Source organism: Hakea prostrata, chromosome 1 (genome assembly GCF_041222555.1).
Source record: "Hakea prostrata isolate BN-2017 chromosome 1, UWA_Hpros_2, whole genome shotgun sequence".
Taxonomy (NCBI): Eukaryota; Viridiplantae; Streptophyta; class Magnoliopsida; order Proteales; family Proteaceae; genus Hakea; species Hakea prostrata.
Window position 1 is genome coordinate 69,819,936 of NC_142600.1, and position 72,089 is coordinate 69,892,024.

General features: G+C 36.7%; 1 protein-coding gene and 1 pseudogene across 2 annotated transcripts; both read left to right on the forward strand.

Annotated features, from left to right (window-relative positions):
• The first annotated feature begins 22,064 nt into the window (after positions 1-22,064).
• Positions 22,065-31,548, forward strand: LOC149029664 (putative F-box protein At5g55150; annotated as a pseudogene). Its single transcript, XR_016171191.1, has 2 exons — positions 22,065-22,145; positions 30,354-31,548. The product of XR_016171191.1 is annotated as a putative F-box protein At5g55150 (transcript).
• A 20,982-nt stretch (positions 31,549-52,530) lies between these two features.
• AHL1 (AT-hook motif nuclear-localized protein 1) lies at positions 52,531-64,362 on the forward strand. Its single transcript, XM_089141997.1, has 5 exons — positions 52,531-53,489; positions 56,791-56,858; positions 57,417-57,548; positions 63,402-63,563; positions 63,661-64,362. Exons 1-5 carry the CDS (start codon positions 53,051-53,053, stop codon positions 63,937-63,939), a joined length of 1,080 nt encoding a protein of 359 aa, XP_088998123.1. The 5' UTR covers positions 52,531-53,050; the 3' UTR covers positions 63,940-64,362.
• The last annotated feature ends 7,727 nt before the right edge of the window (positions 64,363-72,089 follow it).

The window sequence follows — 72,089 nt, forward strand, 5'->3', positions numbered from 1 at the left end:
TACATTTACGCTTCTTAAAATTTATTTCATTACGAATGCCCTTATGCCTAATGCCATTAGTTCTAAATAATGATAAAAACATATTTACCTTAGGTCTTTAACATAAGTTTAAAAAATACAAAAAAGTTGATCAATTTTTGGGGTGAGTCAACTATCTAATCTCTGTCTGTTTATAATCTATTTAATCAGGTTTGAATATTCCAAACACAACAATCGTAATGTGATGCCACACTAGCCTTGGTTATCTCCAATTGTAAGTGATGCAACAGCACCACACATCTAACATCAGCTGGCTAGATGATTTAAGTTGTAAGGGACAGTACTGGATTTTCTTTATCCCTGTCTAATTTGGATTTTTTGCAGTTGAACATTGTAAATCATATAAAGAATTATTTATTTGATCATTAGGAGGACCAAATTTTCTCCCTTGTAGAAGTTTGGAGAAATTAGGATTATGTATTAGAATGAAAATTTTGGCTTATGAGAAATAACCTTGTATTCCACGCCCATTTGAAGGATATTACTGTGTAAAGGTATCAAGAATTGTATCAGCAAGATGTTCACCAACAAGGTATTACCTTCTTTTTTTTAATCTATCACAGCCTATTTAAAATCTTTTCATTTTAGAAATTATTTTTTATGTTTTTGGTAACTGCTACAAGATAGTAATGTATACGGGAGGCAAAGCTTTTGTGAATAGACATGTGTATTGTGAAAGAAGGGGGCCCAACGGAAAGGTTAAACATTTAAAAAAGATTTACATAGGAGGTCAGAGTTCGAATCCCCTGGGGGCCAGGGGCGAAGCCCTGCCTATATTAATTATATAAAAAGCGCCTTGAGGATGTAGTCGTGGTGTGCGCAAGCTGACCCGGATGAACCTCATTTCCAAAATAAAAAAAAATAAAAAAAAAAATAAATAAAAATTACATAGTAAGAAAGAGATTATAGACTAGGAGAGAACATTTTTCTGGTAGCAATGATGAATTCGATAGAGGCAAACTGGTCGGTTTTCAATTGAATTAGTGTTACGGATGAACCAGTTCAGAGATCTAGCGAAGACCAAGGCCTTGAGGTCACTAGGTTTGGCTCCTAGATTTGACGGCTAGGCCTGCACTAGTCTTCCATATATCCTTAAGTGTATCATATATTATCATCAAAAGAGATTTTTTCAAAATGTGGTGGCAATGGGTGGGTCACCTATTTAGACGGATTTTTTTTGGGTAAAATATATTTTGTTGAATGGTTTGAAGAACAAGTGACCAACTGTTCAACTTTTCTTTTGATTATTAGACAAAAATTATACAAATAAAAAAAGATCAGAGGAAATAAATTTTAGGGACACAAGTTCTTAATTTACAGTTTTTCTTTCAATAAGGTTTCTTCTTTTTTTAAATAATACTGACATTTCTATGGAGCATTAACAGAAGTGGGTTTGGGCGAAATTTACGTGATTTGGCCAAGGTGAGATATCTCACCAATCTCACGGGTATCGTCTTTCGCCGGTTGCCGAAACCGGAAAATCGACAAAATCTTGGCGAAATTTCGCCAACATATGGGATGAAAAAAAAAAATGAAAAAGATAATTAATACCATTAATGCTTTACAGTGCTATCACATGATTTCTCTCTCTCTCTCCCTCATTAAATAGGGGTGCCAGTTTGGCCCTGGTGGCCTTGACCCGCCCTAAGCCCGAATAGGGCTTGGGCTAAAGATTTTGGCCCTAAGGGCGGGTTAGGGCCAAAATATTCTGGGCCCGAACTAGGGCCAAGGGCGGGCCTGGGATTACTCTCTCGCCCGTCCCTGATTTTTGGCCCTGACCCAGGCCCTGATTTTGGCCCTGATTTTGGCCCTAATTTTGGCCCTGATTTTGGCCCCGACCTTGGCCCCGATTTTGGCCCGACCTTGGCCCCGATCTTGGCCCCGATCCTGGCCCTGATTTTGGCCCTGATCTTGGCCCTGATCTTGGCCCTGATCTTGGCCCTGATCCTGGCCCTAATCTTGGCCCTGAACCCGGCCCTGACTTGAGTCTAAAGACTCTGAACCCTCCACCCACATGGAGAGGAATTAATTGTAATACATATAGGTGGATACTTGACACGTGTCAAATTTTAGAAACATGATCATGTTTTATAGAAAATTAATAAAAATAAATTAAAACCTCATTCCAATGTAATAAGCATCTATTTGATTTTGGCCATGATCTTGACCCTAATCTTGGCTCTAATCTTAATATTAATTTGACGATTATCATGAACTACAATACTAGATTTTTACCCTGATCTTCATACTAACATTGATATGAGTCTTGATTTTGACATTTAGTCACTTTGATCATATTAGACTATAAATTCACTTTTTATATTATTTCTAAGGTAATTTTTATTTTTCCAACAAAGTCATTTTTAGTTCAATAAAATATTGATTTTTTTTTTTGACTAAGGTGAGATAATATATTATAAATAATAAAAACTATTACATTAAGAATTAATATCTAACAAATCTATACCCCAACTTCTCATCATGAATATCTAACAAATCTACTGTGATATTTCAAAAAAATTTATTAAAAACATATAGCTATGTTTGTAACTAAAACATCATTTTCTTTAACTATGGAAAAAAATATATAATTTTTTTGTTGAATACTAAATTATCATCGATTTACTTGTTAACAAGGTTTTGAATATGATTTTTTTTGTATTGAATAAAGATATCAATTAATTGAATAGTTGTGAATGAAAACATACCTACCTACAGCTTAAGTTCTTGACTTTGAAGATAAAATTTTCATTTATCAGATTCCTTTTGAATTCTGAATCTCTGATGTTTCTAAGTTTACAAAAAGAGTTTGTGTGACATTCTCTATAATTGACTTGACTTTCAAATATGCCTAAATTTAATTACAATTCTTCTCTCTACTTATTCTATTTCATGAATAATTTTAACTCTTTGCTGCTGGAGAAAAACCAAAGGAAAAAACAAAATAAAAGAGAGAGAGAGAGAGAGAGAGAGAGAGAGAGAGAGAGAGAGAGAGAGAACTTGGGGGAAAGACAAATTGAAAATTTGGAATGAAGTTTGACCATTGTCTTAGAAGCTACAAATTAATTGAGAATTGAGATAAATCTTTTTCTTTTTCCCTTCGAGCTTACATATAATAACCATAATTTTCATCCCGAATAGCAAATTAAAAAGGAGTCCTAGAAATTTGGATTTCAATCGAATAGCAAATTAAAAAACCTAGAAATTTGGATTTCTCTAAAATCTAAATGGGTATAAATAGTTAAATACATATTGAATATAAGTTTTGGATTATTTGTTGACATCTTTACTATTTTATTTTCCAGAACTGAGTTTGGAATTTAAGTATTTAATTACTTTAATATGTATTTTAATTACTACCTGTCTTACATTTGATATTTACGACCAAAGATATGGCCAATTAAAGCTACGGACAAGGCCAATTAGGGCCTGAGCCAATCAGGGTCAGGGACAGGGCCAATCAGGGTCAGGGCCAATCAGGGCCACGGACAAGGCCAATCAAGGCCAATTAGGGCCAGGGACAGGGCCAATTAGGGCCAGGGACAGGACAATCAGGGCCAACCCATCCCGACCCGGCCCAATTAGGGCCAATTAGGGCGGGAATGGGCTTGGCTTGGCCCTGTAGGGCTTAGGGCCAGGGATAGGGCCAATCAGTGACAGGGACAGGGCCAATCAGGGCCAATCAGGGCCAATCAGGGTCAATCAGGGCCAATCAATGCCAATCAGGGCTAATCAGGGCCAACCCATCCCGACCCGGCCCAATTAGGGCCAATTAGGGCGGGAATGGACTTGGCTTGGCCCTGTAGGGCTTAGGGCCAGGGACAATAATCATTGGCCTTGAACTAGGGCCAGGGCGGGAATGGGCTCAAATTATACCATATAGGGCTGGGCTTGGGATTGCAAAAGCCCGGCCCAGCCCGGCGCAGTTGCAGCCCTATCATTAAAGCCTCAACTTGTTGTTCTCAATTTCTCTCAATTTTTCTCTCATTAATGTTTCTTCTCTCCTCTCATTAATGCTTCTTCTTTCTCTCTGTGCGATTAATATACACCCCATTCCAGACGATTCATCTGCATTCTAGAGCCTACAATAAACTTTGAAGCCTGCATTAGGTATTTCCTCTCATCATCTCTGCTTTGTCCAAATTCCAAAAACAGCAAGAAACTTTGAAGCCCAAGCTCCTAGTATCTGGTATTCGGTATTCCTCTCATCCTCTATTTCGATCATGCAACAAGAACCATGTCTCTGCCTAGGTTAAAGTTGAATCGAAGGTACAGAGCAAACAGAGAATCCGTTGGAGGAAGATGAGTCTCTGAAAAGTAGAGCTAGAGAAATGTCTCCAACCAACTTATTCAAAAATAGAAGTGGAAAGCATCACATAGAGAAACAAAAAAGAAGGAAGGAGCTAAGGAGGTCGCTTACCAGTGATTCCTGCGAAGGTTTCGGCAGGTTCAGTGAGTTTTCGGCGATTTTTGCCAGCATTTCGCCGATTCAGCGGCGAAAAATCGTCGAATTTTCAGTGATATTTTGTAACATCGGATTTCGACATATATTTCGTTTTGCCCTCGACCGAAACGACCTAAATTCTGCAAAAATTCATCCAATTTCGGCAAAAGGGTGTTCCTTGGTTTTGGCTATGGTTCACTAATTTGGGTTAATTTAGGCCCTAACTAGCCCAGAGCTCAATGGATTGGGCCTGGGCTTACTTTAGTCTTACCCATTTTTTGACATTTGTATTTTCTCTGTAACAATGACTTGGACAGTTGCCGTTCTTGTTTAACTTAAGATTCATCATGGTGACACAGTTATGATACTGGACGGTCACTGCATAATTCTTCTTTTCAATCATTGTTTATCGACATTTTTTTAACAAAATATTTGTCTATGTAGTGCAGTTGCTATTATAGCTGGATATCTTCTTTATTGGTCATGCCTAATTGCGGTTATAATAACTATCCCTGTTTTAGTATACTCATCCAACTCCATAATTCTTCTTTTCAATCTCATTTATTTATTATCGATTCTATGATTTTTGGTTTAAATAACATCAAATTATAATTTAAATTGGATGACTCTGATCATGTAGAACCCATCGTAATATTGCAATAAAAAAAAAAAAAAAAACACCCCCCCCCCCCCCCCCCCACCCCAATTATGTAAGGCTTGTCTTAGATCAATTAATATTTTATAATAGTAGGATTAATTGTTTTCTTTTTCCTTTTTCCTTATCTTTCTGCATGTAAGAGAGACATTACTAATTTGATTATTTTACATTTCAAAATTCATATCCTTATGCAATTTTCAATGATCTTGCAATGTCAACTGCATTGCCAACTCAGAAAATGGACGTAAGAAAGTCATGGAATGCTCTATACATCAAAGTAAAAGGGTAAGTAAGTTGCTATATCTCTTTTAAATTTTAGATTTCATCTCTTACATGTTCCGTGCTCTCATGATAATGTTTCTGTGATTAGAAAGTTCGACAACAATTGTGTGAGTAAAGTTCCTAAGCATATCGGTGGTTTGAGAAATGGTCGTTTGGATGAGGTACTGAAGATGAACTTATTGCAAAGATTTAGTGTTGAAGATACTAAATAGGTTAGCAAGGTATTCTCAAATGTTTGACTTAAGTTTCTTTTCATTCATCCAAGTGTTACTTGATTTAGGATAGAAACACTAAAGCCCCAAAGTCCATCAAGGTTTTCCATTAAATCTATTCCTGAGTAGGCCACTAAACTGAAACAAGGATTAATGATGATGAATTCACAGATGGGTCACTCAGCGTTGTCATCAAGTTGAAACAAAACTAACTCATTCAAACCCTTCATGATGCAAAAGCCTTCATCGCTTCAGGCATTCTTTCTAACAGCCAAGGGGGAGTTCATGCATGGTGTCATTTACAGCAAGAAAGACTTGTAGAAAAGCAATTTTGGGTCCCCAAGAGAGAACTAGCTGATTCGTCACTACTGACAAAAGAAGGCTTCTTCACAAGCTGCAAGAGGACTGGATAGAACTTTCATTGGCTGTTTTGTACTGTAGAGAAGTGTTCATCAAGTTCATTGGCTATTTTACCAAATAATCTGCAAAGCTGTCGGAGGCCCTAGGGATGTAAACAAACTGAACTAAATGGAAAGAAGACTTTAAACTTAAAGTGTCATCTACGAGACTCAAGCTCGATCGGCCAATCTAGAGATTGAACCATCACATTAAGTGCTATTAATACTGCTGGTAGGAAATCTAAAAAAGCTGTGACTGACTTTAGAAAGACTCAAAGCTAAAGCTAAGTGGATGAGGCAATTCCTAACCGCCTCCAGCTCTGGATATGATGAAGAAGAGAAACCTTGTCAAACTCCATAATTCTTGGCAACAAGAAAGGTTATGCAACTGTGACTATCTTCCTTTGAAGATGACTTCCAAGCTCCATCGACAAAGCTTTGACAGCAATTAGGAGGTGTGAAACAAGCCTTGTTGCTTCAGGATCTTCTAGCTTAAACATTATTAGATAATAGAGTTTCTCTTTATTATATGTAATCCCATATGCCCTTATTTGTAATCTCATATGTTCTCTGATATGTAATGTATGAACTTATACCTATAAATAGATTTTTTTTTTGGTAAATACCTATATAGATTAACTGGTCCCTACATGTGACGAGTGATTTCAGCAAAACTAACATGTATCATTCGCCTTATTGATCCCCTGTGGTTTATGGTTCATTTCTAGTTCTTCTCGGTTCTAGTTGTTATGAATGTAACTTTTCATACCATGCTCGTGATGATTGCTTTAGGCCATATATTGCTTTCTTCAATTTACAAGCAAGTTCATCTTGTTTTTCTAATGGGTGACCTGGAGGATTTTCCATATAAACTTCCTCTTGTAAGTCTCCCTGTAAAAAGGCATTTTTCACATCCATTTGCAAAAGTGGCCATCCACAATTAACGGCAATTGACATTCACACTTTTACAGTATTCATTTTAACTACAAGAGCAAATGTCTCTCTATAATCAACTCCATATGTTTGAGTGTATCCTTTGGCAACAAGTCTTGCCTTATTTTTTTTTTTCTTCACTTACAAGAGGAAGTTTATATGGAAATTCCTCCAGGTCACCCATTAGAAAAACAAGATGGACTTGCTTGTAAATTGAAGAAAGCAATATATGGCCTAAAGCAATCACCACGAGCATGGTATGAAAAGTTACATTCATAACACTAGTATTCTTGTCTTTTTCTTTTGTTTTCTTCAAACTTGAGCCATCTTGTTTCTTGAACTCTTGCTTTCTTCTTCACGTTTTGCCCCCTATTCACCTAGTTTCTTGAGCTTTCTCGTGTTCCAGCAACTTCTTGTTTCTTTATTGTGTTTCCTCTCTTGCTTGTGAGAGTTTGTGTTTCAGTTATGTGCTTTACGTTTCAGATCCGTGATTTGCATTTTCAGATATGTGATTTGCATTTTCCAATCTATGATTTGTGTTTGCTAACGGAGTCTTCTGTATCATTGTCGAACATTCATCATCTTTTGAATGTCAAGCTTACCTCTAATCATTACTTGATTTGGCTTCACAGTTTCTTCCTATTCTTACCAGTATTGGCTTTATGACCCTTGTTGATGGTTCTACTCACCTCCTGATCCTTTCTTGGATTCGAGCTCACCATCACCTGTTGCGAATCCGGCTTATCTTACCTTGAAAATGCAAGATCAGGTTCTTCTCAGCTAGTTGTTCTCGTCATTAACTGATGTCGTCCATTCGCAGGTAGTAGGACTCCGCACTTCTGCAGAAGTATGCCAAGCTCTTGCTTTGGCTTTTGCTTCTTCATCTCAACATCAAATCATGCAACTGAGGATGCAATTATATTCAATCAAAAAAGGATCAGACTCATGGCTGATTATCTCCTCAAAATCAAGCGTATTTCTAATGCACTTCCTTTGGCATCTCAACCCCTCTCTGACTCTTATCAGGTTCTTTATATTCTTGGAGGTTTAGGTACAGAATATCAAGCTTTTATCACTTTTGTGACTACCAGAGATACTCCGATCCGTGTTGCCGATCTTCATGGCCTACTCTATTGTGAAGAAATTTGTATCAATTCTGCCTTGCATGATATAACAAACATTACTACACAAGTGGCATCTACTTCTCTGTCTTTTACTCCAAAATCTTCACAGCATTCCTCTCAATCTTTTGGTTCCAGATTTCATGGTAGATCTGGTGGTAGATTTCATTCTCAAAGAGGTCTTACTAGTGGCAGATATGGTTCTGGTGGTTATTTTTGTTACATTTGTGCAAGACCAGGTCATCTTGCTAAGTTTTGCTATCAGAGGCATGCTGATACTTCCTCTCATACTGTTGTTCATCCTTCTGCTACATATTGGACTCCTCAAGCTAATATTGCTCATACTTCTCGTTCTATGATGAATTGGTTATCAGATTCAGGGGCCTCTCATCATATTACGTCAAATTTAGATGCTATTAGTTCTCCTTCAGAATACCTTGGTGCTAATACTGGTAGAATTGGGGATGGATCAGGTTTCTTCATCCAGAACATTGGTGACTCTAATTTCTCTATTTCTGAAAATTCATTCAAGCTTTATGATGTGCTACATGTTCCCTTGGCTTCCCACAATCTATTATTTGTTAATAAGTTTGCCTCTGACAATAATGTGTATTTTGAATTCCATGCAAATTGTTTTCACATTAAGGATCCAGCTCGGGCCATGTCCTCCTCACAGGACCTGTTAAGCAAGGTATTTACACTCTTCTAGTGGTGATGAATTCTCTTGATACTGTAATGGCTTTGTCTGCTAATTCTCCTTCTCCTGAACTGTGGCATACTAGACCTGGTCGTGTGAATTTTCCTACTATGCATAAAGTCATTAAGCAATATCAATTACCTTCTGTTGTTGCTAAATTTTCTAGTGTTTGTGCTCCCTGTCAACTTGGAAAGTCACATAGACTTCCTTTTCATTTGTGTGATTTGCACACCACAACCCGTCTTTAGTTAATACACTTAGATCTATGGGGACCCTCTCATCTCTTTTGAGTTTGCACTAAAAGATCTTGGTGTTGCAAGATATTTTTTAGACATTGAGTTGGTTCCCTTACCCATGGGTATGTTGTTATCCCAGCAAAAATATATCTATGGATGACTTGATCGAGATGGTTTACTTGATGCAAAGCCCATTTCAACTCCAATGGCCCCTTCAATTCATCTTTCTTCCACTCATGAGAAACCATTGGATGATCTAACTCTATATTGAAGCTTGGTTGGTGGTTTGCAATATGCTACACTCACTAGGCTTGACTTGTCGTATTCCGTCAACAAGCTCTGTCAATACCTTGCTCATCCTACCGAGGATCATCGGGTTGCTCTTAAACGCCTTTTAAGATATTTGAAGGGGACTATTCTTTTTGGGCTCCATTATCCTCTTCATCCTTGGAAACTTATTCCGATGCTGATTGGGCTGGGTGCCCTGAAGACGGAAAGTCTTATGGAGCCTATCTCATTTATTTTGGCTCCAATCTAGTTTCTTGGCAGTCTCGCAAACAGACTACCGTTGCCAATTCTAGTACTGAGAGTGAGTATTGAGCTCTTGCACTTGCTACTACTGAGTTGACTTGGCTCCAGTCTCTTCTCACTGAGTTAGGGGTTTCTCAGTCCTCACCCCCACTCCTTTGGTGTGACAACGTTAGCGCCACATATTTATTGGCCAATCCAATGTTCCATGCTCGGACAAAGCACATTGAGGTTGATTTTCATTTTGTGCGTGACAAGGTGGCTAAGAAGGATCTTCTGATTCGTTATACTTCTACTAGTGATCAACTTGTTGACATCCTCACAAGGGGTCTTCCAAACTCAAGCTCCTTGAAGGACCCTTGACTTTGAGGGAGGATATTAGGGAATAGAGTTAGAGTTTCTCTTCATTATATGTAATCACATATGCACTTATTTGTGATTTCATATGTTCCTTGATATATGACGTATGAACTTATAGCTATAAATAAATTGAGTGGTTCCTACATGTGATGAGTGATTTCAGCAAAACTAACAAACATACACTTACAAAGGTGTATTTCTTTTCAATAAATTAATGCATTAATAACTCATAAATTTTTATCTAATTCTCAAAAATTGTTCAAATATGGCATACATATGAGTTTTTTATTTTTTTATTTTTTTATTTTAATTTTAATATTTAACAATAAAAGAACAACCTAATTGAAAACTTTAATAGAAGGGAGATTTAATACCTTTGCCATGTAATATGAAAGTAAATCATATTATCCAACTAAGAGGGGCTCCAAGTATCATTTAGTCAACTAAGAGGGAATGTAAGTGATATTTACCCTCTTGACCGAAGGACAAAAAAAAAGAAGGTGATATTTACCCTATAAATTTTATTATTCAAAGTGATAAGGAATTGAATCATTTAGGCACAATTTGTTTGCTAAATCTGAAATAAAGTGGGGAAAAAATTGGAAAAAAATAAACTTTTTCATAAAATTCCAAAATATGGCAAAATATGGTTTGGTTGATCTAGTAGAGCGGAAAATTGAGCAACAAGCTTCCTTAAATTATAGAAACTTGTTTGCTGATGTGGCATGTTACTTTTCCCACACCATCCCTTCTCAAAGTCCCACTAAATAGATGAAACCTACATTTGAAATTTTTTTCACAAAATTTTTTCTTTCCATTTCCTATTGCCCCCACTTCACTACATATGAATCCCACATATTTATTTTTTCCACCCTACTTCTACAAACAAACAATGCCTTAAAAAATATGTATGTAATGCTAGGCATTGTTACCATCATGGGCAGTGCTCTAGTGGCCCCAAGCTAATTCTCATGCGGTTTGGTAGCCCCCATATCTCGTGTTCGAATCCTTCCAGCTTTTGTGGACTATACCAGGCCTCCAGTAAGGCTAGGCTGACAGAGCCAATGATTGTACTAGTAGTTCACAGAGTTAATGCTTGCATAGGTCAAACTAGAAAGTCCAAACATTGCGTAGCGTGAGGACTCAAGGTCACCACTATTGCATCCCCTCTTATTTTTCACCCCAAAAAACATTAGGTAGTCATATAATTTTTTATTTTTTTTGACATATTATTTTTATTTTTTTGGGTGGGGTGGTAGTGAGTGAGTTGGAGGGGTTTAGATTTTGATAAGTATCTTATCAGAATTAATGTGACAATATAAAACATAAATATTATATTTGGCATTAAAGGAATGCTTTTGTCACGAGGGTGACAATAAAACCCTGTCAGCACGAACCAACCCAAGCCCGCCTTGAGCCTAGCCCAAAATTTTCAACTCAAAGGATGAGTTTAGGTTACAAAATAATTGGCCCTAGCAAGTGGCAAGGTCGGGTAGGACTCAAGTATAGCCCTTGGGCCAATGCAACCCAGCCCTAGCCAACTGTGTATTAGTTTAGTCAAATTAAAATTGTATATAAATTGTGTTTGAATAATTATTTGACTAAATATTTAACTGATTGTCCCAATGGAGGGCAAACATTAACACTTTGTAAGTAAGGGGTCAAAAGTTAAAATCTCCTTGATGCAATTAACCTATGCATTCTATTTTATTTTCAAGATAAAGAATACATGGCCAAGTCAGGGTAAAATAGGGTTAATCCAATCCTATTTGGATAAAGCAAGATGAATCGAGCTTAAAAGGACCCTAACAGGGTAGGGTTGAACTGGGGTTCTCAAAATCTAGCAAGGTTGGTTAAGGCTTGGGTTTGGGGTTTGCTCCCTAGGGTAGGATTGGGTTTAACTAACCCAACATAACGCATTCTATTAACACCCTTACTTTGTCATGAAGAATGGTGTATAAAGTCACAGAAACAATTGAGAGGATATATGATTATAACAATACTCCCACATCAAATAAACACACTCATACTCTTTGCTAATTAACGAACTCTAGTATTCTTCGTTTTCATCTTAACCTATTGTAAAGATAACCAAAATTTATCTCATAAGTATTACATCTATCATTATTTTTCTTTAAATTATTCTTTCTTTAATCATAAAGTTATAATTTTATTATGTTTGGCATTTATAATGCATAGTTACATTGCAATATTTTTCTATTTGTAAAATTTTGGATTGGTTAATTTAGAATTAAATATGTCATTTTTGTAACTAACTCCCAACATGTCTATCTTTGATTTTCAAAGTTTTGAATTGGTTAATCTTTTTTTTTTTCTTTGTCTCCAAAAAAAGGCAAAATTTCAAATTCTTGATAGGGATAGATTTGACAAAAGAAACAATATGAGATCGGATAACAAATTGTGAGTTGAAAAATGAAAATATAAATTAAAAAAAAAAGTAAAATCAAACCTTAGAGCTATAGATCAAACCATTGCATACCAGTAATTCTGCAAACTAATATTGAAAAATAAAGTAATAATTTGCTGATAGAGTAGTGAGTAATATGTATTCTTAATTTTCTTTTTTGAGTAGAAATGAATAGTTAATATGATGTTGTGTGCAACAAAAGAATTTAAAGAATAAAAACAAATCTAAGTTCTACCATCAGAGATCTGCTTCTTCCACAGAGCATCTTTGTTTTAGATGTCACAACCAATAGTTATATTATTCCACTAAGTCTAAGCTTCAAGGATTCCCCATCCCCCAAGATACATATAGACTATACTATTCTGCTACCTGTTGGGACCTCACCAGGCTGTGCTGAGGTTGCCCAAGATCCACTCAGATCCAGGCTTGAATCGGAGTACTTGCTGGCTACGGTATAAGGAAAATTAGTTGCACATATCTACAGGTCCGGACTTTTGTAACAACAGCAAGCGTTTGATCCTACAAGTGGTATCAGAGCTAGGATGTCACGTTTTTAAATTCCTAGTGGTGCTATTTTTTGGGGGGGATTTTTGGAGGGTTTTAGGACCTCGCCGGGTTGTGCTAAGGTTCAGTTATCCAAAAATATCGCTTTGAATCTGGAGGAGAATTGTTAGGACCTCGCCAAGCTATTCTTGATCCAACACTACCCAAGGGTTAATACAATTACATACTAATAGCAATGTGAGTGGGTGTGCATGTGTGTGTGGTTTGGGACTTGAAGCCTCAATTTATGTAGAGTAATCTGTTGTTGGCAAAACATTTTGTCTCAATCAGTGGAAAAAGGGATAAAGAGACTCATAAAAGGCAAGGCATAGACAATCTTGGAACTGCAAAATGGAAAAGAAAGAGAGATCATCCATATCAAACTAAGCAACTATAGCACATTTATCAACTGAAAACTATGATCAATTAGAAAGCATAGTTGCTGGTTTACAAGAAAACTATTGCAAAGATGTTTATCTTTAAATCATGAACACGAAGAAAAATGGGACAAATTTTCTAATGCAAGGCTGGGTACAGAGTAACCCTATCCAAAAACCACCAAAAATAAGGTTTGACCGTCCCAATAGTGGAGGTTAACAACCGCTAAATAGGGCTTTGAAACAGAGGTACATGTTATTCGGATCCAGCATCTGTGGGTCTCAAATGGGGCTTGAATCTCTATCGAATTTAAGTCTATTACCAGTGAAGCATCGCTAAAAATCTCAGGTCAATGTGACCTCTAAATTCATAGATTTCTGTAGGGTTCTCGCCTCACTGCATCTCACAACATTGTATTGTGCAAAGCAAAACATCACTCATTTTCAAATTTGTTCTTGGGTCCTACAGGATATTTTAAAACCATTGCCACTTAAGAAAATATGGGCTCTGCACTTAAGATTTGAAAATTATTCAGCTTTTGGCTCGATATGGCAGAATTCAAACATAAAATCAGCAAAATATTGGTCAAATATATGGAGTTGGAGGTTGGACTGCATCACTTACTACCCAACCATCCATAACACCAAACACAGAGGAACAATAGTAATAAAACATAGAGAATAGCTTCATTAATGTTTAGTAAAACATAATAACCAATACAGTATAGGATTAGCAAGACAACTCCATTAACCAAATAAGTAAACACTTCCCTTGTAGCCTACCAAAGAGCCTCTTGCTCTCCCGGGCACGCAAGTCTATCTTGCAACAGCCCTTACGAAATTTCTTTTTACCTTATATTCCTTACTTTTCTCAACTTGTCAATTTTAACGTTTACATTGATTTTACATTAATTGTAAATCAACCATAACTTGGTAAGATTAATTTCACTTGACTTCATATGTAAACAAATGACATAGAAGGAAAAAATAATTCCATTCACATCACTTCCCTTTTGCATCATCCTTGCAGCCAAACATACTCAATAGTGCTGACATGAAACTCTAATTTTTTTATAGAATGGCAAAGGGGAGTAAGAACCGCGAGATGATGAGGAGGGCAGAAGGGTCATTCCCATGTGCCCCATGCAATGGCGGGAGGGACGACCTACACTCTTTATGCCATCACATGAGAGAGGCACACATGGCATGTTGTATGCCCAATATGCATCATTGTCTGTAACTCAGCAATCTCCTTCGAGGTTCACACCTAGGAGCATGAGAATGTTGTCTATTGATGCCTCCTTTGTGGAAACCGCTCTGCAAATGCTAAGAACTATATCGAACACACAAGCCAGTGCAGGTATCTTGTTATCTTTTTCTTTTTTTTTTTCCTTCAATTTTTACACTCATGTTTGCAAGAAATAAAAATTATACTTCAACAACCATTGTAAACGTTGATTTTGATTGTTGTAGATATCATTATATCAAATCCTCATCCCTGTCATGACCAATAACTCCACCTAAAGTTTTGTCATTTTGAGTTTATCCTATATCCTCAATTGGTTTTGCAACACTAGTATATCCCACAAAGTCTCAATATTCTCATTGTAAATGTTTATGTGTTTTGCCTATGTGCTTGTGTAGTCTACCAACTTTAATTTTTTTTATTGTTGTTGAAATCATCCATATGATAGTGGCCACTGTACAACATTTGATGAAGATTTTGGAGATCCATTTGTATCTAAGTGTAGGAGTTTTTTGTTTTTATTTTTTGGATACAAATGTATGCTGAAGTTTGTTGAAACCTTACAATTTAACTTTAGTTGTATTCTATCTGCAGACATTGACTTGCGATTGCCTCTACTGATGTCATCTATTCTAGCTGTGAAAGATGAGTTAACGGAAGGTAGATCATAATTATTCTCTTTGAAGTTTAAAACCATATAGCCTATAGCTTTTAGTGCTGTGTCTAAATTACTATTAAGTTGTTCCTTCCCCGAGTGAATTGCTTTAGATTATATGAATTTTTCAATCAATTTAATATGCTTGAATGAATTATGGGTTTCGTTATGCTTGGTTATGCTTGAATCGAATTTATGAGTTTGGATATTCATTGCTTGAAGTTAATTGTCATAAGAGCAGAATATTGTAGTGTAGTGGGGGTATAATGTGTATTTTAAATTCTAGGGTTGTTGCTTGGATATTTGTCCAAACTTCCATGCTAGATTGTATGTTGAATGGATGAGAGCTACTCAAAATGGAAGCCCACATAGGTGTATTATAATGGATCAATGAAATTCTAATGTATTGGTATTGATGAACGTTTACAGACATGAAGAATCATTTTACAGTTTGTCTATCCAATTGTATCATTCATGATAATTAAGTCCCTACCATAAGTAAGCTAAGCAAAATTATTGATGTGATTCTCAGATGGATACAGTAGTTTTATTAAAAGAATCATGGTTATATGTGCAGATTGGTCCCAACCCCCATATCACTAATAATAACAACACAACACAACAAAAGATTAATTATTCTACAGAATTTCATTGGAAACAAACTTGTGGAGTAAGAGGGTGAAGCATTTGGTAGTTCCACAAGAAGTAAAGATCATGAAACATGTGAAAACAATCAATAGATAAAGGAAAAAAGGCATTAAATCTATACACTTTCAAACCAGAGCACAGGTTTCTGTCTTACAAACTTGGGATGGACTTTGATCAAATAAATTGTAGGCTACAACAATTGAAGTAGAGGAAGAAGGTACATACCGGCAGTAGTATGGGGGGCTTAGAACGTTGATGGTTGCAGTCATCTGAAGAGGTGAACGAGAGTGTCATCGTCTTAAGCAGTGAATGAGAATGCAACCCACTGGAGAGCACAAAAAAGGGCATAACCTACCCACATGTTCAACAACATATATCTAGAATGTCAATACTGTAGCACAAGTTGGGCAAAGAAGGCAACAAGCATCCTAGTCCCACTACAAATCAACACTAAGGACAGCTATAGGTGCAACAAAATATTTCCGATTGCAGATAGTGTTCCTATATATGCCCCTTCATCAAATAAAAATTCATTGTGAAGCTAGGTCCATTTTCAACATAAAGAAAAGAGAAAATATTCCTCTAGGATAAAGGGGAACCAAAAAAAAGTAAAAAAGCGTATTCAAATACTCCAAACGCGCATTTCTCTGGGTTTAACTTCATATGATATTTTCTTAGTACCTCCAAAGACTTTTGCTAGGTCACAGACATAATTCGAACATCGAAAGCTTTTCATGAGCATGTCATCAACTTAAGCCTCCATGTTTTACTCGATCAAGTCTTTGAAAATCTTGTTAACTGCTCTCTGGTAAGTAGCCTCTCCATTCTTGAGCCCGAACGACATCACCTTGTAATAGAAACTTTCTCGATCGGTCATGAACACTGTGAACTTCTCATCTTCCTTGTTCATCATAATTTGATTGTATCCCTGAGTACGCATCAATGAAACTCAAAGTCTCATATCCTGCAGTTGTGTCAATGAGGAGATCGATCCTAGGCAAAGGATAACAATCCTTCGGGCAAGCTTTGTTCAAGTCAGTGTAATCAATATACATTTACCACTTGTCTGTCACCTTCTTAACCATTACAACATTTGCCAACCATGTTGGGTACTCAATAGGTTGAATGAATCCCGAACCCTTGAGTTTTTCCACTTCATCTTATATGGCCTCATGCTTCTCAATCGAGTAGTTCCTTCTTCTTTGAATAATTGGTTTTAGCCTTCAGGTTGATCCATAGCTTGTGTTCAGCTACGCTACGGTCTATCCCCGGCATATCTGTTGCCAACCACGCAAACACGTCCCTGTTCTTTCGAAGAAACTCCTTTAGCTTCTCCTTGAAATCTTCTGGATGTTCCAAACCAATAAAAGTTCCTTTTTCCTCCTTAGAGGGATCCAACTGGATCCTTTCCAACTTATCTATGGGTTCAGGCTTTTGCATGATCTCTTCATCCCGATCATCATGGATCTCGATCAGCATGGCATATGCCTTCCTTGGTCCAGCTTTGTCCTTCATGTAAGAAATATAATATTGTCTAGAAGTTTTCTAGTCGAAAATTACTTCGCCAACTCCATTTTTGGTCATGAACTTGATTTTCATGTGTTTTGTCGACACGATGGTCTTCCAAAGATGATATTATACACAGGCATTTCTCGAATTAATAGGAGATTCACTCGAGTAGTCATCTCCTTTGGGGTATATCCCTTCCTTTAAATCCAATTGTACCGCTCCCTCTGCTACAGTTGAGGATCTTGCAAAACCATACAAGTGTGTTGAAGTGGGCTTCATTATGTCTTCTTCCATCTTTAATTTCTATTATGCTTTGTAGGATAGAAGATCTGCAGAGGATGCAGCATCTACTGACACTCGGTGCACCTCCCGTTGACCTATCTTGTCCTTGATCATGATTGCATCATCATGGGAAGTACAAACTCCCCTTTCATCTTCCTATGTGAATGTGATGTTTTCCCCTGAAGTTGGCCTTTTTCTTTTTCCGACTGCCTTTCCTGATCCCACAAACTTTGACTTGGCTCTTAATATTTTGAGGGATTTGTGCTCTGATCACCCAAATATTTGTCAGAATTAGAGATCAATTTGCTCCGATTATTTCCTTTGCCTTCTTAAAACTGGAAGGCTCGGGCCTACGATCTCTACTGCTTGATCGCTCTTCTTTTGCCTCCAGCTATTCTTCTGTCTCGACCGTCTTCCTTGCGTATGATATAACTGGCCAAGTGGCCCTGAGATATCAGCAGCTTGATTTCAGTCTTTAAGTGTCTGCAATCATCAATGTAGTGTCCATAGTCCCTATGGAATCTACAATACTTGTTCATGTTTCTGTCCTCAGGCTTGAATGTCATCTTTGGTGGCCACTTGAGTATATCCCGATCCTTGATCTACAATAAGATCTCTAATTGTCGAGCATTCGGGGGGTGTATTCTTGCATGATCGGGCGAACATTGCCTCCAACCGGATCTTCCCTTATTCCCTCAGTCATTGTTGTGTCCTCTCAATCCTTGCCCTTTTTCAAAAACCTTTTGCTCCTTGCTAGCTGCCTTTACTTCTCCTTCTCAGGCATTAAGAATTTATGTGACTTTTGCCTGCTTCATCTTTGAACAAGTTCAGCATATGTAGTTGACATGTCTTGTGGCAGCAACTCCAGAAGACGCTTGTTGGAAAGTCCGGTAAAAAATGTTGTTTTTGCTACCTGTTCATCGAGACTCTCTATCTCCATTATTGCCTTATTAGATCTCTGTAGATAATACCTAATGGACTAATTCTTTGCTTGCTCAACACTGAAGAGAGTATCTTCAGTCTTCTTTGTTTGTATTCCACTTTGGAACCGACCAATGGATTTCAGGCAAGGTCATCGAAGTCAATTACCATTCTCAATGGCAGGTTCGAGAACCACTTCTAGGCAGCTCCCGTCAGTGAGGACCTGAATACTCTGCATAAAATTTCATCTGAATTCCCAACTACCACCATTGTTTGCTAGTAATAACTTATATGGGCCACTGGGTCCCGCATTCATCAAATAGAGAAAAGGTCAGGAGCCTGAAATAGTAAGGAAATTCATACCTAGCAATTGCATCCACGAACAGGGTTTTTCTAATGATAGAATATATATCATATGTTTTCTTGCCCCTCGTGAGTTTCCTAGCTTCTGGTTTATATCTGTCATTTTTCGATCGATCTGAACTACTTTGGCATTAGGTGTTCGCACGCTATCCCTGTTTGAGCGTTGGGATGCAGTAGAATGTGTCCGAACACCCCTCTCTAGTCGGGCTAGGGTCCTTGTTTGACTGCCTTGTGGTCGATTCCGAACCTCAGCATCATCTCTCCATGGGAGCTCCACTGTTCTTCACATTCTCGAGCATTCGCCTTTAGGCTCTTGCTACCTTAAGTTCCTTTCGAGGGGTTGTCCAAAATTTTTCCCCTCAGTCGGGTTCCTTTCTTTTCGTGGCAAACATCCTCTTATTGGAGAACACCTCCTTTCCACTCTCCGAGCTTGCCTTCTTGTCTCTTCGTGATCGTAAGGATTCGAGTTCCTTGGAGCCCCCAAACTCCTTGCCATTGTTTGGAGTAGAGCCTGCATCTCGAGGAATTGAACATGCATTTGGTTCGTTTGTTGTTGGCTTTGATTCATTTGTTCTTGAATGACTGGGATCATCTGGATCTCCCCATTCTAATAGTTCAAACATCCTCCCCTGATCACTTTTTCTTATTCGTGTTGTTTGTTCTCTTGAGATGGATCCTCTCCCGGAGGAACAAGATTTATGCCTAAAGGGGGAGGCGAATCTCATTTTGATTCCACTGAAGTGTTGATCTAGTATCTACCATGGATTTTCAAACCGTTTCCCACAGACGACGCCAAATGATGAGTCCAAAGATTGATCAGCCCTTGAAATCCTGCAAAACAATGTCACATGTGGGCCGACTCAGTGGTTGGGAAGCCAACTTCGAAGGCTAAACCAATACAGGCACCATGACAAAGCTCTAACGAGTTGCAGAGCTTAATTGAAAGGTGAGAATGGAGGAAATGATTTAGTTGCCATTCCTTTATGTTATGCTTTAGTTTATATAGGGTATACTTCATATTCTCGACCATTGGATTTATTCACAAGTCTCATATGTAGTCGTCTAATCGTAGGGTTTTCCTTTTTCCACATGAGTTAGTTACAATTTCCATATAGAGCACGATTGTCTATCCCGAGTTCAACAGGATCAATAACCGTCGGGTTCCTTCATGCTTACGGTTCTCTTGGGTTTAATTCTTGAACCAGTCCCAACCGAGATAATTGAATTGACTGTGTTTTACTCGATTGATTGTTATTTTTTACTTATCAATTGTCCTCTTTATTACTATACTTTCTTTGCTCAGCTTCAGTAATTGCTCTTCTTGGTGATGTAATCTATCTTTTATAATCTAGAGGCAAATACATAATGACTTGTGGTTTATTTACTATTTTTGCAGGACCTTGTTGAACAAAGAAACCTTAGGTGATCAAATGCAAGATGCATTGGGTCTATACATGCTTTCCCTTAGCATGAATCCAAAGCACAAGGATACTCCTCCTCTCTGATTCGCTTTTTATCCCATTGTGAAGGGGTAGTTCTGGTTCCTTCTTGAGCAGGTGCAGAAGTTTTGGTTCTTTGTCCCTAGACCCCAACAACAAGGATCCATAGGCCCAACACGTCATCCTCTGCGTCACTTCATCCCCTTCTTTCATGGGGATATTTTGGTCATTGAGCATTAATTAATATGTAATTTAAAAACATATATTATAAATAGTTAAAGGGCATTTTAGTCATAACACATCATATTAAATAACCTAAGGGGTATTTTGGTCCTTTCAAGTTTAAAATTTGAATACACTTAACAGCAGCTAACAATGTTACTCGGTTATAACCCACACGTAATATATTGGACCAAGGTGACTAACATGTAAAAATCTCTAGTTCAAAAAACTGAGAAGAGAACCTCATGTTCAAAACTACATGAGGGAAAGTGAAAAACACTAGTGTGAGATATCACCACGTTCTAGACAAACTTAGTCTACAAGACCTAGTAGCTAGGAAGTCTGCGAAGGTTTTTGTTCTTTTTGATAAAAAGAAATTTAACTTCACCAAATGATGCTAGACAGAAAGCACGGAGCTCCTCATCCAAAGCTGAAGCATAGCAGTCTAGCACGTTCTAGACAAACTTAGTCTACAAGACCCAGTTGCTAGGAAGTCTGCGAAGGTTTTTGTTCATTTTTTTCTTTTTTTCTGACAAAAAGAAACCTAACTTCATCAAATGCTAGAGAGAAAGCACAGATCTCCTCAACCAAAAGCGTACCAGTCTCGAGGTAGTCTGAAAAAAATCTGTACTTTGACTTAAAATAATGGGAATTCATTTGGGAGGTAAATGGATGCTCCCGATTTCGCACCCTTATCTATTTAGGGGCGTCCAAATCCCTTCGATTACTAATAAGATACGGATATAATAATGCCCCTTCTTGACTGATTATTACCCATCCAATAAAATTATCAATCAAATTCTTATTTGAATTTGTTTTCTTATTTTTATAAATTTTATTTAAGATATGTGATTAATTTTCTAGATTTTCTCATAAAACAAATATCAAAGTTGTTCAATTCTTAAATTCAAACTTAATCGCTCAAAAATGAAATGGTAAATAAGGTAAATTAGTCAAAAACTTGTTTTCAATGATTTCAATCTGTATTTATATCCATTTAAAAGAATTTACTTAAGAAAATAATTGTTATGACTATTATTATCCAACTAAATCTGTTCGAAATCAATAGAATATTTAAGAGCCTGTTTGGTTACATGAATTCAGATATTTGAAATCTCTGGATTCATGAATCTAAGAATTATACCCGTTTGGTTGCAAAAATCTCTAAATTCATGAAATCCAGAGATTTCAAAAAAGCTATACATTTGCATATTCACAAAAATCACCTCGATCAAATAGTTTTTTAGAATGAATCCACAGATTTCATTCCACAATCAAACATCTAATTTTATAAATTATAAATCCATAGATTTGAAATCTATATATTTGAAATCATGAGACTCACCGTAACCAAACAGGCCCTAATATTATTATTCAAGTAAATCTCTGGTATGAATCCTGTCACGTACAACTTCAAATTCATCGGACCCGAATTTTATCGGAATTCGGAAGAATACATGTAGTGTTGTATCGTTCTCGGAGTCTAGACTTCCTCTCCTCCACTCCGTCGTCCTCCGGTCCGTGAGAAGCAGTGGCGTGGAACTGTGGATCGGGAGCGACACCGGCGCTTGGATAAGCAATTTATTCAGCGGCACCACGGAAAGGTAAGAAATTTAACAATCTGATGCGTTTACTTATTGGATTACGGTATTAATAACTGAGCAGGGTTATCTAATGTTTTGGATAGTTATCACGTCCCATGTTCCCTTTTCAAGTGCTAATTTGCTTCTATTTAAACCTTCTAAAAGCCAATACTTTAGATTGTTCTGCAAGTTAGGTGAGGGAAACCTGGAATTTCTAGTGGGAAACCTGAAGTTTCTTTCTTGTTCGTACTCTGTTATCCCTATCAGTTAAGTATTATTATAGATTGTTTAATCTCTTATTAGGGTTTGTTTAATGTCCCTAATCCTGTTTTTGTTATTATAGTGGTACCATGTTATTAGAAGCTTAACTATTTCTGATTTAAAACTCGAGGCTCACCTGTTCTACATTGTAATTTCAGCAATTGAGTTTTGTGAATTCAGGCAGATCTTACATTGAGATCCGTCATTGTTTTCGAGATTCAGAGGAAACACTAGACTAACACTTGACCAAACTTGGGCCCCCCATTCGATGCTTGAATGCCACTGTTATCTAAAATTAATGTCTTAAGTTGTCTCAATTTCAGAAGTTCCTTTTTAAATCAATATCAACTTGACCATATGATTTCTGTGATACTTCGGCTGTTCGAATAGGGTATTAAGACTGAAATGTCATCCAAGTTTCAGGTTACTCTACTGGTTTTATTTGAATTGATCTGGTCTTCTCTGTTTCCTAGATCTCAAACTGAGTGCTTACTGCTTTTTCGAGTAACTTTGAGTCTAACAGTGAGATCGTTTGCATGTTTTGAATAGTTTTTATCCATATACCCGTGTTTAATTCCTAAACTTTGGGTTGAATCAGAAAGTTAAAGTTGTCAGTCAATTTTGGGGTTATCCATCTGTGTTGGGTTTGTTTAGGGATCTTGTCTGGGTTGCTGTTGTTCAGACCTCTGCCAGTCAGAAGATCGGGCACTGTAAAGAAAATTCAAGATAGAAATTGTTGGCTTTAGCAATTAAAGACAGATGGAGGAATTGCATGTGTTTGTTCTTCTCTTTTTTCTTCTTTGTGTGGGCCTCTAACAAGACCTTCCAGGGTTGTTTTATTTGGACTTGGAGTTTTCACACCCCCAACCCAAAATAATAATAAAAATAACAATGTTTTTGGTATTTCCAAAATCTTTTTTCTGGTACAAAGAAAGAGGTTCCATCTAGCTTGTTGGTGGATAAAAACAGATCAGAATACCTAAATGGAAGATCCAGTATTTCTGTTCCATCACTCTTCCTAATGCAACTTAACTCTGTTTCCAAATATAAATTACAAAATTAATTAATGAATTATTTGACCATATTTATTTATAATATATAAAACTCAAAACTCAAAAGATAGAACCAACTACAACTAGGTGACATCCAAATACGCGAGCCATTGTCATGTCATTCTACATGCACTGCCTCTGTAGAAGCAGTAGCTGCAGGAGTGTTGCTGTTCCTGATCATGATCCTTTGATCACAGCTACCTATGGAGATTGGCAATTTGTTGGTGTTATGTGGATGGGATTGGGATCAGGAGGAGGGAGGGGAGGAACAACGATTGGAAGCCTTCCAACAAGTTGAATCCCATCTCAAGTAGCCTATATCTTGCCATGGATGAGCCATTCCAGATCACCCAAATTCTGGAAGCTTAGATCATTAACACCTTTTTGACCTGCCAAGCACTAGAACATGAGTTTGGTGTACTCTCTGTCTTTGTTGTCCATGACTTGCTTATCTAGTTTCCTCTTAAGCTTCATGATCCTCTGCTTAAGAAAATTTTCTTGTGCTTTTCCATCTCAGACAAGCTCTTGAACTGAGTTTAACACACGTTTGGCTTCTGGAAGGGAAGGCCAAACCTTCGGCTTCGTCTTGTATGGCTCAGGCCAAAATTGAATAAGAAATTAAGAATTATGAAAAATAAAACAAAAGCCCTCCCTATTAGAGTTTGGGTTTGGGTTCTCTCTAATGGATTCAGTCCATAGCATATGGTGTGGCGTGTTCTGCTCACTCAACTGCAAAAAACTATCCATTTATCATTGGTAAATGAACTGAATCCTTGTGACAACAGGTCATTTTGGAATCTAAATCCGTATGAAAATTGGAAACCATTAGATCCGAATTCTTATGGGAATATGTATAGTGTTCTAGGTTTCTTGACAATAATGAGTGTCTCGCAAGAGTGCAAGTCCTCATGCTTCTCTTAGCCAACGACTCTGCTTCAATCCCGTGTCTCCCTCTTATGTCCCTACTGTGGATCGGGAGTGACAGCCGCGCTTGACTGAGCAATTTAGACAATGGCACCATAGAAAGGTAAGAAATAATAAAAAGAAAATTCTTTCCTTTTAGTTAAAGGCAGAGTTATGTCACAGTTGTCGCTGTCAATATTAAAACTGTATTATTAAAAGCTTTTTTATTCTATGATTTAACTCTTATGGCTTCCTTGTTATCTGTTCAGTATGTTTCAGAATTAGAGAGTTTTGAGAGCTCGGGTCATAGGGTATTTAGAAGCATGGTGATGTGAACATAGGGACCCCTTGTCTGAAACCCTAGTTGGACCCCCTGGATGGATCCAAGAAGCCCCCAATGCAGGCCAAACCCTATATGAAGGGTATTTTGGGCATTTTGGCCCATATTTTCTATTATTTTATATTTCTAGATTTATTACTAGAATATTCCAGAATTTAAGTTGAGTCCAAGTTGGTAACTTGAATTTGATTTGGAGTTGTCTTGAGTCTTTTATTGTAAGTTGAAGTCATGTTTGAAAGAGTCCAAGTCAAGTCTTTGCTTAGGTCATAAGTTATTTAATTAGCATGTGTTTAATTAGATAATTTGAAGTTGGCTAGTGAGATCTCAGATCCAAGGGCTGAGATCATGTAGTAATTTGATTCTCTTTTAGGTTAGACAAGTAAAAGGTTCCCACCAGTTAAGGGAATCCAAGAGTCAGTTAGAGTCTGTTGTTTCAGGCTATAAAAGGCCTCATCATTGTAATTTATTTTCAGTTTTGATGATTGGCCTTGGTTGAGTATTTGTGTTTGAAATTCTTTTGTTCATCATCATCTTCTTCAACTACAGCAGCTTCAAGAGATCATCAAGGCATTCCAGTGCATAGTCCAATCTCATCTCACCTTCCCAAGTAAGTTACAGATCATCCCCAGCCCCTATTCCCCCTTGTTTGACCTAGGCTACCAACCCAACCCTATCGCAACTCCCTACTGCCCCCTTACCCTCCTAGTTCTGCAACTCCAGCCCCTTTCCTAAGAAACTGTAGGCCTTCCCCAGCCCCTCTTGAACCCTCTCTCCCTGTTCCTAGAGTCACAATCATCCCTAGAACAGAAGCCCTAAACCAATTGTCCCATTCAACCTTGTTTTCCTTAATCTGAAAATTTCTGTAACTCTTCTTCAACCTTGGACTTCTTCAGAATTTTTAGAAACTTCATAAAACCCTAAACCATAACTTCCAGACCCCATTAACCTTTTCAAAACCCTAAGTCCTAAATCTGAAACATAAAACCAGCAAAATCAGAGCCCAAAACCCACTGGCCAAAACTTCTGTAGACCCTAAACCCAGTCCTACTTGGTCCAGGATTTGACTTTTCAAATCTTAATTTTAACTCCTATATTAATTTAGATTAGAAGCTTCAGTTACAACATACCTTGAGCAGTATTAAAACCCCACAAAACTCTATATTATTACTGGAAACTCTTGGGCTAAACCCTAAGTCTAGGGAATTACCAATTTGCCCTCTGCCCTAGGCCTGGTTTACATCACATGGTAGGAAAACTCATTCTTGAAAGGCATCTCACCCCTTCAAAAAATGAGATCTTGCTCAAGATGGTGAGATCTAGTGTGTTCAGAAGGTCTAAATTAGGCTAACTATCAAGTTTGAGCCCCACCTGGGCCTTAAAACCCCTCCAAGATGGCCCCCTCGAGTTCGCCATCTTGAGTGAGATCTTGCATTTTTGGATGGGCCTACTCGACAATACTCGAGGGCCCATCTTGAGTGGTTTTTAAGCCCAGGTGCGGCTCAAACTTGGTAGTTAGCCTAATTTAGACCATCTAAACACACTAGTGGCGTTAGATTTCTGAGGGGGGGGGGGAACACTAAGTATGAGTTTTAAGTCAACCTTAAGTTTGAAACCGAAGTGCTACAAGATTGAACATGCCAGGTTATAAAACTTGAAATATAAAACCTTTAAAACATATAAATGAGAAGCAAGTGTATCAAACAACTTAAATATCATAATAATTTAATCCACATAAGTATCACATTCAACTATTATAAGTTCTATATAAATCATAAGTTCATAACATAAGCATGGAATGAGATCAAAATCAATCAAGCCCCTGCTCCACCACCAACTTTGGCATCAGCTCCATCCCTTTCAACCGGTTTCTGGATTCTTCTGCTACATTCCAAAATTTTTGTTTTTATAGGTAATTGTAATTTAACAATCTATTGTGTTTAATTATTTGATTAAGTACTAAAACTGTGGTGTGATCCAAGTTTTGGTTATCCTACTAGTCTGATTTGAATTATTTTCGTCTTCTCTGTTTCATGGTTCTCAAACTGATAGTTTGCTTCTGTAGATTTTTACTTTTATTTACTTTGAATCTTACCGGCTGGTTTCAGTTTTCAGTCTTTGGGGCTCTTTGTCCGAGTCTGGGACTTTATCTTTCTGCCCTCCAAATATCAGGGATGAAAATTCATGTTTGCCCTCTGATGCAAATTCCAAGATACAAATACTTGGTGTAAGAAATTAAAAAAAGTCACTAATGGATCAAACTTTTTATTCTTCTTCTTAAACAATTCCAATGTTTCTTTCACTCTTCGCTGAACTCCAGTGTCTTCATAATCTGATCGTCCTACTCTAAACTAAGGTCTTCTCTGCAGTCATAATGTGTTGCTCACTTGGACTACTTGATCGTAGTAGTCAAACAGTTCAAATGATATCTTCATCTGGTGCAACTGCCGACATATTATCATACCATCTTCAACTGCAATTTCTTTTTTCTATTTTTGGTTTTTTTTTTTTTTTTTGGGGGGGGGGGGTGGGGGTTTGTTCCTTGGCGGTTCACTCTTCATTAATTTTCCACTATTACCTCGCTTTTAATGTGGGATAGACAAGGATGGGTCTTCAGGCATTCAGGCTTGTGTAAGGATGCCCTTGAAAAAGGCTGTCGAAGGTTCAAACTTCATTAGAAGTCCAAGCAGCTGGCTTAACTTGGTGTCTCTGTTTTCTTTGCATAATGTTTGCAGTCTTGTTTTGAATTTATATACAAATATAAAATCTATTACTTCTGGATTTGATTTTGTTTCAACAGCCATGTTTGTGTTAGCGGAGCGAATAGTGAATGAATAGGTCATCCTCTCCTCACAACTTTCTTTGTTCGTTCTTTTTATTTCATGGGCAGCTGTAGCTCAAACCCAGTCAAAGAAAACAACTTTCTCCAATACTTGTCTTCACATTCTCAATTCTTCACTCTTTCACCACAACCAATTCTTCCTATTCGACAACTAGAATGTGCCTTAGAACGCCTCAATGTTGTTCCTCTACAATACCAAATGTTAGAGAAATCAATGTCAATGTAGTTAACTGTGTATGGATTCCGGCTGGTTCAATTCTTGGTGAAGTCTGTCATAGGATTGTTGATAAAAAGTAAACAAAAAGTAAGTTTTTTGGTTTCTCTGCAAGATTCCCCCCCCCCCCCCCCCCTCAACAGGCATTGGTGGGAACTTCAGTGGAAGTTGGTTTGATTCCATGGTGAAGAAGGTATGGCATGCTACTGGTTGCATTCACATGGTTGACAGCATAAGTAGAATTTTCACTGGAGCATCCATGGGGTAGATCTATACTGGGCAATTATAGGATATAGAGGTGCAAGGTTTGGGGTTGTAATCTTGTATAAGACTAATCTTCTTGCCGTCACTACCTTTAGCTTTTAGAGTTGTGTGTTGAAAGCAAAGACTTGGTGTAGTACGTTGCCCTTCCCAACTACTTGTGCCTTAGTAGGTTCGGGATTGCTGCAGTGAGGGTATGTGTTAGCAATTAACTTTCAACTTCACAATTCCACTTGTCCACTAGAAAGGAAAACTGCAGTTCCAAGACAGGGTGTTACCTATGAGAACTAGAGGTACCAAGCCACAAACTATTAAATCTCTAAATTAAGAAGCCCATGAAGCTATAAGGTTTCCAAATAGGTGGATAGTTAACACATACAATCACAGTGAAACTTTGCATGAGGGAGTTGGACAGCATTGTTGTTTGGGGGGCGGGGGTTATAGGTACAAGGGGGCAGGTGAGTTTGCATTGAGGAATTGATAACAGAATTGAAAACATGTACAAGAAAGAAAAAGCCCAATGAGTCAGGCCCATCAAAGGCCTAAGGATATGACCCAAATCAGCCCATGGCTTTCATGGGCTAGGACTGTTTTAGTGAGTTAAAGTCAGCTCAAATTTTATGACTTTAATGGGCTAGACCTAAGCCCAAATCTAGTCCTTGGGATTTTTGTCAAAGTCAATAAAGGGGTAATACTTTGAAAATAAGGAACCCTTGTAAAAAGGGATTTTCCTTTGTCAAGAGTTAGGTAGTGGTCGAATCATTAATATGTAAGTGTTAGCTAGTGGTTGGATGTTGCATTTAATGTTTATGTCTCTTTAGAAAGGCTATATTAAGGGACTTATGTAAGAGGGTGGGACACACACTCATCATTTTGAAATCAAAGTTGCTTTGTTAGCTTTTCTTCCCTATGGAGAAACCTTCTATTCAATCGAAGTAGATTGGTGTTTGATCCACCTTGTGGTGTGAAGCCCGGGTGTTACTTTGTTGTTCTTTCTGTTACTTCAATTTCTTCCTCCATTAACAAGTCAAGTTGGTGATCTATTTTTTGTTTTAGTAACTAACCAGATCTGCCCATCCATTTTACATCAAATTTCCAAGGCACCTTTGCTTATCTCTGCTTGATAATCTTTAGTCCATCTTATTTTAGTTCCGGTCTACAGATCTGCCACCACTGCGTGTTTACAATTTTGTCCCTATTATCATAATGTTGTTCTAAAGTTACACCTAAGATATCACTCTAGGTCGTGTCTATCTTTGTGCTATAGATAACCTTTCAAGTCTGAAATTTATTCCCTGTGCAAGATCCCATTTGGCTACTATTTTGAACATTCAAATATAGTAACTCATTAGGGAGTTGGGGACGGGGAAAGTGGGGTGGCAGGATTGTGCTATTTGCAAGAGGAGGACAAGGTGGTTAGTTAGAATAAATGATTCATTGAATAACAGTGAAATAATAAAGAAATAAAATAGTTAATTAAATAAATAAGCATGGAGAGTGATTATGAGAACAAGATAAAAATACTAGCAGAGAAGCAGAAGCAGAAGTCTGCATTTTTGGAGGGGGCGTTTAGATGTGAATGTTTGAATAACTATAACCTTCATATAAGGGAATGATAGATGACTACCGCAACAACAACAACAACAACACTAATAATTTTTATGAAGCTCTAAAGCACTAAAGCAGGCTATTGGTGGAGATAAAAGCCACAAATAATTTTTATGAATCTCTGAAGCACTTAAGCTGGCTATTGGTGGAGATAAAAGCCACAAACCACACAAGCCATGAAAGATGATAATGCAATGAAAGACAATAATGCAAGGAAAACAGATAAAAAGCAAATGAGATCAGAACTAGTCCTCCTTGCGCACTACCTGAGTCACTTCTTTCTGATTCAACAAGCTCACCTTCCACCAATTCCATTTGCTTTGAATTAATGGCCTTATCAATATGATATTCCTTTGCACCCTTCGCTTGCCAAGAAGAGATAACTCAAGCTGACAAGGGAATAATCGAATGTCAATGGTCTTCCGTTAGCCTCCAGGCAAAACTGAGGATCTCTGGTCAAGTACTTCTCCCCAGTAGGTGGATAGGGTAAGGAAGATAAACTTTTCATATTACACTATCCTAAACGACTAGGAGTACTGCATTAATGAAAAGAGTAGACACTACAGCACTTCAAAGGCTAAAGAAAGCTTTTCAAAAGAAGCTTATAAAGAGAGACACTATTTTTTGAGGACAGACTCTGGAGTGTTATTTGTGTGACAAGCCTATGTTTTTCTCCATTTTTGTTTTGTTTTCTGTAATGCAAAATTTATTTCATTTTCTGTTATTAACTTTACCCTTATTGTTCTTATAGGTCGATCCTTTCTACTTCACATTTGACTCCACCTTGGTTGCATGAGACAAGAAACGGAATGGACAACTGGTCCAGTGTATGCAATGACATTCTGGAACTGATTGTGGATCAGCTTTCAGAAATGGGAGATATTGTTCGTTTTGGCGTGGTTTGCCAGCAATGGCGCTCAGTTTCAGTGGAGAAGATGCATCTTTTTACCATTGCCGAGCCATGGTTGATGCTTGTAGAGAATTCTGCGATATATCTACCCAAAAGGTTTACCACTTGAACTTACCAGAAGCTCATGGCAGGAGCTGTTTTTCCTCCAATGGTTGGTTGATAACTTTGGGGGATGATATTGGAGATTCATTTATTAAACCCATTTTCTCGGGAACAAATTCGTCTTCCACCACAACCAACTCTTCCTTTTCAATGGCCTGTTCATACAACTCTTCCTCAGCTTCGTTGGACTTGTTTATGGAAAGTCGTATTGACCTCAAGACCATCTCATTCGGCTAAAGGAGCCCCTTATAAAGAAGATGAAAAATGCGTGGTTATGGCAATAATTTTTGGACAGATGATATTAGCCTTTTTGAGATTGGGAGACGAAGTTTGGACTCCTGTAGAGGGTGAAAAAAATGTAGGCATTTCTGACATCATTTACCTCAAGGGTCAATTCTACGCAGTCGCTAACAATGGGAGATTAATGATTGTTGACATTTCTAGTCCTCATCCAAAGCAAATTAGGTTTGCTGAACGACCAGATGATATAAACCGTTGTGCTACATTTTATCTAGTGGAGTCAATGGGAGAACTCTTTTTGGTTGCACAGGACATTAATTATGGTGATAAAACCACGCCTTTTGACTTCTTTGAAACAAATTATTTTGATGTTTACAAGTTCAGTTTTGATAACAAGAAGTGGACGCGGATGGTGAGCAGCCTGGACAACCGTGCTTTCTTTGTGGGTTTTAATTCTTCTTTTGCCATCTTTCCCTCTAACCAGTCTAGATATGAACCCAACTGTATCTACTATAGTGATGTCAGCATGAGTGGTCATTGGAACAAAACTGGTACTGGTAAAGACCTAGGAGTTTTCCGGGTAGAGACTGATGAAGTGGAAGATTTCTACACCGGGCATGGCATATGTTCTCGAGCTTGGCCATCTATTTGGCTTTGTCCTTCCCCTTAGGGCAGGGGTTCTTTTTTCTTTTCTTTTTTTCTATTTTTGGTTCAGGTATTGATATTTATTATCATATCACTTCTCTTTTCAACTGAAAAGGTTATCCTTTGCAAATGCAATATCTAACCTTGCAGCCAAGCAGCCATGTTTCAAAGTTATAGTGAATGCCGGACAACAACTTTTTTCATTAGCATTGTCTGACACATTTGAATTAAGAGTTTTTTAAGTGTGGGTCTAATGTTGGGTTGTTTTAGTGCAATAAATTATGTCTGGGTTCCGTAGTAACTACCCCCGTCTCTTATCGTTAAGTTTTTTCAAATTTCAAACGTTTATAGACCAAAATACCCGTCAAGTTCTTTAAAGACCAAAATGGTGAAGGATTGTATTTGGAGATTATCATACAACCCAGATGTATGACCTAAGAGAGAGCCATTCTATTGCACATTGCATGCCATCCCTGCTAGAGCATCTACTAGATGCAGCTAATGGATTAGCTTCTCCATGAATAAGATGAAAAAAACAAGAATATAAGGGTGGCATTAATTTTTGGAGTAACTCAGGGAAGGCATTTGAAAATCTTCTTTTAAATTTTCTTAAATGGTCTTCAAGGGGCTCTACAAGGGTGGAGCCACTTGTAGCTTTTGGCTCACTTGGGGAGTGATGAGTTTCATGACAAACTCGGCGCGTGCACATTAAAAACTCAATTAGGTATCAACTATACCTCAATTTGCTTGTTGCCCTCTTTTAAACGTTACCTTTAAGACCCAAGGAAGAAGGAAAAAAAGGCGAGAGGGTGGCCTACAACAATTGATTTTTAGGTAAATTTTACATTTGCAACCCTTGTATTGACAGATAATTACATCTTAGACTTCTTAAATTTTATTTTATTACAAACACCTCCTGTGCCTAACGCCATTAGTTCTAAATATGGTAAACACTATATTTTTTTGGGTAGAATGATAAACACATATTTACCAATGTTAAAAAATAAAAAATAAGATTAAAAAATACAAAAAAGTCAAATCAATTTTAGGGTGAATCAACATCTTTTTAGGAGGCTGTTTAGAAAAAGAAATTTTTTGGTAAAAGATGTGATTGTAATAAATTTAATAAAATAATGATTTTTTACGTGAGTCTCCTTGGTGGACCACAAACTAATGTTGAGTCTTTTTAGTGATTGTCACTTTGAAATTTGAATATACTTAATGGCGGCTAACAATGTTAGTTTGCTTGAGACCCACACGTAATATATTACATTAAGGGAATCCAACATTAGTTTATGACTAATAGATAAAGTTTGTTTTCCTTTTCTTGTACAAAGTTTTGAAATAAAGAAAGGTAATGTTAAGTATTTTTTGAAAATTAATATATGTTGACTCATTATTTAACCATATTATTCTAAAAATAGGAGTACGATTGTTGTATAATTCAAAAGCATAAGGGGTATAAATGTAATAGAATAAATTCATAAGGAGTATAAATGTAATTGTATACAAACTACAGCAAGTATAAATGTAATTTGCTCTAATCCACTATATCACCTGAAACGAGGGAGTATCATCTTAAACACACCACTCAAATTTTAACCATTGGTTGACCTAACAAACAAAATTTAACCATTGAACTTTAACCCTAACCATTGATTACATAACCAATCAACTTACCCACATAAGTTCTTTTTCCTCTTCGTGTGCTTCATAAGATCCTTCAAATTTATTTGTTTTGAATGGGTTTACAAAGAAGACAGGTTTATTTGTCCTGAATGGATTTACAAAGAAGAAAGAATTTCTGGGGACGTGCCGAGTATTGAATGCAAGATGTGATTTTTTGGAGAAATCTGACATTAGCTAAACCTCAAGGGGGTCCAAATAAAAACTATCCTAATCTAAAATTTTGAGTTAAAGATCAAATTAATAATTACACCAATCTCAAACCGGCTGCCATGCTTGAGTGTTGGCGAACAATCAGCATGCAAGAATAGAATTCAGTCAACCACAAATTCGAAAGAGATTTGGTAGAATCTTCTTATAATCTGATGCTCTGAAATAATGGTATTCACCATTATTTAAAGAGAACAAGTCTTCCCAAAGTGGCTAAGAAACACTGTGGATCTGTCATCGTGGACGTAGGTCTTTCAATGGCCAAACTACGTTAAACTCTTGCGTCTATTATCTTCTATGTTTGATCCCGTTTCTTTGCAATTGCTCAAATTCAATATGGTAATTGGAGTGTGTGTTTTGTTCACATACAAGATGATGGAAAATTTGACCTTTGCGCAGAAAAATGTGTGTTCTTGAGATACTTGGCATTTAAAAAAGGATACAAGTGTTTTAATCATATCAACAACAAAATGTTTATTTCTCCTGATGTTACTTTTGTTGAAGATCAAATGTTTTTTTTCTTCTAGGCATTTTGGGGAATTCCACTGACGGTGATTATAGTGGTTTCAATATTGAATTTGCTCCTATCGAAAATCACGAGAACAAAAATGATGAGCCCAACATGGAGCATCCTATTGCCACCAATGTCTCTAATATATATCACTATTGAAGAGGGTGTTCCTAATGAGGAAGATGCTCTATAAAAGCATGCACCAACACCTAATGAGCCTAATGAGGAGGATGTTGCAGCAAATCAAGCACTTGTTCGAAGGTCTACTAGTGTGGGACAATGTCCCATTAAATTTTAAGATTATATCACATATTGCTTGCCAAAATATTTTATTCAAGTGCACATATGTTATGAGAGTATATCCTTCTTGGGCTTCGCAATTTTCTATCTGCCATTGACAAACACAAGGAACCAACTACCTTTCTTGAAGCTCAAAGATCTACTATACGGGTTCAAGCAATGAATGAAGAACTTGCAGCCTTTGACAAAATCATACTTGAGATATAATTCCCTTGCTTAAAGGAAAGAAAACCATTGGGTGTGGATGGGTTTACAATGTGAAATACAAGAATGATGACTCTATTGAATGTCACAAAGCAAAGTTGGTTGCCAAGGACTACACTCAAATGTACTGTGAAGATTACAAAGAAACTTTTGCACCCATTGTCAATATGAACATTGTCAGAGATGTCCATTGCTAATAATTGCAACTGGGTGTTGTTTCAAATGGATGTCAATAACGCTTCCTACAATGAGATCTTGAAGAAGTATTTATAGATCTACCTCAAGAACACTCTCTGGAACATAAAAGTAATCTTATATGCAAACTTAACAAAGCAATATATGAGCTCAAGCAGTTTCCACATGCCGGGTATGGTAAGTTAAGTTTAGCTCTTATAAGTTTTGGTTTCAAGAAATGTGATTTTGATCATTTATTACTCATAAGGAGAAATGAGCAAGGTGTTGTTGCCATACTTGTATACGTTGACAACATTGTCATTTCTGATGACAACTTACAAGAAATAGAAACTCTCAAACGGCATTTGAATTAGAATTTTTTTTTTTTTTTGGTAAACAATTAGAAATTTGACATCAAGCACTTGGGTTGACTACAATATTTTTTTGGGGGAATTGAAATATCCCACTTTCGTAAGGGCATGTTTGTGTGTCAAATAAAATATGTGCTTGAGTTGCTAGAGGAAACAGGGAAGTTGGGGACATCACATAATGAGTCTCCAACGGACTACAATAGAAAATTTGTTTGGAAATATGATTCCATTACAAGATATTGGTTGATTTCAGAAGTTAGTTAGGAAACTAATCTATTTGACCATTAAAATGTTTGATATCACCTATGCAGTGAGTTATGTAAAAGATTCATGCATGCTCCAATTGAAAGACATATAACTCTTGTAGATTAAATTCTCTTCTACTTGAAGTCTTGTCATGGACATGGCATTTGGATGAAGAAGAATAATCATACCAATATTATTGGTTACTGTGATGCAGATTGGGCAGGAAGCCCTGAAGATAGGAAGTCAACAATAGGTTTGTATACATTTGTAGGAGGAAACCTAGTCACTTGGAACAGTAAAAAGCAAATAGTGGTAACTAGATCAAGCATTGAAGCATAATACAGGACTATGGCTTCAATAACAAGTGAATTAATATGGCTTAAATTGTTGATACAAAAGTTGGGTCTTGCCTATGAAGTTGTTTTGTGATAATCAAAGAGCAATCACATTGCCTCCAACCCTGTGTTCTATGAACGAATGAAGCACATCAAGGTGGATTGTCACTTTGTTCGAGAGAAGATTCAAATCAAACTATTAGAACTCCCTATATTCATAGTGACAATCAGTAAGCAAACATTTTGCTAAAGCACTACCAAAGGGAGTGTTTCAAAGCATCGTGTTCAGGTTGACCTCAGATGTTGTCTTCGCTCCACCCTCGAGGGGGAGTGTTGGCGAAAAATCAGCACGCATGAATGGAAAGCATAAATCCATAGGACATTTGGTAGAATCCTTTTATGATAGAATGAATCACATTGTTACCAATATGGTACTCTGAAACGATTGTATTCACCATTATTTAAAGAGAACAAATCGCAACATTGGGGATTTATCATCGTAGATGTAGGTCTTTCAATGGCTGAACCATGTTAAACTATTACGTCTCTTATCTTTTTCTATTTGATCTCGTTTCTTTGCAATTGCTCAAAATCAATATTCAGCCTTAGAATGCTCAATAACGAGATCTAAGCATGATTTTTTTAATTAAGTAGAAGAGCCTGAACCCAATATATCAAGACAAAGAAAATTGAAATTGAGAGACACTAGCACTTCCTGAGTCCATGGAATAGGAAAGGATTGCATACTCAAGTCTCTCAATAAACTAAGAACCCTAATAAAATATCTCATTGACCCTAAGAACCCTAATAAACCTGATTTAGTGTTTTTGTATCCAATAATTATGATTATAAGAACTGGAAAGAATAGTTGTTATCTTGATATGAGAAGTGACAAGTAAGTGAAAGATACTTTGAAACAAACAAAAATTTTAGGTATAAATATCGATGCCCCTTATATTATATTTTAATTACTAATTAAAGCCTGATATATGCAATTATAATTGTCTCCTTACTTTTTAACAGTGTTAATCCTCTTTTTGTATCAATTTTCATTCTCTATTCTGTCTATTTAAAAGAAATTAGTACAAGAATTCAATTTTTGTTAAAAAATAAAAATAATTTAATAACTTTTATCGAGAAAAAATTATAAAATGAAAAATAAGTTTGGTATGACCATTATTTTCAATACAATATGGAGAGGGTTCCAAACCTTAGACTCAAGGTTATGGCCTACGGGTAGAGCAATTGTGAAGAGAGTGTGGGAAACTTGAAGAATGAAGCATATAATCAAACAAATGGAGTGCATCCGAAAAAGACTCCATTAATCCAATCAAAGTCACCTATAATTTTGCATCCATCTCTGGTTCTGGCTTTGCCATAGGCTCTAGATCATGAGGAGGCAAGCTCGACCTTGTTCACCATGATGAGCGCCCATGAAGTGGCCCAACTCAATCAGCCTGTGAATTCGTAGAACTCGCTTAAGCAAATTAAGTTCAGCCATGGTCGCTTTGAGCCCAAGAGCCGTCGGAGAACCTTGAAACATACTAAAAACCTTCATTAACTGATCAAAGAAAGTAGATTTCAGGCCATGATTGCTACCTCTGACTCGTCCCAGGAATCCTAAGTGGAGGGCTTTCTTCTCTTCGTGCTTGTCAATCATTCCGTTCACTCATCCACCAAAATCATACGGGCATGGGATAGCCACATGGATTAAGGTCAAAGATTCACGTGCTAAACTAAGAACCGTATATTAAAGACTTTTCAAGATATAGCACTTCTCGGGAGGACCCATAGAAAGAGTTAAACTAGGGATAGCGCAGTACTTGTACTCGCGGAAGACTTCTAGGCAAGGATGAAGCTCCCCACAACTGTTTTTCCCATGCTCGGTGCGTACGGAGGATCCCTCATATCCCGCAGCAAATATGGAAGCTTTTGTCCAACTCAGGGTTTCCCTCGAGCCTAGCGCTGTCAACCCCTCTGTCCAGACGGCCACAAGGCGCGGACGTAGTAGGCACTGATGGTCCATCCCATTTTAAGGCGCGGACAAGCAGTCAAATCATCTAGCTTGTCAATCGTCACAGATACATGAAGCCATCTCCACCTTCCATCTCATCAAATAAGCATCAAAGGGTTGTGAAGCATCCGCTATCTCTTAGGTATAGATCGAATATATAAACCGATCACCATGCTTGAACAGGGTAAGTTCTAAACAATACAGCCATCACTCTTTTGCTTTCTAACCCTTGAAGAACATGATTTTCCTCATCTCTTTGGGCTTTCACTCTTCAATGGAGTCTTTGATTTGCTGGTCTGGACTAACTCAATCGTCGGAGGTGGCTTCCCATCCTCAAAGGCTGCCCACCTTCACTTTGTTTTGGTCTCAGGAACAAGATCTAGATTAAGAGCGAACCATGGAGTTAAGACCATATTTTTATCTCCAACACAACCATTGTTTTGCGATTCAAAATTGTACAAGTTTAAGACGATGAAGAAAAGAGTGAATTAAGGAAGAAGACATTGCTTCTCGTATTTCCTATCCATCTCTCTGTCACCATTTACCTCCTCTATTTACTCATGCGTGCCACCGTCTCTTCTTTTCTACTTCTCATATGGGTTTTCACTTTGTAAGCTTTTATTTCCTCCAAAAAAAACCCATCCCTGTCTTTCTGCATAAGTTTTTCTCTTGCAAAAACATTGATATTTTTCTCTAGTCTTGTAGCTTTGGTTAGTCTTGGTAAATCAATCTTCAGGTGTTCCTTGTGGTCGATTACGCGAGAGAATTTCATGCTCTGCTTGAAATAATTATTAGGTTAAATTTTTTGTTTTTTTTTTTTTTAAATCACTTCTGTTACTTTTACTTGAAAGACGAGATTTCAAGTCATCATTGGATCAAGTTGCAGAGATAACAAGAAACAGAAAGAATATCAATGAAAAATTGGGAGCAAATCTTCCAAATATGTAGAGAGAATAAACCCAAGAAAGAGATCCGTAAGTAACACGAGATTTGAGAGTCACCAACAGAAAGAGCTAGAATCAAACAGAATTCTGAGAACAAAAGAAAAACCAATTGTTAGGGTTTGGGAGTTAAAGAAAAAGAAGAAGAAGAAGAAGAAGAAGAAGAAGAGAGGAAAAAGGTTATCATAAAATTATGTGTATTGACTTGTATATCTCTAAATTGCACTTAGGGTTTTAAGGGACTTGTGAATTGTTGACCAGAATCCAATAGACAAAAAGTATATTATAAATTTGGAGGATTTTGTTTTAAATAAAAATAATATTTAAAATGAACATCAAATCCATTTAAAAATGTTTTGACCTGGATTTCTGTACTCGACTTGGAAGATGGATTCACATCGACATATTTTTGTAGAAGACTTAAATGTCAAATGATCCGTTTGCAAATATTTATAGTAGAAGCTGAGGGTTTGGGCCAAGAGGGCCAAGCCTGGAGCCCACCATTAATCTCAGTCTGTGGAGGAGGTGCGGGGGCTCAACACTACAGTACAATATGACCATACTCGATGGGTCAATCTATTTACCCAATTGGAGTCTATATATAAATATCTAATGTTCGTCTATAACATTATTGAGACATTTAAGATTTTCAATTAGGGTTTTAGGTGAAAGTTCTTAGTATCATTCTTAGTAATTAGTTGTGAGATCTCCTTCTGATGCTTCTTCTACATAATGAAAAAACTCTTCTTCTTTGCTAATAGAAGTAGCATACTATCTCAGTTTATGAAGCTTTTTTTTCGATTCGCTATTTCGTAGTATTTGTTTTAATAGATACCAAAAAACACTCTAAGAAAAAAATGACATAACATTATTAAAGAAAAAGTCATATAAAATTCAAATTTTCCCTCTACACTCTAGTCATTTTAGATTTTAAAGAGTCAGACCGGATCATGATGATATAAAAGGAAAATAATAATTTCAAAAAAATATAAGATATTAAGATAATAATTAACCTCTAGTACCAAAAAAAAAACATCACTAATTATACTAAAACTTAAGGGTGATTTTCTCTGGACTCCCTGAGGTTTCGTCTAAGTCATTTTTAGTCCAAACAAACTAAAATTTGCATCTACCTCCCTTTGTACTATAGAAAAAGTCATTTTAATGACAAATTATCACTTCTATGATGAATTTGCCCTTATTCTTTTTTTTTTAATTTAAATTTTTTTATTTTTACATTTTAAGGGGTTAAATTTTATTAATTTACAAAATCAAACCCTCCTTCATTACCCGATTCCCAAATCCATGGTTCTACCAATTCTAAATCTTATTTTCCAAATCCTAATTGAAGATTAGAAATAAAAATTAATCTGCAACTCGTGAGCAAATCTTTATTACAAGAATGTGCAAGATTTTTTAAATTGTACAATCCAGTGTGCAAATATTTGGTGATTCCACTACCCTTTACTTGGTTCCAAGCAAATAGAAGGTATCAACCATTTTTACAATGAAAAATCCATGCAAGAAGATTATGGATTTTGTCTCTGCGGTTTGGCTCTTTGGAAGACATCGGGATGGAACTTCGGACAGGTTTGTGAGACTACCCTTAATCTTCATGGTTCAATCTGCATTCCACCCAAATACGAGTTTAGAAATCAAAGTATCTAAGATTCGCACTAAAAAACATTGCAATTGAGACATTGTAAGATTATACCTCAATTACCGGGTTTCAGCTTCCTGTCAAAATTCTTGAATATCGGCATTCTGAAGGAAGTAATTAGGTTTGCTTTGTGAGGACTCTAATTCCAAGTTCTTCCATCGTTACAAAATTCTGAAACTCTTGCTTCAAAGCAAGGTTTGCTCAAGAAATTCTTAGAAGATGATAATTGCTAACCTTTGGATTTCTCCTTTTTTGAGGTCAAAGATATAGATTTCCTCATCGGTTCTTTTCAATAGAGACCAAATTAAAACTAAGCTCTAAGATAAAAAGCAAAGGACGAATATGACCTTGGGGGTGATGTTGATCGATAGAACCAGTCATTTGGGAAAATAAGGATTTAAAATTTGCCTACACCTAGGCATTTGAGAATAGTATTGAAAGAGGGTCAGACTTTGGAAATTAATGAACTTTAACCCTTAAAATGTAAAAATAATAATTAAAAAATAACAAAAAAATAGTAAGGGCATATTAAAGTGATAATTTGTCCTTAAATTAACTTTTTCTAGTACCAAAGAGAAAAAGTTTCAGCTTGTTTGGATTAAAAATGACTTAGACCAAACCTCAGTGTCCAGTTGAAAATTACCCAAAACTTAATTTAGAAAAAAAAAAAAATAGCATGCATGCACAATAACCAAGAAAAAGAAAAAATTGGTGAGCTGGTTGGTGGCTAACGGTGGAGAGGGATACCCATGTGGGGAAACTTTTCCCGCGGCTGATGATGCATCATGCACCCATGCCGTTGCCGTTTGGAAGTTGAAAAACTGGCAACGAGAGACTGGGTGCAATCATTAGTAACAAATACCCCATGATGACATTAACACACATCACACGCTCTCTTTTATCACTCCAATTGCCACTTTTCACTTACCACTTGGCAGAGGGAACAGCTGAAATGTAAGAATTAATCCCAGCCTCTCAGTTCTGACCACCTCTACGTCACGAAAGAACGATGTATTTTCTTGACTCAATGAGGCCCTATATGATCAAAAATCGCCATCAAAAACACGAGTCCGGATCAGCTATCCGTTCGGGAGAGCACTATCTGCTCCCGACGGCTTTACCACCATAAATATAAGGGGACCCAGGGGTTGGGTGATGGGATGTTTTTTTATTTTTTATCTGTGGGTCCAATAAGATTATTTTTGTAGAGCTGTGGGTGCCCAGGCGGGTAGTGATCCAATTGTGAAAGCATATGTTTTCGTCAAAGGGGTGGTCTAAGCCCCCATCTTGAATCCGGAGCATCGACCGACGAGATGAGTGCTCCCCCATTCTACCCCAAAAACATATTGTTTTTTTTCTTTCCACAAGGATTATTCCCGTGGACCCCACTGGAGGTGATCTAAAGGTGCCCCCAACATACGCCGACCGAACTCCCCAACATACCAAATTTTCAGAAATTTGGATCATCTTCCTGTTGGGGAGCACTATGATACTTTTTCACTACAAATATTGTATGGGGCCCATATAGGAGTCTCACTACTAAATTATTTTATTAGTATTCAAATTAGACCCCACACAATGTGTAGTGAAAAATCATTAGAGAAATACTCCATATAAGGAGGTGATCTAGACTCTGAGTTTCAATATGCCCCAATGGCTCCTTTATCATCACCCAATGACAAATCACTCTTCCCTCAATTTCTAGTATAATTTGGATGAGTACAACTAATTTTATTTACTTTTTGTTAAATAAAAGAATAGTAAATTAAGGAGGGTTATTTTCTTTTATCTTCTTCTTTTTTTTTTTTTTTTTATTTTATTTGAAGAGATCATTTACTCAATATTGTTAAGTGAGAATAGTAATAAAACTCATTCACAATCACAAAGAATTTATTTGTTAAAGATATAATTGAGAGAAAAATAAAATTTACCATTTCTTAAGAACTTCTCAACACCATTGTATGCCTTATAAAATGCAACCTTTCGTTTGCTCCTTTTTTGGTTATCCTATAGAGATAGTATTTGTAAAGAAACCCAAGACTCTAATAATCCTATAATTAAAACTCTACTTCTATATAATAATAATTGACCATAAATTTATTCTAATTACAATTACACTCTAATTATTTTAAGTTTCAAAAAAAAAAAAAGAGACACAATTGAAAAAAAATTTAGAAATTTGTTAGGTTTTATTCTTAGTTGGGTTCTAATCATGATCCTTGGATAATTAACTATTACATATTACAATCCTAGATAGGACCTAAATAGGAATTACAAGAATTGCACGATGTAAGAATGGTAGAGGATGTGAACCCCCACCCCCACCCAAAAAAATAAATAAATAAAACTCCGAGGCCACGGATTGAAAATCGGTAACCTGTCAGCATTGAGTCAAACAAGGTCTTCTTGACGAGATATTTTTTTGAGCATTCAGCAGATGTATGTGAGATCTTATAATCAATTTAGAAATAAAGGAACGTCTAATTACATACAAAAGCAATGGACAAAAGCAATGGACAAAGAAAGTAATATAAGTTAGTTTATTTGTCTTTTGTTCTATTTATTTAAATTATCTTAATATAATTTTAAATTAGATAGAGTTTCTTCTACTCGAGGATATTTTATCTTTATCTTGTTGAGATGACCGAATTAATGGAAGGTGTAAGATTAAGGTTTTAATCGAAACGAAGGGTGTAATTTTATTTTTGATTTGAGGTTCATTTTGGCCGGTTTATGCATATATTGACTATTTTTTATATATAATTTTAACTATGTAATGGGACTTTCTCCCTGTTTCTAAAGGCCTGTTTGTTACATAAGTCTGGAGATTTCAAATATCTAGAGATTTCAAATCTATGGAGTCATAATTTATAAAATTAAATGTTTGGTTGTGGAATGAAATTTGTGGATTCATCATAAAAAACTATTTGATCGACGTGATTTTTGTGAATGTGCAAATGTATAGCTTTTTTGAAATCTCTAGATTTCACCCCTTACCCATAAATCTACAGATTCACATTTTCAGTGTAAAAAAACTGAATCTCTAGATTTCATGAATCTAGAGATTTTTACAACCAAACAGGTATAATTCTCAGATTCATGAATCCAAAGATTTCTGGATTCATGTAATCAAACAGGCCCTATAGAAATTCAAATTGTTGACCTCTTACCAGAAGGCCGTCTCGAATAGCTTCGGCCTCCATCATCGCCTCCAAAAGCGCTCTACCAAACACACACCTTGGTGCCACAAAATCGCAGTTTGCGCCCCAAATGATACAAGCACAAGCCCCTTCCTAGGACTTTGGCTTCCAAGCACCTTTTGGAAAATTTTAGAAAGCATAAAATGGAAGGTCCACATCCAAACTCACCACTTGGGTAATGTCGATACTGGGAGAAGCATCTTTGGACAGCTCCAAAAGTTCAGTTGCTGCCCGAGTAGCTTTATTGATAGTATTGTATGTGCGCTATTGGATCCTGGTGCTAAAACACCACCGAATTCCTCTCTTCCAAACTTGACATAGAATATTTGGTCAAAGAAAAGAGAAAATTTTCTTGTTTTTTGGGTAAGAAGTTAAAAAACTTCATTCATTGAACTTGAAAGAAATACAGAAACACACCAAAAAAAAGAAAGAAATACAAAAAGATAGATGCATGAAAACACAAGGTTCGATCAAAAACATCTAAACCAAGGAGATGAAATTGACCAAACTATCATACATGCAATGGATAGGGTCGTCCATGCTAAAGTATGGGTCAAGCCTAATAGAATCTTAGAATAAACATTGAAATAACCATGGCAACAATTAAGCTTAAGAGATGCAAAATATGTATCCTCCATCACAAGCGCCCAAATAGGTGAAGACATGTCATAGGGGCTATAACAACCCCCGTAATTCTAACCAAGGATCCGTATTGCAACTACAAGTACCCGAAGTTTCAGCTGGAAGAAGTTGTCCACTATTCGGATTGAAGCCCATGATCCATACCCTGAGCCCATGGATTTGGATTCTACTAATGAAGAACCTATCATATTGGGAACCTGAAGGAGATTCAGTAGAAACCTTGATGGACTGGGAAGGTGGATCATTGGCCTGAGACAAGTCGAGGTTGAAGATGTTCGAGATCAAAGTAAGGACCCCCACGTGTTGGTTTAAGTTAAATTGGTGTCAGGGATCAACCGGTTGAGCAAAGCACCCAAGTATTGAAAAGTACTAGGGGGATGGTTGATTGATCCAACCAACCAACCTCTCCAAGAAACCGGTCAGGTTTGATTGCCGATTTAAACCTTGATTTGCCCCGACCTAATTTCGTATTATTTTATTCGTGGAGGCTACTATGGATGGTTAGGAGGAAAAATACACTGTTTGGTGGTGAAGAATGCTCAAATCACGGAAAATGTTTGATTTTTTATTAATCTAGCAAATCGGTTGGAGGCTAGTTTATCACACACTCTCTTTACTTGTCTCTTTATTAGTAGCATGTTTTTCTTCCCTCTATGGTTCTATAGATAGTGAGTTGATATGGTTAAGATCTTTCCATTGATGATCGCGACTAGATCACACTCGAAGATGGGGGTCCTTATATCCGAATCAACGATTGGTTTAGTTGAATGAGATGAAGCGGATTCTAAATCTTCATCTTCTGTACTTCTTGATTGAGATGAACTCTCTGGAATTTAAGGATGAAATTCGGATTTGAATTATCCCAAAATTAGATTGAGGATGGGTGATCAAAAGTTGGAATTTCAGACTTGAGATTCTACCCAAAAGAGGGGCGATCAGTCAGGGCGGTTGATTGACCCAACCAACCGCCATAAGCTACCGGTTAGGTCACAGTGGCCCTATTAGCTGGATCTTTGCTCTGTTTTGACTTCTGATTTTAATGAATCTACTTAACCCTAATCGGGTGATCTCTGAGATTTACTGGACTTGTTACATGCGAAATTTGATTGTACTTTCAGTAGCTTTTCCACTTCAACAAGTAAGGTTACATTTATGTATATATGAATTGGTATGTAATGTGATGAACCATTTATAATTTTGAATGCATAAGTGATCATATTACTTGTTGTTACAGCGAGTTTGAATGATTCATTGATAATCAATATGCTGTGAATGATAATTGATGTACTTGAATTATTATATGAGATTGAATGACTAGATGATGTGACTATGATTTGGAGGGTATTCTTACTGGGTATTCCTAGCTTGGGATATCGGAACTGTGGTATGGTACACTATTCTTTAATGTCCCCAGCACTCTCATGGTTGATAGTTTACATACTTATGAGGTCTAGATTACATGGTTAGATACCTATACATGCTACTACCCTTTTGGCAAGGGCATTGAAGCCTAATGACCCGTGATAACGGTGACATGACTCTGATTTTATCCTACAACGAGTAGCTAGTCCGTGCTCAGTGGTCCACTATTGATCATGCATTAGTAGGGTTGCATATGTTAGTGTTGGGTTCATGGGTGTCCAATAAGTGGCTTGGGAGTTGTGAGGGGACATGAGAGCATCCACCCCCAACAATATGTGGATGACCATAGGGTTAGGGAATGGAGTCTAATAGAGATAGTTCCGTGAGGATTCTCATTCCTAGGTAAAGAAAGATACTTAATCGAGTTGGTTGGTACCATAGGGGAAGTATCTGGACCACATGTAATATGTTACTGTAGGACCTTGCATTGGGTTAGAATCCATGATATGCACTAGTACTCAAGCCAATGGTTGTGGTAAAAGAGTGTGGACCTAAACCCCAACCATAGTTATTTGACAAGGACTGAACTTTGTCTAGGATCCCAACAAAGGTAACCGGTCTTTGAGAGATCAGAGTGATGAGACCTACCCAAAGGAGGGGGGGGGGGGGGGACCCCCACACACCAGCACGTGGGGGGGGGGGGGGGGGAGGGGGGGAGGAGGGGAGGGGGGGGGGGGGGGGGGGGGGGGGGGGGGAGGGAGGGGGGGGGGGGGGGCCCGCCCCCCCCCCCCCAGGGGGAACCTTTTTTTTTTTAAAAAAAAAAAAAAAAAAGGGAAATGGGGAAAAGTTGGTAGAGGGTTTGTCCCCCCCAAATAGATGAACCCGCAAATTTACCATGCCACCACGAGGAAAGTTTCCAAACAACAGCATTGTGGCTACAAAATACAAGATCATGGACAACAGAAAGAATGTCATAGTAAAAGGTTCTATCGGTTTATTCGTGGACGTAGCACACTGCATTGGTGTGTGAACTACGTTACATCTCCGTGTATTTTCGCTTTGTTTCTTTGTTCATCCCACTTGTATCTTGATCCCCGCCAAGTGAACCCACCTTTAGGGTTCCTATACCTTCTTTTTCTACTACTTTCTTCAACGATTTGAAGCTTCAGCATGTTGAATTCTAAGGTTGAAACAACTAGTAACTAGATTTGGTAACCTAACGTAATCAGATTAGTTTTTCAGTTTGATCACCTTCTTCCATTTTTTTCCTGAACTGCAAATGATTCCCCATCAAGCATATTTATTTATTTATTTTCCTTCAAGTCATCTTTGAGAACTTTCTTTTCACTAATTATTTATCTATCTACAAGTAAATAGAGCATGATTTGTTTCCCATAGGCTGATAGGCCCATTCGGTCGAGTGATTTAACAAAAAGTCACTCGGTGGTGATTTCATTGCTTCCCCTTAAGAAGCAAAACAACACCAACCTGTAACACCAGACTCACAAGTCAGAGAAGAGTCTCTCATTCTCTCATTCTCTCTCTCTCTCTCTCGCTTTCTTGAGGCACGTGCCACGTCACCTGCAGTCTTTACACGGTCCCTCCGCACACACGAACTTGGTCCGTACTAGTGTGGGTCCCGCCACTGGAGTTTTGAATTAACGTGGCCGTTAAGCAATTAAAGCGGAACTGCACTTACTTTTAGGAATTCATGCCTCCATAGTCCACGATTTTGCTTTGTTTGTTTTTTTTTTTTTTTTTGTTGTAGGAAACGATTTTGCTTTAGTTGCTTGCGTTAATTTCAGAGTCCATCATCCAAACTTTATCATTGAAGATAACCCCGTTAATTTCACTTAATTACGGAAGTACCCTTCTTCGCCCCACTTTTGACTTGCACGAGTTTCCCTGTTCGTGATCCAGTCTGTCTGGTCAAATTTGACCTACCTGTCAGTTCCCGTGCTAACAGAACCTGCCCCGAACATCCAACTTCTCTATTTGTCTGATGATCTACATGAATCTCTGCCACGTGGACCAATTTGTAGACCCATGTGTCTGTAAATCGTTATCTCACCTAATGCATTTTTTACCGTATGATTTTAATGTAAAAATTATTTTTAAAAATTAATAAAATAATTCAAAAATAAGATTCCTAATGGATCGCATGTAGGCCCCGCACCAAATGTATAATAAAGAAAAGTCAGTAGAAACTCCCATAGTGGCTCAGTTGGGAAGGACTCAACTTCCCATAGGAGGTCAGTTTGAATCCGCTCAGGGCCAAGGACGGAGCCCCGCTTATATTAATTATATAAAAGCGCCTTGAGGATGTAGTCGAGGTGCATCGTGCAACCAAAATTGGTTGAGTGGTAAAATCCATATTTCTCACTAGAAAATTCAGTGAGAGACAAGTTTCATTGAATCAAGGACTAACTTGTTACATAGGAGGTCGAGTTCGAATCCTCTTTGGCAAACCCCAAACCCTTTTAAAACCCCACATATTTGGTGGGACTTTGTGGGAAAGTTGGGAAAAGTAAAAAGTGAGACTCACCCTTCCACCCCAAACCCTTTTAAAACCCCACATATTTAGTGAGACTTTGTGGGAAAATTTGAGAAAAATAAAAAGTGGGACCCACCACTATCATTTTTCCACAAAATCATTTTTTCTTCTCTTCTCCCTCACTCCACTACACATGGGACCCACATATTTTTTTTTCCCACCCCACCTTTGCAAACAAACGTAGCCTCAATGTTTTCATGAGGAGGTCATAGTGACCTTCTACCCATTGTTTTTATTTTAATTTTTTTTTTCAAATAAATGGGCGGCTAGTATTGTTACTTTAATGAAGGAGAGCTAGACGACCAAAAATAAAAATGAAAAGGTCAGCCTTTATTAAGAAAAAAAATTTTAAATGGGGTGGGGCTGGGGGTGGGTGGGGGCCATGGCCTCTTGGCCTTGGGATAGCTCCGCCCTTGACACAAAGGCCGTTCCTAAAGATATTCGCTAATGTTAATATATATATTTGTCTCCCATTATATATAAAATTGTCCCATTTAAGATTACTCTAGGGTGGCCCTAACACTTTAGTTTCAAAAATATTTGTCAATCTGAAATCAATTCCTCCAACCATGATTGTTAATACGAGAATTTCTACATCAAGTCTAGTTTTTAAGTATCCAATGGTATCATTTCACATTAAGTCAAATGACTCTAAATTGATATAAGTCTACATTTGGAATTATTTTCTGAATGCCTTTGACTTGAAGTATAAGACTAGGGTTTAATTTGGGAGAATTATCTCTAAATCAATTTGCCACGTGGTCCAGTTTGTGGACCCACGTACTACTACATCGTTGATTATTATATCTTGCAATAGTCACTTGTGCTTTTTCGAAGGTAGACGCCCTCGACTGGGAGCACGTACCGCTTATGCGATGTTTTTTTCTTCCATTTATTTAGTGTGTGGTCTACATTTGAGTACTAATAAAATAATTCAAAAATAAGACTCCTAATGGGTTTTCATTCGTGTGCTCTACACAAAATATGTAATGAAGAAACGTTAGGCTGATTGGGGGGGGGGGTCCATAATTTGATAGAAGAAGGGCATTGGACTGTTGAGGAAAAGAAGAAATAATTGTCCCATGCAGCCTTATCCCAACATGTTTTCATTGAAAAGTTATTTTAATGTCTCAACCTCATACTACAATTTTAGTCAACCAACCATTACTCAAAGCAATGGGGCGGAACTATGATTTATTATAAGAAGTTCACACTGACCTTTCTACCTATTATCTTTATTTTGAATTTTTCTTCCAATAAATGGAGGTCAATAATGAATTTCAACTAGAAAGAAGGCTAGATGACCCCAAAAAAATGGCCTTTACTACCAAAAAAAATGAAAAAATGGAGGGTTGGGGGAGGGGGTCATGGCCTCCTGGCCTTGAGGTAGCTCCGGTGTTGACGCAAAGGCCCATACCTTAAGATGTGCGTAGGTTGGATCGATCACTTTAGTTTCAAAATTTTTTGTCAATCTGATATCAATTCCTCTGACAATGATTGTTAATATGAGAATTTATATATCAAAATTTAGTTTTCAAGTATCAAATGTTATCATTTCACATGAGACAAATGACACTAAATTGATGTTGAAATTAAGTTTGTTCTTAGAACATAGAATTGTGAAGCCTAGACCTTGCTAAAGGGTCTAAACAACTGTTTCTAAAGTGTGGTGGTTGGATCTACTTTCTGTCGAAAAAACAATATATTTGTGCTTGGTGGAAGGATTTACTCAGAATGATTAATGTGAGATGTTTTTTTTAGAAAAAAAGTTTTTTGATGTAAGTCTACATTGGAATTATTTTCTAAAAACCTTTGACTTTGAAATATAAAGTTAGGCTCTAGAAAAATTAGCTAAAAATCGTGAAAGATTTACTCTTAAAAAAAAGGCCAAATCAAGTTTAAGCTTTAGTTTGACACAGTCTTTTTTTTTTCTTCTTTCGAGTCATGCGAAAGTTATTGAGTTTAAATATTTCAAAGCAAATTACATACATATCCTCTAAAATTTAAAATTCTTATATTTATAATTTTTTAATATTTTTTTTCTTGAGAATTGGGTGTTTATTCTAAGTAAATTTAGGTATACCTCGACTACATCCAAATAAAGTTATATATAATTATTTAAAAATAAAGTAGGTAATTCACACCTGACCCAAGGAAAAAACCTAGATGGAAAAAATGTTTTAAAAATTTCTCACACATTGATGATGAGAACAAGTTGCTACTTAATTAAGTGGTTGTTTTGTCTTATTATGTGCCTTTTTATTTATTTATTTATTTATATTTACATAATACATATCCGTTTGGTGGGTTTCAAACATAACCTAACTCCATGACCCATAGATCCAATCCAGCAACAAGATCTTCTTTATCTTATAATCCACAAGAAGTTGGTCCATCTGATTAGCCGGGAGGGCCCACACTAGACAGACCACAATATCTTGATGTAAAAAGCTGTTTTTTGGTCTATGGGTTTGGTTTGAAGTTTCGATCGACCACTATCTGGATTCTGGGTTATAGGTTAGGAAGGCTCATTTCATGTTTTAATCCTTTTAATTTTTGATTTGTTCTAAATGTCGGGTTTGGACCAGACAGGGTGTGAAAAGGGAAAGGTTATATTCCATTTTCAACAATTCTAAGTCAACAACAAAATCTTGCCAAAAGATGTTGGGGTAAAATTGGAAATAAATAAATAAAAATTAACTCAAACTAAGAATGTTAGGAATAAAAGATTTGACTAATAAATTAGGTAATTCAAGAGCTAGCATTAGTATTATAAGGTAATTCGAGGTAAGGGTGTCAATTGTGTACCAAAATCATTCAATCATACCAAACCGTACAAAGATCTTGCATTGTTTAAAATTCAATACGATACGTGTTGAACTGAATTTCTTCGGTACGGTTCCAATTTTAGGTACTTATATCATCAATCTATACCTAAACCATACTGAATTGGTACTGCACCAAATTAGGGAATATAAATGTACTTTTACAATTAAAACACTTTACTTTAACCCTATACCTAATTCTCTGTTTTAGTTTTTCGTTTCGTTATTCACTCCTCTTCATAGATTTACTAGTTTTGTTTATGTTAATATCGTATTCTATCGATTGTTTGATCGCAATTTCATTAGGATCTTAATGGACTAATAACAAAAGTGGCATAGGTTCATTAGTACTAAAATTGTACTACACTAGATACTGTGTTTAAATTGTTTTTCCGCACTGATTTAATATCGAAACCATACCAAACCCTTTTTACAAATACCGAAACCGTCGTACCATATATAATTTTATGTACGATACGGTTATGATTTTTCAGTATTCCAAAATTAGTATCGTACAAAATCTGTACTGATTGACACCCTTAATTCGGGGGTGAGACTTGCAAATTTTCCTTAAGCACCGTTTGTTTGTAGAAGTAAGGTGAGAAAAAGAAATATATATGACCCATGTGTAGTGGGATGAAAAAAAACAATGAGCCAACCGAGAGTTCTTCTAGTGGTTGAAACCAACACCTCTTAGTGAAGGAGTTTTATGAGGCATATTAATATCCCATCCCTTGCATAATAAAGCCCCTTTGTTAAAAAAAAAAAAAAAAAGAAGAAATAAAAAGATATATTTATTTTTCTCACTCCACCTCAAAATACTTTTGTTTATTTTGTAGGAAACTTTCAGGAACAAGACAAGAAATCATTCAAAGAAGATGTTGATTTTAAATATATTTATAAATATATCTCTTAAGCAGTCCCATTACAAAATTAATTACAAAATATGGAGAACTTGATTAAGCTTTCACCTTCTTTATTTATAATTTTCATGTCCAGGAGATGAAGCATTGAATAGTTGACTATTTGGTCGATGGATGATTGGAGCCTAACCCTATCGTTTAGTAGTTTAATTAGTTCATTAATACAGATCCACCATGTATAGATTACACTACTAATGTGAATCTAACAAGTTAAAACTAAGAGGATATGGGGCCCACCACTTTCTACTTGACAAAGTGGCTTAACTAGTACTTAATCACTAGTTAATTGTTATTAGCCACACTTAATCAAAACTTTACAGTCCAAATGTGGGGCCCACGACTCATTAAAGACGCATGCTCCCCCTTCAAGTAGTACTGTAGTAGTAGTAGCACCAAGGTAAGGGCGGAAAGCGAAGGACACTTGTCAAACTCTGGTCTTCTCTTCTCTTCTCTTCTCTTCTCTTCGCTAACAACAAGTAATGGCATTTCTGCAATTCTCCTACAACTAGAAGGGCATATGCTTTTCTTTTTTTAATTTCCAAAAAAAGACAAAGAGCAGGTCTGTATAGAAAAAAGAGCGGGTCTTTAACGTTACCTGGCCAGCTTTAATATGAAAATTATAAAAATAAGTAAAAAGTAATAAAAAATAGAAAGCCTTTGCTTGTTTTTCGAAAATCTTTATTTCTTCATTATTTTTTCCATTAATGCTTATTTTTAAATTAATGAATTAATGAATATTTTATTCGGACTTGAACAATTTTCTTAATCAAATCGTATAATATTTTGGGTTTTTAATTTAAAATATTCGTTTAGCTCAAATCGCGGATTTTAAATATTAATTTTTATTTTCAGCTTTTTTGGACAGCTTTGAAAACCAGCTAGCGGTTTTTAAACCATGGAAAAGCAAGCAGTGAAGAAATTTGAAGTGAAGTAAGAATTTTTTTTTTTCTTCCTTTCTCTTTTCATTTGTTCTTGTGATTTCTAGTGCGATGCATGAGAAAAGAAAAATTGGTTTTTAATGTGATGAGAACGGCGCCATTAAAGTTATTTGTCTGCTCTAAATGGCGATAGTTCCGGTACAGGAGGAGTTTCTGTGACTGGGATTGAGTTTGACTGGAGAAGTCACAAGAGGATCTGCAGTACCTGAATTCGAAGTAGCTTTTTAGTTTTCATTTTTTTCTGGGTTGTAGATTTTGGGTTTTTTATTTTCACTTTCAAGTTTTTAGTTTTGCATTTTAAGTTATTTTCTGTGGATTTGAAAAAAAAAAAAAAATTTGATTTACAGTGTTGGTTTTGAGGTGTGAAGATTGCTCTTTAGAGTGTGAGCTCGTGATTTAGTTTATTTTTTGAATTTTGATGAGTGTTATTTAGGGTTTTCTAGTGAAATTTATGTATGGAAGGAAGGGAAGGTATGAATACTGGAATAGCAGTTATGGGGGCAGATGCTCCTCCCAACTTCCATGTCGCTGCAAGAACAGAGAATCCTAACTCAGTTGCTGCTGCTGCTGCAGCAGCAGCGCCACCAGCAGCAGCAGCAGTACCACCGCCTGCGACAGCAACAGCACCACCAGCAGTAGCAGTAACTTCAGTTGGAACACCACAAGTAAGCATGGCGTTGCCAGGAGCTACTCTGAAGAAGAAGCGAGGGAGACCTCGAAAATATGGACCTGATGGCTCAGTTTCGCTGGCATTATCGCCAATGCCGATTTCGACTTCGGCGCCACCAGCAACCACTGGCGGCGATTTTTCCGGTACCAACAAGCGGGGTAGAGCGCGGCCTAGTTTCTTCAAGCAACATCAGCAGCAGCAGAGAATGGAGGTGGAAAATATGGGTAAAGATTCCTGTTTCATATGGGTTTTGTTGCTCTATAATTAGATTAGATTAGATTATTTTTCTTAATTTAGCTTGTATATGCATTGGTAAACTTATGCTATACTATGGTGGATTGTATCTGGTTTATGTTGGGAACTAGTGGCTTATGCTTCACCACAACGTCTACATTTGGGGCTTGGATGTAACTTCTGTGATTGATGTGGGACCTTGCATGAGATGTCCCCCTTCAGATCTGAAAGGATAGCTGGTTCTGAAATTAGGTGGGGTTTCGTGGGGTTAATGAGGGAATCTTCCTATTCTGGCTAAGGTCCGCTACTTGCTTGCCTTTTTTTTGTGAAATTCGTTGTCAGGATAAGGGCCTTTGTGTTAGCAGAGAGTGGTCTTTTAAAATGTCAAAAGATGAGGATTTTGTGGCTTCCTAGAGTTCTCTGAATCTTTAAACCTGATTTACCTGCAGAAAATGGTGATCCATGGGACTCATGCTAAATTTATCCATGTTCTCTAAATGTGTTCCGGGGGGATTCCCTCAGTTTGGGCAGCATAGTAAAGTGATTAGTGTCTTTCTTTATCACATGCATTATGAGAGATTTAGGCGGTGAACTTCTTGACAGCGATTTATGGAAGATCTGTATTTGCAAGTGGTTTTGATATATTTTCCATGTTTTATCATCAAATCCATAATAAGCAGTCACTGGTGTGTTCCCCCCCCTCCTTTTGAATCTGTTGACATTAGGACAGACTCAATTAGTTCAATTTATTTAATATTTGTAGATGTGTGATCTCGGTGGCATATGTAATTCTGGACTCGTGATATAAAAGAATGTAGGTTTTAAATTTGAGTTGGCATCATCGAATCGGATAAAGTATCCTATCTTGAGTTTCTGACATAGTTGGTGTGCAGTTCCACATCTGAAGCCCGAAATTGGAATCCCCAAATGTAACTGTTCTGTTAGTTGGACCCCCCCCCAACTTATACGCAGTATGTTGGTTCGTATGTGTTTTCACATGGTACATAAGGTATCATTTAATGTTGCAAATATTAGTCTTCGTTGAATGTTTGTCTATTTTGGGTTATGATACTTTTGTATAGAGGCTGATAAGTCTAGGAAATGCATTATCAGAATGCTGGTTTAAAGGCTAAAGTCTTCTTACTTGTACTGGGTAGATAGGTTTCCCTTTCTATGAGTGATTTAATAACTATTCTTGCTCTTTGATTTGGCATAAATGGGTTCTCGAAGTGTTCCACATCAGACCAATTCTCTTGTTATGCTTTTTAGTTGTGATTAAGTGCTCATCATGGTAATGCAATCTTGTAGCGCATTACATGCAAAAGCAGAAAAACTTTCAGAGATGAACTTCTATTTATTTATATATTTTTTTTGCATGTCACCGTAGAAGTTGAAGTTGATGAGTTTGGTCTATTTGCTAAGAGATTAGATTCTGTATTCAAAATTTTAGGGGCATCTGAGAAATGCTTTGAGGCTTGATTCTGGTATGGTACCAAGGAAATTCGTGTCTCTTATCTTCAAAAGTTTACTCCTGAAATATGAATTACTTTACCTTTATTTTCACTTTTTTATTTTATATATCTTGTATAATAAAATAACATGGCTACAACAGCAAAACAGCCTTATCCCAACTAAACAGGGTCGGCTATGTTGATCGTTGCCCTCAAATTGACTATATTCAAGGTGAAACTTAATATGAGGTCTAGTCTTTGAATGCATTTCTTCACCACTTCTACTAGGGTCATTTTAGCTCTACCCTTGTCTCATATGTCTTGTTCTGTTGAATGTGGCATTACCATCTTAAATGACTTACTCATTGTTTATCATCTATTGGTCTTATTAGTTATTACCATATCAGCTTTAAGATGATCATTCCTTACTTCAGCTTTTCTGGTTTAGCCCTGCATCAATCTCAACATCCTCATCTCAACTGCACTGGCTTTATAGGCATGATACTCCTTTACTCCCCAAAGTTTAGCATCGGACATCAAGCTGGGTAGCATGAGTCTCCTATAACATTTTCCTTTAGGTTTAAAATGAATCCATCTATCGCACAGTGTTCTAGATGCACCTCTTCATTTTATCCATCCTGTTTAAATTGTCTATGAAACATATCCTTTGTATATCGTCTTCTTTAATTATGGTTGAACTCAGATACCTAAAAAATTAATCATCCTCTCGTGAATTTTCACCATCTCATTATTCCGGCCTAGTCTATCTAGTCTAGCTAAAAGTAACACATTGTGTACTCTATATTCTCTTTTAGGGTACAAGGGAGCTTCTACATATAAACAGAAAAAAAGGGGGGGGGAACTATTATGTATATCATCAGGGAGAGTCAAACTGGTGACCTCTTCACTAAGAAGTGTTGGTCAATTGGTTCAGTTATCTTAAAACCTTTTGATTACGACATTGATCTCTATAATACTAAGTTGTTGTTACTGTTGTCTCAACCACCAAAACAATAACATCACCAAGAAGCGTATTGAAAGCAACCACATTTTGAATATCCCTGATTAAATCAACCGTTATAAGTGCCATACATACACATATGAAGTTCTTATGTTAGTCACCCCACCAATTTCCTTTAAAATAGCCTCTTTTCCCCCCTTTTTTGTTGCTTCTGTATTTGTTCAAAATAATGTTTCCCGTGTCACGTACTTTCTTTTAGAACTAGATTTCATCTTTCTTCATATTTCCTTTTTGTCATTGGTTTTTGTTACTTATCGGAACATGTTATATACTTGTTATCTGTTTAAAGGCATTGTTACTCATCCTTACACTTCTTACCCTGAGGCTTAACTCTTTTGTTAGTGAACTACCTCATGTCTCCTCTTTTGGAGACATGGTTGTATGTTAGTTGTTAACTTGTTTGCATGACAAGTAACTTCCTGAAAATTCTAATATTTAGTATGGTTAAAAGTTTCACTTGGCAACAATTAATCATTTAACTCTGCCAGCCAAGACAATGTCAATTCCATTAATAAAAAATTGGCTTGTAAATTAAAGGCAGGATGCTTTCCCTGCTTGATTTAAATACATTATGTATGATCCTTTAATTGGAGACAAATGGTAATTCAGCTAGTCACATGTTGTTGTTTAAGACTTGGAGCGGACATGAAGTGTTACCTAGCCACCTTAAATCCATTGCTTGATTCATCAATACATTTTCTTCATTTTTTATGATGGACTTGGCTCAAATGTTCTCATTGAGTTGATTGTTATAAAATTTTTAGTGGGGCAGAAATATTTCAATTTGTGTTTCCTAATGTCGTTAAAGTTTTCATGCAGGTGAGTGGGTGTCATGCTCTGTTGGAGCAAATTTCACTCCTCATGTGATTACTGTTGCTACTGGTGAGGTATGTGCTCAGATGTAAATTGAGCTACTTATTGACACCTGATAGAATGATCCTACTATCCTAGATGGAGTTCTGAAATACATCCATCCATTTCATTCTCATTTCTCAGCTTTCTGAGTTGGTTCCCCCCCCTCCCCACTAAAATTAAAATAATTTTTTGCGGGATGGGTTGGCGTTGAAAATCAGAATGCTGGTTTCAGTATGAAGAGTCTATTCTTTAGAGTGATATTGCCCAAGTGATGTGGCAATGATTTGATAAAATGGCAACTAAGACGTTCATCTAGGTGTTGCTGGCTGTTGAGTAGTTACTTTCTCCTGATCGATAACACACCCAATGGGACTTTCAAGCACATTGACACATCATCCCAAGATGGTTGTAGTGTAACAAATATAATTCTGTCATATATTGAAGAAATTTATTGTTTCATAGTGAAAAAATATAGCAGTTCAATTGCAAACTTGTTCTATTTCACATAGAGGTTTAAAGGATCTTTTGAGACATTAATGGTTTACTTGGGTGTTCATTTCATTAATTGATTTACCACTTTGTTGTTTCAGGATGTTACAATGAAGATTATATCATTTTCTCAGCAAGGGCCTAGAGCCATTTGTATTCTTTCGGCAAATGGTGCAATTTCAAATGTTACTCTTCGTCAGCCTGATTCTTCTGGGGGTACATTGACATATGAGGTGCCATATTTATTATCCATGTTCTTGAAATGATATGTAATTTGTTTGGTAATTGTAATTATTCAAAGGACCAAGGTTCAAACATAGGGCTGCAACACGGCCGGGCTGGGCCGGGCTTTTGCAATCCCAAGCCTAGCCCTATATATTCTAATCTAAGCCCATTCCCGCCTTGACCTTAATTCAGGGCTAAGGATTATTGCCCTGACCCTAAGCCTTACAAGGCCAAGCCAAGCCCATTACCGCCCTGATCGGCCCTATCCTTGCCCCTATCTCTAGCCATGATTGGCCCTATACTTGGCCCTGGCCTTGACTCTTGAGTGGCCCTATCCTTGTCCCTGTTCCTAATTTATTGAGATCAAGCATCAGGTACAAAATTAGGGCCAGGATTAGGGCCATAATTAGGGCCAAAATCAGGGAAAAAATCATGGACGGGTCGGGACAGGCTCAGTGGGCCAAAGAGTAATCCCAAGCCCGCCCTCAAAATATTTTGGCCCTAACTCGCCCTCAAGCCCTATTCGGGCTCAGGGCGGACTTAGGGCGGGTCAGGGCTGTCAGGGCCAAACTTGCACCCCTAGTTGTTGTTCATCTAGTATGAGCAGACTCAACTTTATTCAACTCAACCTCATTGCAATTAAATGGGGTTGGATAAGTGGATCCCTTTGTTAGCTCAATTCAATGCCACATTCATTACAAGTTCTAATCTATGCATTTCTGTCTTCGCCACTCCTTTTAGGCTTGCATTTGTTTGCTAGAATAAAGGTGGGGTGGGAAAATTCTTGAAAAAAGTGTAAATTTCTTACTTTTCCTTTAAATCCCAAAATGGTAGATTGTTTGGTTGCTTGGAGTGGCAGCCCAACTTTCCCACCCCAAGCCATTTTAAAACCCCACATATTTGGTGGGACTTTGTGGGAAATTTGAAAAAAGTAAAAAGTGGGACTCACGACTATCACTTTTCCACAAAACCCTTTCCTTTCCTTTCCTTCTCCCTCACCCCACTACACATGGGATCCATATGTTTTTTTTTACCACCCCTTTTTTCCCACCCCACCTTTGCAAACAAACGTAGCCTTAGAGAGTTATTTTAGGCTTACTCCTTGGTCCTTTAGCTCCTTTGATCTAAATCAAATCATTCCTCTATCCTGAAGCACATCCACATTTCACGTAAATGATTTTCTCCTCAGTTATCATTTATTGAAGGAACTCCTGTATTAGCTATAATTTGTTCATTCCTAGCGGAGTATGATGTAGTTTTGTAAACTTTGTTTGCTTTACCATGTCTTTCAAGGTGACCCTACGTATTGTGGTTATATACTCTAGGAACATGGCACACTTTTTTTAACCTTTTTTGTAAAGGCATGAAATTTTCGGTGACTCATTAAGGCACCGTTTGTTTGTTGAATCTAAAATGGGGTTGGCAAAAGTTGGAAAAAGTTTGAAAAAGTAAATTTTTCCATGAAATCCCAAAGTATGGTAGTTCAATGGGATGGGAAAGAGGGCATACTTGTCTACTGATGTGGCATGTTACTTTTCCCACCCCATCCTTTTTTAAAGTCCCATTAAATAAGTGGGACTTTGCGAAAAAAATGTGGGACACAACAAAAGTGTGACCTACATTTGAATTTTTTTCACAAAATCCTTTCCTTTCCTATTCCCTCACCCCACTACATATGGGTTCCACATATTTATTTTTTCCACCCTTTTTTCCCACCCCATTTCTACAAACTGTGCCTAATTGAAAGTAGCTTTTAGTGTGTAACACTGAGATACCTTCAAATGTGAAATGTATTGAGACATAAATGATTATACCTCTCTTCACCTCTTTGTGGTGGCTTATTGAAGCTTATTCTAGAATAAAATTTATTTTACAAAGCATTTGGATGGTAAGGTTACAAGGACAATGTCCATGCTGCCCAATCTGACAAATATTTTCTGTTGTATTGCTTCATCCAAGGGCAGAACCAGGATTCAACATTGGGGGGGGGGGCAATAAAGAGAGTTTGGATTACCTCTCCGTTTGGGGAGCACTGATGCTTTTTCACCACACATATTGTGTGAGGTCCATGTGGGATCCACTGAGGGTACGACCTCAGAATTATTTTATCATATCCACACGTGGCCCCACAAATATTGTGAATATAGATAAACTATTGATAATAACATTTTTACCATTACAAAATACAAGTAAATTAAAGCATGAGGATTGCTAACAAAAAAAAAAAACTTCCAAAATCAACATTAAAAGAAAATGATTTCAACCATATATGGCTAGATGCAAACCAAACAATCATGATAATTAATTATCTTACAAATTATAGATATTCCATGCATAATGTTAAATCAAATAAAAAGAATAATAAAAAAATATATTTGAGAAAGAGAGACAATATGAAATTAAATAAAAATGATAACAAAAATCGAGAAAGAAAGAGAAAACATCAATGGTGAAAGAGAGAATACTTGATTGTGGACAAGATTTAGGAATAAACTCCAACGTTTAACTTTTCCAAGTTTTCCTTAAGTAGTGTGTGAGGAAAGAGGAGAGAGAAAATAGAGAAGGAAAGATGAGAGAATAAATAGGAATGGAAAGTGGAGAGAATAAATAGGGAAAAATTTTAGGGATTATGAGTTGGTTTCTAATTGAGAATTAACTGTTTCTTCTTCACAAGTAGAGTTTTAATTGTAACCATTGGATAACTATTGAGAATTACATTTATATCCATTTAGGGTTTTAATTGTAACCATTGAATAAATATTGAGAATGACATTGATATCCGTTATCTTTACATTTGAAAATTATTTCTAATATTGGGGGTGGGGCAAATAATGATATTTCACATGTGGAAAGAGAAAAAGAAGAAAAAAGGGAAATAAGCAAAATTTAAAAAAAAGGGGGGGGTCTATGTAGGTTCCCCTCTGGCTTCATCCATTTGGTTGGCACACTTCTCCAAAATCACACATTTCATAGCATTGCCCATAACATGCTTGCATCGCTATTTGAGTATTTTAACTTTGTCCAGAAATAGGGAATCCTGGATAAATTTAAAATATTGACAGTTTATGGAGATGCATGCCTCAGTTTCAAAATTATATTAAATAAGAAACTTCCAGATATGCTTGAACTAAATCTTCACATTGTTGTGATATGATTATGGAGGTCCTGTTGATGTCCAACTCCTTTGGGGCTATGCTCAGGGGCAGAGCTACATAGCCCCCCCCCTCTTGGATTTTTAATAATAATTTGCTTAGTTCCCTTATTTTCTCCTTTTTTTAATCTCTTTCCACATGTAAAATATCTTATTTGGCCCCTCCAATATTGGAAATAATTTTTAAAGGTAAAGATAACGGGTATAAATGTCATTTTCTATAATTATCTGACAATTACAATTAGAACCCTACTTTTAAGGAAGAAACAGTTAAATCCTAATTAGAAACAAAGTCATAATCTCTAAAATTTCTCCCTATTTATTCTCTCCTCTTTGTGTTCCTATTTATTCTGTCCTATTTCTTTCTCTATTTCTTCTCTCATCTTTCCTCACGCCTCACATGCGGCTTGGGAAAACTTGGAAAAGCTAAACATAGGAGTTTATTCCTAAGTCTTCTCCACAACTATTCTCTTTCTCTTTCTCGATTTTTTTACTTCTCTCTCTCTTTTTTTGGATTTTTTTGTTATCCTTTTTATTTGATTTTATGTTGTTTGTCTTTCTCAAAATTTTTATTTATTAATTCTTTTTATTTGATTTAATATTGTAAATGAAATATCTGTAATTTGTAAGATAACTAACTATCATAATTGGTTTGGTTTGCATCTAGCTTTCTACTATTGAAATCATGTGCTTTTTTTTCTTCCCTATTGTAATGTTGATTTTGTAAGATATTTTTTTGTTAGCGATCTTCTATGCTTTAATTTACCTATATTTTGTAAGGTTAAAAATGTCATTCTAAATAATTGACCTATATTTAATATGTGTGGGCCTACGTGTGCACATGATAAAATAAGTCAGAGGTGGGACCTCCAATGGGTCCCACACAGGCCTCATATAGTAGGTGTGATGAAAAAGCGTCAGTGCTCACTCGACGGGCAGGTGGTCCAGACCCTCATTATCTCCCCCCCTCCCCTTTTTGAATCCTAACTCTGCCCCTGGTTATAGTCATAACCAAATAAGTTATCTTGCCTAAGTAATCCTTGTTTCATTTTGAGTGAGAGGAACACAAGAAATATGTTTATTATCTAGCATGGGATTTATGTGGATGGCAACATAGATGGTTGTTAAATAAAGATATCTGAAGTATTTCAGAAAACATTAGAAATTCTAATTTAAGTCATCATAGTTGATGTCATGATATCTTTTGGATCTGTACTCGTCCAAAAGTAGTTGTCAGATTGACATGTTCAAGGAATAAGTCTTCCTATCATCTGCTTTTTGGACAATATGTTTGAAAATTCTAGTTGATGACATTTGGGCTAGGACAACCTTTAGATTTGTACCATCTGTTGCTTTTTTATTTTCCACATTCTATTATTTAGAACTAGCTATTATGGTTTCATATCTAGTTATTTGACTTATTTCCTAATATGTTGATGTTCTCTACTTAGCAGACCTGGGATCTATATGCGTTGCATTGATCAAATATTATGTATTTTAAAAGGGGAATACAGTATTCTGGGGAGGAGATTTAGTGAATGGAAATTAGAGAATTAATTGAATACTATTTCAAGCAGAACTAGAACATATCATTTGGAATAAAGTAAAATCTGAGTGCAATGCTGTGAATCATCCATGGTATTTTCTGTACTTGTCAATGATTTATGGCTTGAAGAAGTATCGATTGTCAGTCCAAGAGGTCAAAAAATCTAGAGTGCCTGAAATATGCATTATAAGATATCTATTTTTATTTTTTTTTAAAATTCTTGTCTATTCAGTTTCTGTCACAAATCTTGTTGAACTAATATATGGTTTTGCATGATATACAACCCACTCCCCACTGTTGAAACTTTCCCTTACTGTTTTTAAAGCACAATACATCTTATAAGTTTTGGTTAGCCCTTAGAACTCTTTCTGTAAACATTTCCAGTTTTCCTTTAATTGCACTTGATCCCAGCTATGACAAGCAATCTTTTGGTGTGGAGACTGTGTCTGTGTTAACCTCAGCCCCATGTGACGTGTTGTCGAAGTTCCTTACAGGGATTTAGTCCTTAAATACTGTATATGTAATATTTTGATTTGTTCTCATAACAGATTATTGAGTATCTCAAAAATTTTAAGGAGGTTCGGTTAGAAGATTAGGGAAAAGTTGGAAGGAGACACGACAAAGGTCTTCAGGATTTTCTTGAATTATGGGCACCTTGTTTGTGATTTCTCTTGTGATTCCGGTCGTATCTCTGGAAGGCAGCCCTAGATTCTTGTGGAGTAGTAGTTCCTTGGTTATCATGTGCTCCCCAATAATGGAGCAGTTTAAGCATCATAATAGATTTGACCTAGAACTCCCACACCTGGTGCAAGTTCTATCTTGGATTTCTCAGTTGTTTTGCTTATCTGGGTTGTGAAATGTTGCTAGCAACTTTGTTTCATGGGTGACTGCAGTTGAGTCTGTCTTGTGCTTTGGTGACTCTTGTTCCTGAAGCATTGAAAGACATGATTGGCTTGATATGTGACTATTTTGAGTCTCTAGTCCAGTTTTGGTTACCTGTTTATGACAATTTTGAAGTTTTCGTTTCTGATCCAGTTTGGAATATGAAACTCTATGCTTTGACCTGGCATCATATGTTGTAGCATCCTTGTATTTTGTTTTGATGCTACTACTTTGCTGACATTTCTCTGAGACAATGCCCATTTCTTGGTGCTGTTCTTTTAGGGTCGTTTTGAGATACTCTCCTTATCTGGATCATTCATGCCTTCCGAGACTGGAGGAACTAGGAGCAGGTCTGGTGGTATGAGTGTCTCATTGGCAAGTCCTGATGGCCGTGTTTTAGGGGGAGGAGTTGCTGGTCTACTGGTAGCTGCCAGCCCAATACAGGTAGACTATCTAAGCAAAATGCACTTCCTCTTGGGCACCTTATCTATCATTTTAGCTATTGATATTTTTATTTCCCTGATATTTATGATTCTATTAGGTTGTGGTGGGCAGCTTTTTGCCTAGCACTCAACAGGAACTAAAGCCTAAGAAGCACAAGACAGATCCTGCTTCTTCTGCTTCACCGAACGTTGCGATTCCTATTTCTAGTGCAGAAATGGAGGAGAGCTATGGCGGACAAGGACCGCGTTCTGCAACTCCTAAGTCTAATCTTGCTACTGGTTCTTCCTTCCGAGGAGACAACTGGGGACCTTTACACTCCATGCAGGACTCGCGGAATTCAACAACCGATATAAACATATCTTTACCTTCAGGATAATCAAAGGTCCCCCCCCCATCCTATTTAGTCACTGTGAGGTTCTGACTGGCCAGATTCAAACATTGATCTTGGTTGTGATACACAAAATTAACTACAATTGGAACCTTACATCCTGTTTTTGACTTGCTTGTAAACTCATTGAGAATTTATCGGATAGGAATTCTGATCAGTAGAGTGGTAGGTAGGCCTTAATCTGTAGCTGTTTGTGATCATGTATCATTTTGTTTTTCTTTTCGATTTTCAGTTTCCTTGTTAGAACATTTGATAGATTATTCAATGGATAGCTGTTGTTTGCCACTGTTCATTTTTTTTCAGGTCTCTATGGTTATCATTTGGTTTGGAATGAAATTAATGTTAGGATTAGGGCGATCAATCACACAATCAAATAGAAAACAAAGAAAGAAAAGGAGACACGGATTTTACCCTGGTTTACCTCAACGTGAGGTAATGTCCAGCATTAGGTTTTTCACTATATTCAATGTTTTATTACAAGAGAATATATTTATAAGTGCTTAGATTTAAGCCACAACTATTCATGGGTTCAAGTTCAAACTGTAAAGAAATTTAGAGTCTCACAGAAACATGGATCCCCTACAGGCTATGGAGGTGCTATTCCTACACCCCCTTGGGGTGGCTTTTTTGGACCCGCGCCTACTAACCGGGAGCGGGACCGTGTATTCGTTGGTAACACAATGTAAAACATGAGCCATGCTCAACAATTAATTTGGATAATCATGGATGCATGAGGTGTTCTCTGTTTAGTGCTTCCAGAACAATTCACTTGCTTTCTTTTGTTCCCATTTTTTGAGGCTTTTCCTTTTTAACTTCCGAGTGAGAAGGTAAAGTGTAATGCTTTCTCACGCATAGATAACTTGAGAAAAGGAACTACCGTTCTTGTCTATTCTTCTAAAACCCAAGTTGCCTTGTACGTACGTACTAGCAATGATTTGGATTTTCGTGTTTGTTTCCAGGGAAGCCCCATAAAATGAGGAGAAGGGAAATAGTCTTCTATGAGAACGCGTTTGCGTTGATTTTCCCCCTTTCCTTTGGGTTTAGGTTGTGTTTGGGGGCATGCCACGGCGCTCAAGGAATGGAGGTAAAGCCGTTTCATCTATTGTTGAACCACGGCACTAGTATATGATGTTTCCATTTTAGGAGACCAATTCTTGTGTTGGGAGATCGTTCTTTATTTGAAAATAATGTGCGAAAAATTCATTTTGGAAATATTTCTTAATTGAATTAATAATTTGAATTTTTTTTATAATAATCGAAAAATCTAGTTTCCAAGAAATGACGAGACACAAGAGAGGAAGGTAGATGAGGTTAGTGAGCAAGAGTGAGATGGTATTATTTCAAGAGACTTTCGCCGTCTAGACTTTTTTTATCAAGTTTCTATTCCCTCGACATGTTTAGTAAAAGCAGTGTTTTAAACCATTTTTTTCTTATTAATTCATTCTTTAAGAATAAAAGAATAAATCGTTTTAACAAATATTATCACCCAGTTTTCTGTTCTCATAACAAAAGAAACGCATCCAAATTAAACCAAAACTGATATTGGAACCAACACTATAAAAAAACCAAACCAGAACATAGAAGAAAAAAAATTGTTTTCTTATATTACAAGCTTATTTTGAATTTTTTAAATTTGAAATCATGTTTTAAATTTCAGCCTATTGTTTGAGACAACTAAAATGTAGATTTTTTCATATTATTATTTTATATTTATAATCTTGATATGATGAAAAAAAGAGAAGTGAAAGCAGAGAAATAAAAGAGTGAGAGAGAGCAAATGTGCATGGAAACGGAAGAAAGAGAACAGAGAGAGAAATTAAACAGGAGAGAAGCGAAAGGGAAAAGCATTGAGAGAACAGAGAAAGAACAAAGACGAGAAGAAAGAGGAAACGAGAAAGAACGTAGAGAGCAGAGAGAGAAGAGGTGAAATAAAGAGGAGAGAGGAGAAAAAAGAGAAAAAGGAAAAAGGAAACAAGAGAGAGTAAGAGAGAGAAAGACAGGTAAAGCTCGTATATAGCAGATAATCATTCTAAATACAGGAGAGACGGTGGGCTTTAATTGAATCAGGATAAAAATATATTAGAAAAACATGAATCCTCTATACTGCACATATATACCAAATAATAGGCTGAAAAAATAAAAAAATTACAAGTTTATTTTGAATTTTTAAAATTTAAAGTCCTGTTTTAAATTTCAGCTTATTGTTTAGCATCTATGTGCACTGCTGTGCTCAAGCAGATAAACTTTTTCCTTAATTATTACAACATACTTAGAAATATGAAAAGACACAAAATACAATGATGGGTCACTTTTTTTTTGGGTAAGTGCATTGTGTGGCCTACCTTATGCATATTTTGATTAATTATTTAGACCTTAAACTCTTAGGTTATTCCTAGTTTCTACAGATATGGTGCGAGCTCTGATACAGATGTTAGTTGATCTATGTATTAAACTTTTCGAAGCTAATGGAATGAATTGAATCAAATTCTTTAATCTATTTCACACTAAGATGGTCCAAATCTAACGTATATACACCAAAGTGGGTCCCATTAGATACACGAAAATGTTTAAGAAATTTCATGGTAACCGGTAATCTATACTTGTAAGCTTCATTATTATTAGTGGAGACCTTGAGCTTATTTGCCAAGAAGTCCAAGTCTTCGAGATAACTTATAAAAGTATAATACGAATTCGTCATCATAGAGACGTAGTTAAAATTTTAGTAAATTTCTAAGAAAAGATCCACCATTTGTCAACACGGCGTTAATACAGTATTCTCTTCGTTGGAGAGATTTGCTTATAAGGAATATAAAGACGAGAGTTTGGTAATTGCAAACATAACTAACCTTACACAACTAGCCAGAAGCCTGGAAGGGCATGAAGCCGGCTGGGATTCCTGAACTTGCACTTCTTCTTCTCTGCTTTACACTGACTCTGATGGTCTTCTTCCCCTTTTCTTTCTCTCCATCGATTTCTACAGATCAGAGTTTTATTGGTTCTACTTTCCAGTTGATCACGAAGGCCAAGTCAAGTCCTGTATTTGTGTTCTTTTTCTGCAACTTGATTGTTATTGCTATTCTTCTTGAGAACTCAACATCTTCTTATCAAGAGTTTGATTGGTTTGGGTTTCTCTCTTCAGAGGAGGAGAAGGAGACTGAGGAAGTGAACATCATGGATGATATGGTGGAAAACAGCCAGAATAATGATGATGATGATGATGATGATGAATGAAGATGAAGATTTTCATGGGTATGATGGGTATGATGAGGATAATGATGATGATAGTGAAGATGATGATTTAGACAGTGAAGTCGAAGAAGGAGATGATGATTTAGAGAAGAGAATAGAAGAGTTCATAGCAAAGATCAATGAAGCATGGAAAGCTGAAAGGTTGATGGAGAGGCTGCTTCAATGATTCTCTCAGCTGGTTGGTGTATATGTTAGTTTGTTTTCCTTGATTTTCACTTTCCCAGCATGTTTTATAAGTTTGGGAATGTTTGGCTTCTTTAAAGATTATGATTCTCTCCTGCTTGAGAGAAAGAAGGTGCTGCCTGTGTTTTTCGTAGTTGGAATTGCACCATATCACAAGTTTAAATCTTGATAGTAAGAATGAATATGTAAAGAATGCTTCCACTTAAGTGAAGAGTATCAGAGTTGGACTCATCCACATTTTAGGGATCGGTGTTCGTGGCCTGTTTGGATATCAGTACTGATGTATTTGTAAAATATTATCATGATGTTGCCATAATAAATAAATTTATATTGGCTTATGAGTATTTTTGACTTTATCAGTTTTTCTTTATTTTAGCTTGTGATTTGAATGTAATAATATAAATATCCATATGAATATATGTAAGCACAAGATGTCTCCTTGTCTAAAATTTTTGGCTTCATTTAATTTATAAATAAGCATATGTATGTGCGAGACAAGTTAACTTAGCGAGCAAGATAGCTTATGAGGTTTTCACAGAAATTTTACCTTTCACAAACGTAGTCTATCATGAGCTTTCATTTTATTTTATTTTTGCATAAAAATACGAAAATTGTGGTGATGATCTCGTAATTTTATGTTGGTGTCAACGAGAGCATAAAAGTATTTCTTTACTCTATCTATATCATAGGAAGGCCAAAGGGAGAGCATGTCAATCATCCAACAAGAGAGATGAAATGTCTTATTCCGGCACTCCTTAATTTGAGGTATATATAGGAAGTGACCATGCAACATGTTCTTTTTCTCATTAGAAAAATAACATATGAGTAGCCGAGTTAGAGATGTATCTACCCACAAAGTTAGATTCGTTATCTTGTTAAATATTTACAATGTAATAGAAGAAATTAACCTAAACAATAAGAAAAAAAAATTTTTAAAAAAAAATTTAAAAAAAAAAAAAAAAATTAATTTAATATTTTTTTTAAAAAAAAAAAAAAAATTTTTTTAAAAAAAAAAAAAAAAAAAAAAAAAAAAATTTTTTTTTTAAAAAAAAAAAAAAAAGAAAAAATCCCAAAATTCTTGAAATACTATTTTTTTGGACAAAAAAGAATATTGAAATTTAGGACAGCACTGGAAAGCAATATTCAAGGATTCCTACTGGTATCAACTAGAGCTAAATAGGTTACCAAAAAAAAAAAAAAAAAATCAACTAGAGCTAAATAGAATATGTATCTCATTGTGTTATGAAGTAATTACTTAGAAAACAAATTGAAAATTAAGGGAAGACAAAAGGGAAAAAAATATATCAAGATTAATTAAAAATTGTACTTTAAAACCTGTAATAGATGGAATGTTTTCATATTTAAGCTTTATTTGGTAGACATGGGAAAGAGAGAGAGAAACCATATCTGCTTTAGTCTAATGACCCTAGCTACCTTAGTCATCCATGTAATCGTCATCTGGGATTTGTCACTTGGATGAAGAGATTACTCTTTATATAATCAAATTATTAATATTGGTCTTGAGCACTAGCTCAGACACTTCCACATATTATATTGGTGTGTGTCTTCATTTGTGAAAATTTTTATAAACAATTCGTCTTTTAAAAAGGATTCAAATCTTTGGGAGTTGAATTTTAGACTTACAATACTTATAACACAAACATCCCAATTTTTTGACATTTAAATTTGCACCCCTCAAGCTATGGTGAGACTTACAAGTAGCTTTGTTTGTAGTTAGGGTTGTTGATATAAAATCCCTATTGGCCTGAATCAGCCCAAATTCTTCGTTAGTCAGTTTAAGCCTGACTAACTTTTCAATCCAAAGTGCGGGTTTGGATTACAAAATAACTAACCCTAGTAGGGTTAAGTAGAGTTTGAGTTCAGCCCTCAAGCCAACCTAGTCTGTCTTATGTGGGGTGTTAATTTACTTAAATTAGAATACCTAAAAATTGACTTTGAATATTTGTTTAACCAAATATTTACCTAAAAGTCTTAAGAGATTAGCTTAGTTGACAATTAATAATACTTCTTAAGTAATAATAATCAATGGTTCAAATCTTCTTGTAGCTCCTAGTCTATGATTTTTTAAAGATCAGGGCTAGGTCAAGATAAATCAAGCAGGGAAGGGCTTAGAAGATCCCTATAGTAGGTAGAATTTGGGTTTGGAGTTCTTAAGTCAAGGTTAGGGTTTGAGATTAGGTCCTTAAGGCAAGATTGGATTTAGGGCCACCACAATATCCCTACCTGGGGGGTGAAACTAGTCTTAATGTCAAAATATTCATAAATGGCTCATATGGCCTTTATAGGAGCTCAGGTCCGGCCCTTGAACCAATCTTCTCTGGCCATGCCTACGTTAAACTTAAGTCTAAATGATTTAAATATTGTTTTTGATTCTCAAGTCAGGTTAATAGATAATGGTTTTTCTTTTGTTCACAATTGGCTTAAAGATAAGGGGTAGGTCAAGATAAATCAAGTGGGGACGGTCTTAGAAGATCCCTAGCAGGTAGAATTTGGGTTTGGAGCATGGTTCTACTTTTTGGTGAATTTCAGGCAAAAATTGGCCGAATATCAGATGGTTTGGTAAGTAGCAAAATAAAAACACCGGCGAAAACAACATATGCTAAATATCACCAGAAAATGGTCGATTTTTCTCTGATTTTCTGGCGAAAGGGTGAAATACAAGCAAATAAAAAGCAAAATTAGTTCTAACATTCGACGGAGATGTTTGTGATGGCGTCCGTGCTTGAATACGCCGTTGAGGTTGCATTGTCATCACTCTCTGTTCGCCGGAGATGTCAAGGATGCTTTCCAGATTCAAGATAGGAAGGAACAAAAGGAAAACGACTCCGACTAACTTTGCAAAAGGGAGGAAGGTGAGAAAGAAAACAAAAAGGAGAACAGGGTGGGAATCATTTGAGACTTGCAGGCTGCAGTTTAGAGAATAAGTGAAGACAGTAAAGTTAACATTTCAATCCTTAAGGTAAAAAGGGTGATGTGTTGTTTAGTGTGGGGCCAAACATTTATTAGAATGACTTGACTTCACGTGTTTATCATTTCATCAATTAAATTGATAATAAAGGGCTGATGTTATTGACGGTGATGAGTTATTTAGTCCAAGCATTTATTATCGATTTGACCACCTGTTTACCATTTCATTATCTAAATTAATAATATCAGGCATAATATATTATTGACCGAATTGATGCCTAAAATATAAGTGAAAAACCGACGAAATTCGCCGGTTGGCTAAGTTTCACCCCTTGGTGAACCGGCGAATTCCGCCAAATTTTCGTACCTTGGTTTAGAGTTCTTAAGTCAAGGTTAGGGTTTGAGTTTAGGTCCTTAAGGCAAGATTGTATTTAGACTGGCCTCACCCACCCCAGTCCATTTGACACCCCTACCTGGTTGGTGAAGTCAGTTAGCTTTTTTCTCTTTTGCCGGGTAGGGGTGTAAGAACTTGGTTGGTGAAGTTGAAACATAATCAATGTCAAAATATTCATAAATGATCATATTACCTTTATTAGAATTTGAGTTCAGCCCTCGAGCCAACCTTCTCTAGTCCTACGTGATCTGTGTTAATTTACTTAAATTAGTAAATTTACCCACAAATTGAATTTAAATAATTGTTTAACCAAAGATCTATCTAAAAGTCTTAAGGGATTAGCTTAGTTGGCAATTACTAATACTTCTTAAGTCATAATAGTCAATGGTTTAAATCTTCTTGGAGCTACTAGTCTATGATTTTTCTTTTCTTCTCAATAGGGTTAAAGATAAGGGCTAGGTCAAGATAAATCAAGCGGAGACAGGCTTAGAAGATCCCTAGTAGGTAGAATTTAGGTTTGGAGTTCTTAAGTCAAGGTTAGGGTTTGAGTTTAGGTCCTTAAGGCAAGATTGGATTTAGACTGGCCTCACCCACCCCAGCCCATTGACACCCCTACTTGGTTGGTGAAGTCCGGGCTAAGAACTTGGTTGGTGAAGTTGAAACATTTATTTATTAGTGTAGCTTTACCTTTTTGCTTTTTCGTTACATACAAAACTTTCTTGATAGTTTCTCAACTCGCTAATTGTTCTAGCCCTATTCCATCTCACCCTTATCTTCTTGTTGTAGTGAAAATTTGCTCTTAGCTCCTTCGTTCTTTTTTGATCTGGACCTGGTTCCTGAGACCAAAATAATGGTGAGAGTGGGCCGTCTTTGGGGACGGGAAGCCACCTCCAATGATTAAGTCAGTTTAGGTAAGAAAACCAGAGACTCCTCTTGAGGAATAAATGCTCAAAGAGATGAAGACGAGAATGTTCTTCAGGAGTAATTGCAGGAGAGTCATGGCTAGAATATCCAAGTTTTACCTTTGTTCAAGCGTAGTCATGAATTATAAAGCTAAGCCCTTAGATGTGCATCTAATGAGATGGTGGGCGAAGATGACTTCTTGAAGAGACTTGAGCAATAAGCTAAATCACATGATAATCCTATCGGCGGAAGATCTTGTTGACGAATCAAAGGTCAGCGTCAGACTGATATTGATGTGACAACAACCCACAACTGGGGGGACAAATGAGGTGCCGGTTTAGGGCTTGAGGTGAGTTAGAGGTCTCTTAATCCGCAGCGAGATATTAAGAATCCTTAGTGCATTAAATGCTGATTTGAGAACTGAATAATGGTTGCGTCGAATTCCTCACTCCCACCACCTTTACCGAGAAGTCGCATGCAG

Bases quoted from the DNA above. Each gene is read 5' to 3' on its own strand.
- AHL1 (XM_089141997.1), top strand. From the start codon at position 53,051: ATGGAAGGAAGGGAAGGTATGAATACTGGAATAGCAGTTATGGGGGCA. The intron at 53,490-56,790 runs GTAAAGATTCCT...GTTTTCATGCAG, and splicing joins AATGGAGGTGGAAAATATGG to GTGAGTGGGTGTCATGCTCT. The intron at 57,549-63,401 runs GTGCCATATTTA...CTGTTCTTTTAG, and splicing joins GGGGTACATTGACATATGAG to GGTCGTTTTGAGATACTCTC.